Source organism: Aedes albopictus, chromosome 2 (assembly GCF_035046485.1).
Source record: "Aedes albopictus strain Foshan chromosome 2, AalbF5, whole genome shotgun sequence".
NCBI classification, from domain to species: Eukaryota; Metazoa; Arthropoda; class Insecta; order Diptera; family Culicidae; genus Aedes; species Aedes albopictus.
In genome coordinates this window covers 119,945,496-120,017,584 of record NC_085137.1, presented here as the reverse complement: position 1 = coordinate 120,017,584, position 72,089 = coordinate 119,945,496, and the positions used below count along the sequence as shown (strand labels likewise).

The 72,089-nt window shown below is 42.3% G+C and overlaps 3 protein-coding genes across 3 annotated transcripts; 2 read left to right on the top strand and 1 right to left on the bottom strand.

The window, feature by feature from the left end:
- The first annotated feature begins 39,009 nt into the window (after nucleotides 1-39,009).
- LOC134286187 (uncharacterized) lies at nucleotides 39,010-44,979 on the top strand. Its single transcript, XM_062847763.1, has one exon. The coding sequence runs from the start codon at nucleotides 39,010-39,012 to the stop codon at nucleotides 44,977-44,979; it is 5,970 nt and encodes a 1,989-aa protein (XP_062703747.1).
- A 20,649-nt stretch (nucleotides 44,980-65,628) lies between these two features.
- Nucleotides 65,629-68,040, bottom strand: LOC134286186 (uncharacterized). Its single transcript, XM_062847762.1, has one exon. It carries the CDS (start codon nucleotides 68,038-68,040, stop codon nucleotides 65,629-65,631), a length of 2,412 nt encoding a protein of 803 aa, XP_062703746.1.
- Nucleotides 68,041-68,150: 110 nt separating this feature from the next.
- Nucleotides 68,151-70,921, top strand: LOC134286185 (uncharacterized). Its single transcript, XM_062847761.1, has 2 exons — nucleotides 68,151-70,712; nucleotides 70,798-70,921. The coding sequence occupies exon 1, from the start codon at nucleotides 68,151-68,153 to the stop codon at nucleotides 70,665-70,667; it is 2,517 nt and encodes an 838-aa protein (XP_062703745.1). The 3' UTR covers nucleotides 70,668-70,712; nucleotides 70,798-70,921.
- Nucleotides 70,922-72,089: the final 1,168 nt, after the last annotated feature.

Sequence of the window (72,089 nt, the reverse complement as noted above, 5' to 3'; positions counted from 1 at the left end):
ACAGTCATGGACCGAGTAGACTGGAGACGACAGCTAAGGACACTCAGGCCTTAGTCTTACCGGTATGGTAAGGTACATTTATTAAAAACTAGCTGTCCCGGCAAATCGAAGAATTGCTCAATTGTCATTACCGCAACATTAGGTACTACCACAACAAAGGGAACTGCATTTTTGCAAAGATATTTCTCTAACTCATTTTGAGAAAAAGTCTCTTTTTATTCATACGATATAAACTTTATCCTAATAGCCTTTATTCCTCCAAGAGATAACCAAGATAATCTGTTTCAACCAAACTACCATCCCAAGCTGTTTTTTTTTTCTCTAACGAGTAAAACCTTTTCATGGAACCACACGGTGGCCGTATCATTGCGATAATTACCCGCGCATTAATGTATCAATTAGTCACCAGCACCGCCCCCGGGCGAACCCATTTAATGTATCTATTATACGGCTAACAGAGAGTTTTACGACCCATCTAACACAATCCATCGGACGTCTCCGGCGGACCCAGTAGTAGTGGCCTGCAAACGCCCGAGCTGAGGCCGAGTGAGACCCATCGCATCGTCAGCCGTACTCCGTCGTCGGGCTTCCAATGATGAGATGAAGCTCGACGAAAAAAGCCCTCCCAGCCGCGTGGCTTTTTCTTGCCAAGAAGGCGCGCAGTGATCGAAGGGAAAAAGCGCGGTGAAAAGTGATAATTACCACCTTAAAAATGAACATAATCATTGTAATCAGGTACGCTGAGAAAAAACGATCGTCGGCGTGTGAGTGTGTTATGGAGGAGCCTCCTCCAACCAACAGCGAGATAACCTTGAAACCGCATGAATGAATGGGGAGTAGAGATCCTAAACGGACGGGTGTTTGCACCGTTTTTGTTTGGCAGCAAGTGCTGGGGGAGAACGGGGTGAAATTCGTCCCCTGTCAAGTAGCTTCCAAGAAGTTGGAGTAAATTGAAACAGCATCCTTTTCTAAATACTAAATTTTGCCTCACATCGCACAAATCCCCTTCATACTTACCAAGATCTTGTATGAATTGAACCGACCCAACGCATGGGTAAGACCCATGACGCGACCGACAGCCTGACAACGACCGGCGAGCGAAGTCGATGATGATGTGTCTAAGATTCTCTGTTTCTGCCCCTGAGACTCATCAAGCTTGTTGTTGCTCATTGTGGTCATCATCGTTCGTTACCTTGATGCTGTCCATATCTGCGAGAGCTTTCCATTGCATTGAATGCACTATCTTGGTGGCGATGGTGGTGAGACCTTAGACCCAGTCAGTGCCGATCGAAACAGAAGAACGATTCACTATTGGTGCGGTTTGTGCGGAGATCATCACTGCAGCTATTATCATTATGATCTCCGTAATTATGACGAATAGTCATGGGTGTGCTGAGGGAAGGATCGGCTTTGGTAGTACATAGGTCCTCTTGGAGAAAAAAAGATCATCACAATTCAATTATTTTCTGAGGAAGTTTAAAAAAACATTTCGGAACAAAAAAAACATGGGAGAATTTCTGAAGAAAACCATGTAACAACTCCTAAAGGATTCTCTGGGGAAATTTTTGAAGAAGTTCCTAGCGAAGTTTTTTTAAAAATCTAATCGAGTTTTCTAATCGGGTTTTCTAAAACGATCTCTTATGATTTTTTGCGAAGAATCACTGCAGAAATCTTTCATACACTGTAGTAACGAATTTTAAAACATCTGTGAATATTTATAAAGGAAAAGTAAGGTAATTATAAATTCAAAAGAATTATTTAAAAAAAAACCTGAGAGGATAACTGACAGAATCCAAGAAGAAAGTATAGTAGAATGGGAAATGAGTTAACGAGATCCCGAGCAGAAGGGAATACCTTACAAATACCATGCAAAGAACAGCCTGTGCTCTAATACCTAAAATTGTTATTATTAAATTATTATACAAAATGTTATGAGAACACCACAATAACAATTGGAGGTATTTGAGCAGAGTTTGGTATTGATGTGGTATTTGTTGATTTGGCAGTGAAATAATTGAATAACAAGTTTTGCTATTCCATCATAAAGCTGTCGAACAAAAGTACAAATTAATAGTAAGAATTATTATTACTTTGTTATTCAATGCCTTTTGAATAACAAACTCAGCTATTAAAAATTTAGGTATGCATTAATTATTGAAATAACAAGGCTTGATATTTTGTAGGTGTTATTCATACAAAACTATGGTATTCGTTTTTGTTATTTTGCCTCTTATGTCTACCTTATGGAGGGCATATTGAGGTGTAATAGTATTTAACATTAATACCTTGATATGTTATTCAGTTGTTATTCTTTTCTGCTCGGGATTCCCTCATGTGTGAATTTCTGAAAGAATTACTGGAAGAATGTAAGACTTTCATAAAAAATCTTTTAATAAATATATGAATACATTCTGAAAGGATTTATGACGAAAGCTTTAAAGATATTTACGAAGTAATGATTTATTACAGATATCGCTGAAGGAATTTCTGAAGAATTCTTCCAAGATTTCCCGGGCATTTCTGCTAAGACTCTTTTTTTATTTTTTATTCCGTGTCGGGTATTTCCATCACTGCGACCATTGTTTTGATCTATTGTGATATATTCCCCATTTTGTTTTTAGCTTTGTCCATATGACATAGCACTATTGGAAGTGATTGTCAATGTTGGACTTATAGCATTACTCCAGCACGGTATTGCGTACTGAATGTAGTGCACTACCGTACTGGGATTTGTTCTCCATATTTCAAAGGGTTCTAACAGCCCTTTGTCGAAGAACCTAATTCTAGTATTGAAAGTTGCCGGACAGTGGCATAATAAGTGTTCCGAGTCTTCTTTTTCTGCTTCACAGAAGCGACAACAATCATCTTGAAGTTTTCCAATCAGCTTCAAGTGATATCGGCTCGGACAATGGCCTGTAACTAGACCGACATATATACTGAGATCTTTCTTGGAAAGTTCTAGTATTTTGCGAGTCATTTTAACGTTCGGAGTAATAAAACGTTTTGCCTGCCTCGCTATAGAAGTGTTTTTCCAATTGGCATCCACTTTTAAAGTTTCCCAAGCTTTCAGCTCCATTCTAAGAGATGCAGCAGAAAGCCCACAATAGGGTTCTGGCCCTATGAATTGACGGGCCGATCCAAGTCTTGCTAGCATATCGGCTTTTTCGTTACCATCAATTCCACAATGGCCAGGAACCCAATATAAATTGACTTGATTCGACAAGACAGGTTTTGAAGTGATTGAATACAATCCCACACATGTTTAGATGTGCATGTCGCCGACCTCAAAGCATTCAGCGCTGCTTGACTGTCAGACATGATGCAGATATTTGAATGCCTGTAATTTCTGCGTAAGCATATTACAGTACATTCTAAAATTGCTTGAATTTCAGCTTGAAATACAGTGGGCCACTTGCCCATAGAAATCGATAGGTTTATCCCAGGACCAGTCACTCCTGCTCCTACTTGATCATTCAGTCTTGAACCAGACTCTTCTAAAATTACCTGGAACTTTTTTCCAGGAATTCCTCAGTGAACTTAATTTGGAATCCAAAGATGTTCTATGAAGATTTCAATAGAAATTCTTCCAATGATTCTCCAAAAAACAACAAAAAGTGAAATTATAGTATTGCATAATCTGCTAGGATTCGCGAAGCTCTCGACATCTCAAATGTCATTTAGACACACTACTACAGATATTACAGGTCATCCAAACTACCTTGGAGTTCAGAACTTCAGGTCTACATTCCTAGCAGTATCCATATCTGTTATACTGAGTAACGGTGCATAATCAACCGCAGTTGCTGGTGGAGCAATCTGAATTCTACTTTTTTGCCGAGTCACATATACCAATCAACTCAGCTCGACGAATTGAGGTGATGTCTGTGTGTGTATGTGTGTGTGCGCGTGTGTGCGTGAATGTGTGTGTACAAAAAACTCATATCACTTTTTGGCGGTAAACCTCAACCGATTTTAATGACCGATGGTTCATTCGGCGCTGCATATAGTCCCATTGTTTCCTATTAAAAATGGTTCGGATCGGTCCAGCCGTTCCGGGGTTATGGCCATTTAGGTGTTCCGGACCGGTACCCCTGGGAGAGGCCAGACATGAAAATGCAACAAACCAATGCATGCGACACATCAATCCACGGCATTTTCGATCATCTGATGAACGGTAAGCAGGAAAATAGCCTCAGACCTAACAGAACCGGTTGTATTCCGGAACCGATTCCGGATGCCCCGCCGGAAGTGGCCAATATAAAAGAGAATCAAACCCATGCATGCGACACATCGAACAGCGGCATTTCCGATAATCTGATGAACGGTTAACAGGAAAACAGTATCAGGCCATATCTGATCCGGCAGTGTTCTGATACCGGTTCCGGAGGGTCCCGACGGAAGTGGCCAAATATAAAAGTGAACCAAACCCATGCATACGACACATCAAATCACGGCTTTTCCAATAACCTGATGGTCGGTTATTGAGGAAGTAGGCTCAGACCACATTGGAGACTGTCGGTTGTATTCCGAAACCAGTTCCGGGTGTCTCGCCGGAAATGGCCTTATATAAAAGTGAGCCAAACCCATGCATACGACACATCAGAGCACGGCATTTTTTGATAACCTAATGAAAGGTTAGCAAGAAACTAGTTTATGATCATATCTGAACCAGTAGTGTTCGGAATCGGAATCGGTTCCGGATGTCCCACCGGAAGTGTCCAAATATGATAGTGAACCAATTCCATGCATGCGACACATCAAACAGTGGCTTTTCCGATAACCTGATGAATAGTCTCAGATCATATCTGAATCGGTCTTGTACCGGAACCGTTTCCGGGTGACCCACCGGAAATGGCCTTGAAATGGCATGCGATACAACAAATAATGGCTTTTCCGATAACCTGATGACTGGTTATCAAGGGAGTAGGGTGAGACCACATTAGGGACTGCTGGTAATTCCGGAACAAGTTCCAGGTGTCCCGAAAGCGTTCAAATACAAAATTATTAACATATCGTTACCACGCGCACAGTATTGATCACCTGCCGAACCACAGCAGCTGTGCGTATGAATTAAAAGGTTAACGCTGCCGATGATGCGCGGTGCAAGCAAATAAAGGTTTGCACCCACGAACCTTACACCACGTATTAGAGACTTTCGGTAGTGTTCCGGAACCGGTTTCGGGTGTCCCCACGGAAGTGGCTAAATCTGAAAATGAACCAAACCCATGCATGCGACACCTCAAATCACGGCTTTTTAGGTAACATGATGACAAGATGACAAGGCAGTTGACAAGAAAAAAGTCTCAGACCAATCACTGCACTACGGAACCATTTCCGTTTGTCCCGCCGGAAATATATGTCAAATGATTTATTCGGTAACCTGATGAACGGTTAGCAAGAAAATAGTCTCAGACCAAATTAGGGACAACAGGTCCTGTCCGGGAACCGATTCTGGGTGTCTCGTCATAAGTGGTAAAATATAAAAGTGAACCGAACCTATGCATGCGGCACACCAAACCGCGGCTTTTTCAATAACCTAATTATCAGTTTGTCAGCAAAAACTCTCAGAGGGACATTTGGGAGAACTGGTAGTGTTGAAGAACTGGAAACGAGTGCCCCGCCGGAAATGGTTAATATAGAAGTAAACCAAAATCATGCATGTGGCCATCCATTAAGTACGGGAGAGGGGGTTGTTAAAGTGTGACAAGCAATGTATTAAGTATAGGAAAAACCTGTGCGAGCGGGAGGGAGGAGCTTCGAAAATTTCCAATTTCAACGTGACATACTTAATGGATGCTCCCCGTAGATCACATCAATTCGCTTTTTAGGCAGCCTGATAATCAGTTGTAAAGAAAATAGCCACTTGGGACAACCAGTAGTGTCATGCAATCGGTTCCAGGTGTCCGCCGGAAATGGTCAAACGTAAAATTGAACCAGACCCATGCATGGGGCTCATAATATAGGAATATAATAGTGGAATTATGAAAGTGAAGGAAACCAACGTTAGCGATAAATCAAATCGTGGCATTCTTGATAGCCTTGTAAACGTTGGGTAAGATACAAAGTGAAGAAATAATCAAAGTCTTCATATATGCAAGAGAATAAAATCATGACCAAAGCATTGTCTGAAATCACACCATTTCAAATTCCTGTGGTGTTAATATAAATTAGGATGGATCAACGTATTAAGGGAAAATTAAAATTTGATCGCATCAAAACTGAATCAAGTTTTTCCAAACTCCTGTTGCGTCTAAAATTACTGTGCACAATTTGGTTCATATGGAGGTCAAATTTTGCATGAATCGTATTACGCATATAAATGTTCTCAGGATCGGCTAATGTCAACGTAAAGATCATGAGTACATATTCGACGAGAAAGGCACTATCACCACTAGGTGGATTAATCTGGGTTTTTCATTATAAACCTTTGAGACATTCATGGTCGTCCAAACTATTCTATAACGAAGTCCTTCAAATCTACAAGAGTAACTTTTGGTGTTTTCGCCATAAATAATAGTATTGCATAATCTGCTGGGATCCAAGAAGCTTTTGATATCTCAAATATTATTTATGGACACTACAGGGATATTTCAGGACAGCCAAACTACCTTGGAGTTCAGAACTTTAGGTCTACACTCATAACATCAGCTATATCTGACATACTGAGTAACGTCGCATATTTAGCCGTGGTTTCTGGATCAATCTGAAGTCTACTTTTTATTATAAACATTTGGGACATTCAGGCTCGTTCAAACTGTTCTATAATGAAGTCCTTCAAATCTACAAGAAAGCTTTATGTATTTTCACCAAAAATAATAGTATAGCATAATTTGCTGAGATCCGTGAAGCTCTTGGAATCTCAAATGTTATTTAGAGACACCATGGGAATGTTCCAGGTCAGCCAAACTATCTTTGAGTTCAGACCTTCAGGTCTACATTCGTAACATCAGCTATATCTGGCACACTGAGTAACGTTTCATAATCAATCGCGGTAACTAAAGCAATCTGAAGTCTACTATATATTATTATGGACCTTTGGGACATTGGGGGTCGTCCAAATTATCCTGAAGTTTAGCTCTTGATAGTAAAAGTAGTTATTCTCATAATAAACTTTAGACTGTAATCTGGTATTCCCCTGGCATATTATGAATCATTTCAAGATAGTTTTGAGATATTCCAGATCAACCTAACTACTTCAGAGATCATAGCTTCAGGTCTACACTTATGATAATAGCTTTTGCCACCACGTAAAGTAGTGTTACATAATCCACTGTACTTACCAAAGTAGTTGGAGGAACAATGAGCGTTGTTCTATATTGTTGGGATATTATGGACTATACTTTCTTACTGTTGATAAAAACATCCACTGTAACTTTCAGAAGTAAGTCTTCTGAACATGATAGATTACGAATCGTAGCTTTTAATGAAATGAGTTACCGTTACACCCGTGGACTTTAGGATCTATACTCAAGAATAGTTTGGATGACCTAGTATATCCCGACTGATCTGATATTGTCCATTATTTTTTCAGAAGATTTACTGGACATGATAGATTACAAATTGTCACTTTGCATAATGAAAGAAGTTACCCTAACACCCGTAGACTTTGAGATCTAAACTCAAGAACAGTTTGGATGACCTAGGACAGCGGTTTTCAGATCGTGCACCGCGGAGGACTTGGTGCATTGCAAAGTCACGACAAGTGCACTGCAAAACATATCAAAAGCCATGCCATCACTTTAACGAAAATTTTTCGAAAGTACCTTGTGGTCCACCGCAAAACGAAGCTCCAAACGATCCCTATATTTATCAAAAATCTCGTGAGAAATGTAAAAATGATTTTTTAATAAATCCGGCCATCAATTATTTTACAAGGAATCTGTTGTGCATCTTCAATAACTTCGCTCAAAATCTCATAAGAAATTCAACCTGTATTGCTACGAATTCTCGTGTAACCTGGGAAAGGGTCTCGCAAGCAGCTTTAAAGAATTTCTCTCAATTTTCCATTGCTTTTCGTATTTGATATTTTTGAACTTTGAATGTTTTTGTATTACCTTTAGATTTCCTTATGAATCGGCCAGAAAACAAGAATGAAATTTACCGAAAATCTTGTCAATTATGGCAAATTTGCCAGGAATCTTCCGAGAATCTACACTCTACGAAAAAATCAAAATTTGCTAACTGAACACGACGAACCTGAACCGTCGTTTTTTGAATCGCCGTTCGAATCATTGTTCGATTGAAGAGTGAGACAGCGGCTGGGAAGCCAGATGTTTTCACTGTTTCCGAAAATCTGTATCTCATACAAAAATGAAATGGTTCCTCTTGCACGAAAATCTGTATTTCATATAAAACAAAATATGTACGGATGCTCAAAAATCTGTATAATACAGATAAATCTGTATATATGGCATTCCTGGACAGCAGGCAAACGGACACATAGCTTTGACATATTTAACGTAGGAGTAACACGTGTGTGAGATTCTCTCTCTCGGTTGATGTGATTTGTTTTGATCCAATCTGACTCTCGGGTACTTTTTCAAAACGACGTATAATACTCGCAAATCCTATGTTGATACGTCGTTTTGAAATAGTATGCTGTTCAAGCTGCCGATGCTGCCAGCTGATGGCGGAGCATAGTCGGAGGGGTGCTCCAATGCATTTTCGGGAGAGTTTGTAGAGATAAAAAGTTTTCGTTGTAAAATTTTTGGGAAATTCTGCTACTTTTACTGAACTTTTACAGCATTAAACTTTTTAATGCGTGATTCATATTCTATTCAATTCTATTCTAGAGCTTGCACAGCCAGTATTGAAAAGCATCCTGGAAATATCAAAATTTCTTCTGATATTTTCTTGTCAGCATTAATATTTACGGCATATCAGAGATGTGACACAAATATTAAAATGGCCAGGCCCACTGTGCAGACTAATGAGTTGGAAGATAATTCAAAAATTTAAGGCAATCAAATTATCCACTTATGAATAACGTGATTGACAAATCTTTTTGAATCGAATGAAGGAAGAAACGGGGACAACCGTACCAACCGTTTCGTTTCAGGGGAATGGTGTTTGAGCATAAAATCGTTGGGAGTGGTGCTGCTAAGAAGGTTAATGCACACTCCGTTTTAGTTGGGTTGCTTCTCCTGGGATGGGGCACAGGCATTTCTCCATGTGTCCTGGCTTCAAAGTCTAAGTTTAAGCGCCATTACTCGCTCTCTGAAACGATAAAAAGTATAATGACCCCTTCCCCGAGTGTACAGAAAAAATAAGTTCATATATTAAGCACAAAATACGTTGGAGGTACATGTAAAGAATAAGTATATTAATCAACAAATACAAATTATTACCTTTAGTAAAGGTCTTGTATAAGAAAATAATGAAACAAAATCTAAATACGGAAAGGGAACAACATAGAACAAACTCACCGGATAATCCATTCAGTTCAATATCTGTGTTCGGCACAAATTGCAGCACCGTAATAGTAATCATCCAATTCGTTGACGGTTGACTCTTGATACCGTGAAAGTATTGAACCGATAACCATCGTAGTAAACCACATGGTTTACAATTCAAATCCGATCTCGTTTGACGTCCATCGCATAACATCGTAGTCCGTTGCTATAGTAACACTTATCATGCTGGCTTAAACGAAGACTGTCACTTTCCAGTATAGTACCAACACACTGTAGATCCAGTAATGTGAAGCCAATAAAAAGCTTGTTCACTGTTTTTCTTTATATCTTTCCCAATTAAAACCACAAACACAGGTCACGCAGAATACAATAACAACGTTCTCCTGTAGCAAACTCCTTCATATCATTAGCGAATCACGAAAGATGAAACGAAACCAAATATCAGTCAACAACAATCAAAAACACTTCCATTCTCTCCATATCCTAAATGTTGTTATTTCGACAGATTTTCACTCGAATCACTGAGGAACAATTGTTCTTCGATTTACTTTCTGGATGGCGTAGCTTATGCAGTTTTCACTGTTCGAATTCCATTCAATTCTATTTCATCATGTATTGATCTGACTGGAAATACTTTTCCAGGATTCACTAAAACCTACAAACAACGTTCCATGGCGTAGCTGTACCACTTCTATAGAGAAATCACTAAACATTTTTGAGAATATACACTTCACCGGGTGGCGTAGTTCCGTAAGCCATTTGACATTTTCATCGGCCGAATTGAATTTTACGAGACAACGAAGAAACAACGCGACACAAAAAAATTGCAGCTGCCGTCCGCACACATAGCTTGCTCTTAAACTTTTTAATGCGTGATTCATATATTATTTTACTGATAATCATTGTAAAGGTCGTTTAACGCAATAAGCGCATTAACTAAGAAGTCTATAATTTAACAAGAGCGCATGGAAACACGCCTTGAACTGAACAACGATTCCCAAACAGCTCAAGCAAATTCCCTCGGAATTCATCTTCGAAGTAAATTTATAATAACATTTAAAATTAAACATATAATTGCTAACTAACTTGCCTTTGCGTTAACCTTCCGGCAGTCGCGCGGTTGGCCACCCCCACCAGCACCACGCTAATGCTGAGTACAAAAAGCGTGTGTTTTCAACGTGTTGTACAAAATACAACAGCTCGATCGCTCAAGGGTTAAATATAACGTCGCTGTATACTAAATCTGATGGTCTATTTAGCGCACCACTACTGACGTGAATTTTAATGCATAAAAAAGGCAGCGAAAGTTAATGAAGTTATTTCAGACATTTAGTGCTAAATCTACAATATTTTTTGATGATTGGGGGTGATAAATTCTGTCTATATGTAACAATCCTTGAAAGTACTTCCATGACTTTTTCCGCTAGTATCGGGGAAAGAGGACTGCACATAGCGATATAACTCTCAATGGTTATTTTTCATATTTATCCGAGTACTTTTTCAAAGAAGCGTATTCTTATACTGTAAGATGTAACAATTCTGAAAAGGTGGTGTCTCAATGAGTAACTTGAAGTAATCTCGATTACACCACTGACTCAGTTGTGAGGAAGGATCCAAGGTGTTGAACTTCTTCTCTAACTTGAAGGTTCCCATTTATCGTAACTCAACTGGCCAGTATAACCCTGATATTCAAATGCACGGGAAATTATTGAGTCAAAAGTTGTATTGATCATGCTTACAAGCATCCCAGGATAGCCGTTCTCGTCCGTGATTTTCCATAGGTCTGTGTGGTCGATACTGTCGTATGCCACCTTGAAGTCGATGCACAGGTGATGCGTTGAGAACTGGTATTCAAGGCATTTCTAAAGTATTTACCGTGTGGTAAAAATCTGTTATGTTGTCGACCGGCCGTTGGTGAAGCCAGCTTGATAACTTCCCAAGAACTCATTCGTTTTAAGTGACAGACGACGGAAGATGATCTGTGATCCGATCTACAATAGTGCATGAAATATGCACTACAAACAATTCATGTAGAAAAGCTTCTTTACTTAAATCTTGTCCCTGTTGCCAAAAAATACTCTCTAAAGGACCCCTTAACAAACCCCACATCCCCTCCTTCGGGGCAAGATCACACACGCCAACGGCTTAATTGTTCCTCCAGCGGAACTTACATTGATGATCATCGGTGATAGTGCCACCGCTGCCGCCGGCCGAGCCAAATGTCAGAACGAACCTTCACCGTTCGTCCGTGATCATCATCGTACCACGCGGGCACACGTTCTCTCTCTCGGTGTTGTTGTTGCTGTTGTGGCCGGGACGGGAAGTTAGAGGATGTGCATTACAGAAGCCGGTCGGTGGTGGTCGTTGCCGATGTGATGCTGCGATGGTTTGTAGAGAGGATGTTCCCCGGCAAAAATACGAAACGATTATCGAGTGTAATTTGATTTAAGCAAACGATTTGCTGCTTCTGCCTCGCAACTGGATGCTGATGATGATGATGGTCGGTGGTTCCTCTCGCGTGTTGCGGCAAAGAACCAGCCAGCGCCACCGACCGGACCGACCGTGGTAAAATATGATTAATTTCGTGTACGGACCACGGCCCCGGCCCTCAATTGCGGCTTGATTAATACCGTAAATGAGCGGTTATTTAGACGAGTGTGTACTAATTGATAAATTGAGTCATTTCACGGCCCGGGATGATAGGGTCTGCGGGTGAATGGGGGATTCTGTTTCGCCATTCTAAGTTCGGTCTTTGTTCGCACCGTGAGGAATGTAGATTGTGAGGTTTGGATGAAATGGTTTCTTCGTTCTGAATATTTCTATCATTTCAATCGGAATGCACTTTGGGAAACGAGCATAGTGAACATACGTATAGGGGAGCTTATGCAATTTTCGGCAGCTTTGTTCTCTTCTTGTGGATGCTATCGATTGATGATTTTGTACTTGAGGGTTTTTCGATCTTGCAGTATTCGGTGCGTGAAAACGACATATATTTTCTATGTCCGACGCTTCAACGGTCTTGAGAAAGATGGCACAGCTATAGAACATTGAGGTTTTTCTTTGAGAATTCCTGGAGGAATCTTTGGAGGAATTCTTGCAACAATTACTCGATGAAATGCTGGGAGAATCTGCTGGGAGAAATTTCTAAAATAATCCCCTGAGAAATACCTGAGATATTCTAGAGAAATTTATTGAGGAATTCTTGGAGAAATTCGTGGAGAAATCTTTGGAAAAATCCCTGAAGAAGTTTCTGGAGGAGTTTTTAGCGGAGTTCCTAGGAGAATCCCTGCAGCAATTTCTGGAGGAAAGTATGGAAGAATTCTTGGAGAAATTCCTGAAAAAGTTCTAGAAGGTCTACAGTAAAGAAGAAAAATTTCTGAACGAATCCCTGAAAGATTTCCTGAAGAAATTCCAGGATAAATTGCTGACATAATTTATGACGGAATTCCTTGATTACTTCCTGGTGAAACTCCTGGAGGAATTCCTCGAAGAGATCCTTGAGAAATTCCTGGATGAAATGCCTGCATGGGTTTCTGAAGGAATCCCAAGTAGAATTCTTGAAGCAATCACAATTTGGAGGAATTTCCGGAGGAGTCCTTAAAGCAATTCCTGGGGGAATATCTGGTGGACTTCCTGGAGGAATCGCTGAAAAAATCCTGGAGAAATCTCTGAAAGTATCCAAGGAGGAGTTCCTGAAATGCCTGGTAACCTTCCTGGAAGAATGCGTAGTAGAATCACTGGTGGAATTCTTGGAGGTTTCTTTGAAACAATTCCTGGGAAAATTTTTGGAAATATTCCTGTGGGAGTCTCTGAAAGAAAAATCCTTGGAGGAATCCCTTGGAGATTTCCTGGCTTAATTTCTGTAGGAATTCCTGGGGGAATTCGTGGAAGAATCCCGGAAGCAATTACTGGAGGAATCTCTGGAGGAATGCATTGAGAAAACCCTGGAGGATTTTTTGGAGGAATCCCTGAAAAAAAAACCTTGTAGGAATTCTTAAAGGGATCCTAAAAGGATATCCTGGAGAAATGCTAGTAGGAATTCCTGAAGGATTCTCCACAGGAACTCTTGGAGAAATCTCTTGAGGAATTTCTGGCGGATATTATGGCGGAATCTCTAGATTAATTCCTGGAGGAATTTTTAGAGAAATCCCTGCAAGAATTCCTAGAGAAATTCCTGGAAAAATTCCTAGAGGAGTTCATGAAAAAATAGTGGATAAATCTAGTGAAGAATGCCAGGAATTATTCCTGAAGAAATCACAGATGGAATTCTTGTAGAAAATCTGAAGGAATCCTTAGAAGTGTTCCTAAACAAATTCCAGAAGGAATGCTGAAAGTAATTTACTAAAGAAATCCCTAAATAGTTCCTGGAGAAAGTACTGATTAATTCCTGGAAGAGTTCCTTAAATAATACAAGAAGGAATTCCTGAAGGAATCCTAAGCAGAGTTCCTGGGAGAATCTTTGGAGGATTTTTTTAAAATAAGTTGTTCCAGAAAGAATCACAGAAGTCATTTCCGAGTAAAACCCTGAAAAATTTCTTGGAGGAATCTCTGGAGGATATCTTAGAGCAATGTTTGTAGGGATTAACGGAGAAATCTCAGAAATACTCCTGGAAGAATCTCTCGAAGAATTTCTGGAGGAATTTTTGGAGGTATTTCTAGGGGCATTTCTGAATGAATCCCTGGATGAGTTTTAGGGGAATCAATCCATGCAGCGATTTCCAGAGGAACGCCTGAAACAATTCCTGGAGAAATTGCAGATGGAATCTGCAGAGATATGTGGAGGCCTCAGCAGTTTTTCAGACGGTTTAGAGGCATTTAAGGTGGTCTCAGTTGTGTTGCAGCGGATCTCAAAGGCGCCGTCCACAAATTACGTAACGCTCTAGGGGGAGTCTGGCCGAGCGTTACGGCCCATACAAAAATTTTAGAGTTTTCATACAAAAAAGCGTTACGGAGGGGGGAGGGGGGGGGGGTCAAAAAATGTCGATTTTAGCGTTACGTAATAAATGGATGCTGCCAAAGAGGTTTCAGGCAGGGATGTGAACACTCAATTCAGAATCATGATATTGAAAAAAAAACACAGTCTATACAAGACTTTTAGCTGAGCGGTTCAGCTAAGAGGCTTTGTGCCGAGATAATCACGGAAATATTCTCACGAGCGAGCGTGAGGTGGTCGAGAGGTGGCGGCACCATTTCAATGAGCACCTCAATGGCGACGTTGCAAGCACCGAAGGTGGCGCGGTAACAGATCTAGGAGTACGTACGCAGGACGAAAGATTTCCAGCCCCTAACCTCCAAGAGATTGGCCAGTTGAAAAACAACAAAGCCGCTGGAGCAGATCAACTACCAAACGAGCTTCTAAAATACGGTAGGGAAGCACATAGTCATTACAAAGATTTGGGAGGAGGAAATATTACCAGAGGTGTGCATGGAAGGTACCGTGTGTCTCATCTAAAAAAAGGGCAACAAGTTGGATTGCGGGAACTATTACGCGATCACACTACTGAGAGCTGCCTACAAGATACTCTCTCAAATTTTATGCCGCCATCTATCATCGATTGCAAGAGAGTTCGTGGGGCAATACCAGGCTGGAATAATAGGTAAACGCGCTATAACGGACCGGATGTTCGCCATCCGCCAGGTGTTACAGAAATGCCGCGAATACAACGTGCCCACATATCACTTGTTCATCGATTTCAAATCGGCGTATGATACAATCGATTGAGAACAGCTACGGCAGATTATGCACGAATACGGATTCCCGGGTAAACTGATACGACTAATCAAGGCGACGATGGATCGAGTGATGTGCGTAGCTCGAGTATCAGGGACACTCTCGGGTCCCTTCGAATCTCGCAGGGGGTTACGGCAAGGTGATGATCTTTCGTGCTTGATGCTTAATATCGCCATAGAAGGTATTATAAAGAGAGCGGAGATAAACACGAGTGGAACGATTTTCACGAAGTCCGTTTAGCTGCTTGGTTTCGCTGATGATATTAATATTATAGTTCGAAATTCAGAGCCGTATTGTGCCAGGAAATCGAGCTTAGGACTCTGCAGAACTCTATGATCGAATAAAGTTCGCCGTCACACGAAGTTACCTATCTACAAAACGCAGATAAGACCGGTCGTCCTCTATGGGCACAAAGCATGAACTCTACGTGCAGATGACCAACACGCTCTTGGATTTTCGAATGGAAGTGGAAGGTGCATCTACGGCAGAATGCAGATGGAAGACGGGACTTGGAGAAGGCGAATGAACCACGAGCTGCATCAGCTCCTGAGAGATCCAACCATCGTCTACACCGCGAAAATCGGGAGGCTACGGTGGGCGGGTCACGTCATCAGAATGTCGGATAGCAACCCGACCAAAATGGTACTCGAGAGTCATCCGACCGGTACAAGAAGACGTGGTGTGCAGCGAGCTAGGTGGGTCGATCAAGTGGAGGACGATTTGCGGACCTTACGCAGATTGCGGAACTGGAGACACACAACCATGCACACAGACAGGGCACACTCAGGCCTTATTATGACCGATAAGTAAGGTAAGGGTCCGGGGTTCCATCGTGGTCATTTTGAATATCCAGATATCCGTTTACCGCTTCGACCATGAGACCCCTCAAATGAAGATTCATAATATTTGCAAACTTCTAAAAAAGATAATATAACAAATGAACAAAACAAACAACCTATCAATGTTTACGGCATCTTTCAGTTCAAATGAATGTGTTTGGGTCACTGACCAGCTAGGGTAAATCTATCCAATGTGTTGATATCGATTTCCAATAATTTGGTGTACCTGCCTGCTGCGCTCCTTCAAACATCCAAGGTTCCTCGGGTATCGTCCCATTCATAAACGCGAATCACCCAACATCATCGTGCGTCTATCAATCATTTTACCACTTTTCACTTTCAACCAGTCACGCGTACATCTTACGTCTACGGACGACCCAATCAACTCACGCCAACTGATCAGCAGCCAGCCAGCAGCACCAACCGACGACCGTGGCCCGATTTAGTCTATTTGACAACATAGTGCGCCAGCTGTCCCTATCCTTTCGCTCTCGGATCGGCTGCGCTCCAAACAAGCCATCAGGAAAGGCGGAATTGAGAGCGCGCGATCATGTGATCTCGGCATTGTCCGGGCCTAACGAGATTCGTCCCCTTTCGCCCCCGGACTAGACCCGACCCTGACCGCATCATTCATCCATCGCACCACGTGCAGATGCGCCTAGATATTATCGCTCGCCCCCTCCTCGCTCGGACAACAAGCCAAGCAACGTGTTATTATTTACTCACACAAATTTTTCGCCTCGTCATTCGGTTAATTAATAACGCGCCGGGTGCGTGTCGGTAAGAGGAAGCACCCGTCCAAAAGAGCAAACACAGCGCGGAGACGCATCACTTTATCTTCATTAAACCGGGCCACAACACATCATCGGGAACCTCGCGGGCGCATCCAAGGGGAGATCACTAGGCGTAGGCACACGCATCATCACCCGGATCGGGGTAGGGAGGTGAGTGAGGAAGACAACTAATTCCTGCGTTACGAATGGATTTTACTTTTTCCTCTGGAATGCGCTTATTCCACTGTGGGATATCTGGTGAGCACAATCGAAAAAATGCACTTGTTGTAGATTTGATTTGTTTTTTCAATAGCAAATCAATAGGGTTCTCACTCTCTTTTGAGCACATGTACTCAGCTAGACCAATAAGCTAAGGGGATGTCCATAAACCACGTGGTCATTTTTTTGGGACTTCTCAATCCCCCCCCCCTCCCCCGCGTGGTCATTGTTCCATACAATTTTTATTATTCGTCCATACAAAACGGTCATTGGCCGAAACCACCCCCCCCCCCTCATGACCACGTGGTTTATGGACAGCCCCTAAGGATGATGGACTCATGATCATGTGAAATGTTAGAACTTCAGAGCGATCACCATTTCGAATACTGCCTACGAAGTGCTTTCCCACAAATCATCTTTCGACGTCTGTCTCCTAAAACGGATGAATTCAAGGGATGTTATCAAGCCGGCTTCACCGGCGGCCGATGACGCACCAGATTTTCACCGTATCAACAGAATTGCCAATCAACAGACGTATTCATAGCTCTCTCACGACAAACTTAGATGAAACTACAAGTGTAAAGCGATGGTTCTAAACTGCGAAAATTGCAAGTGAGTGTAATTGTTTGTAAGTTAGTGTTCTCATTCTTCTCTGGAACCCCTTTGAGATCCCCTGAAACGCCTCCAAAACCCCCTCGAGTCCCCCTGAAACGCGCAATGCCCTTAAAACCTCCTGGTATCCCCTTAAACCCACTGCCCACCGGGAACTCTAAACACAACCCATCATTGTACATGACATTCCATAACACCGGAGCCAGGATGGAATCTTGCGGGACTCCTCAGGTTATGTGAAAGCACTTCCGATCCACCTCTGTTTCGTAAACTAGTACTCGATTCTGGAAGTAACTTCCGAGAATCTTGTACAGGTACCCGGATATCCCCAGACGCAGAAACCGCCCAACTGGAACTATTGAACGTGTTCTTTATACACACCTAGAAAATTTCACGTAAATTTAAGTGTCCTGAACCTGACATATACGAGCATCTTCAAAAACACAAAATTAGAGGTTAAAACATGTAAATTTACGTCTTTCAAGACACCCCAAAAATTTTTTCTTAGCGTCTAGCAATCGCTAGAACCGATTTGACAGATAAAACATAGAAAAGTAAAATATCGTCATGCACGGGATTCGAACACCGGATCTGCTGATCGTGAGCCACATCTCTTACCTCACGGCTGTTTCACCGAGTTAGAAGGTGGCTGATGAACGTGATACTGATTCTACGTTTCTGGTGAAACGGATTTGTTGACATCTAACGCAACCAACCAGCACTTACATGAAGTGCGTAAAATTAAGTCCAATTTGTGATTCAGTCTTGCAAACATTTACGTTTTTTGGTGATTCCGTTTCGTGCAAATTTCAGAATTTCTAAGTGTGTAGTTATAGTCACTACTGCACCGTAGCGAATCAACTTCTTCTTACGCTGGAACGCTATCTCTGCGGTTTTTGAAACCGACAGGAAAGCGTCTACGGTCGACCTCCCCTTCCGGAAGCCGTATTGGTCACTCACCATTTACACCCTCGGAGACCATTTACCCTCGGTGAGCCTCATCAACATTCTATTGAGGATGATCTTTTCGAGTACTTTCCCCGCCGTGTCGATGAAGCATATTGGTTTATACATATGCCGATGGGTCTCCGGGTGGTTTCTCCTCCTTTGGCAATAGAACCAGGCTCTGCCGCTTCCAAACCTCTGGAAACACTTCCTCATCCAGGCATTTCTGCATAGCAGACCCGAACATCTCGGGAGCCTCTGCAATAGCTACTTTTAAGGCCAGGTTCAAGACTCCATCCGGACCTGGGGCCTTAACAACGCTAAGGGACTTTGCTGTCCCAGAATCCCACATCGGTGACCCTCTCCTCATCGGCCGCCCCAGTTCTCGGATGTCCTACGAAAGGAGGCAAAGGACTAGGATCATCGCTCACGGCGGAGCGCCTCCCTGTATCTATACCCCTTCGTCGAAGTATAATGTCTTCCACAATCGAGCGGCTTTTTCGACGCTCGACTGTTGTATAAGGGGCGTCCTTCCCTTGGTTCACCTTACTCTGTGGTTGCTGAGGATCTAGCAACGGTCACAGATACCCCACATACTCCGTTAACGATCGAGCATCTTTTTCACTCCCCCGAACACTCATTCTTCGGCACGGGTCACGCGACACCTTGAATTGGGGTTAGTAGCAGTGAATCAAAATTCAACCATCGCGCAACAATAATGACAATATAGCAACCTGTACTTGTTGCGACAATCTACCCAATGCGACATAAGTTTGTCCCAACTTGAAAATAATTGGATAAATATCGTACACCATGAGTTTAGAGATTTTTAAGCCTTGCATTGCGATTTTCGAACGGTAACTTCGAGTCGGTAAACACTGCAGCCTTGCTGAAGATCTATCATCAAACAGTTTCGACTTCGGTCACAACATACGCGAACACGAGACGGAACACAACACTTATCGTTCTTGCTAATTAAAAGGAACTTTAAAAATTACCTTTTTGGTCGACCGGTTTCGGGCTCGAAGTTGCTCATCTACGGGACGATGTCCGACTGATTATTTACACACAAACACACTTTCATACTGCGCACAGTATACGTCAGGGGGAGGTGGTTGCTATTGTTGTTTTATCCGTTCCGTCAAGTGGAAGAGCGGCGAAGTTATTGGAGGATCATCTTCATTCATTAGAGGACGATCGGACGTAGCAATGAACATTGATTCCCATGCGTTTAATTGGGAGACTTTTCGGACGTTTTTTATTAGTTTCGCTTCTGGCCAATTGATGTTGTGGTTTTGGGCCGTGGAGTGCGCTGCTACACTAGAATCGTTAGCTCGTTCATTGTCCACTGCATTCTTATGCTCACGCAAACGAACTCTGAACTTTCGGCGGGTTTGGCCTATACACTACCCGCCAATAATATGGAATCGTTGCAATACTCAGTATTGCAGCACCCAAAAAGTTTGGCCAATCACCCAAAATAAGGAGGAAAAATAGAGTAACCCTAGAACCAATTAGGTTGTGGGTACGAGTTGCATTTTGAAAGAGAATTAGTGGGGTCATAAATGATTTATGCCTCAAAGACCTGGAATAATCACATTTTAGGGTGATGCCAAACTTTTTTGGGTGCTGCAATATTTATTATTATTATTGACTTTTTATTATGGGGAAATTCAGCCCGAGGCTGGTTCATCCCCGTATATAAAGTAGGGGGTGGAGTGGTGGGAAGGGGGAGAGGGGGGTTTAGTTACATTGTATCTTAACAGAGTTTACGTTGCGGTGTTGGTCGCTAGGCTGTCAAATGGTGTGCAAGTTCCGTATCGAGTCCAAGGTCGTAGCAAGGGTCGTGATGATAAGATATGCGGTAGTTTTGAATTCCTTTACAAGTCCAGGGTCATTGCAAGGGTCATATTAACGTAAAAAGGCCGGCTTCTTTCAAAAAATTTATCAGCTGGCGTTCTTTCACAGTATCATTTTGGAGGGTGCTGTCGATGCTGGTAATCTCGTGGATCGTTCTTAAGTGCTCCAGGATGGGACAGTTGATGAGAAAATGTTCGACAGTGTTCCGTGTTCCGCATGTTTCGCACTGGCGGTGGAACCCGCCCCCTGTGCTACCCATGTCATGTGATAAACGCGTATGTCCCGTACGCAGTCGCGAGAGGACAACCTGCTCTCGGCGAGAAGGTTGATCTTGCCACGTGCTCGTGGTGTTTTTTATTTTTCGGAGGAATGGTTCTCTGTTACGGCGCCATGCTCCAGACCAGGCGGTCCACAGTCGCTCCTTAAGCCAGGACTTAATATCATCGCGGGGGACTGTTCTAGTCAGTGTCGGGCTGTTACGGCCGATGCCGGCGAGTATGTCAGCCCGCTCGTTGCCGAGTGCAATATTTAGTATGAGTGTTGCAATATGCGATTCCATATTTATGGCGGATAGTGTATATACCACAGGACAGTCTTGGCATGGAATTTCGTATACACCGGATTTTTCCCCAGATGCTACTCTGTCCTTAAGGTTGCACAAGTGGTCTTTCAAAGTGTTTCCACTTTTGTATACCACGTGAAAATCGTGGATTTTCAGGACAGCTTGAACTGGGTTCGACTTTGGGTAAGTAATAATTAATTATTCACGAGTTGAAAAGTACGCAACAAATTCAGCTTCCGTTTTGTCTGCAACAAAAAATATCGAGATCATGTCATTATCTGTTACCAGTAGGGATAAAGAGTAATCGTCACGCCTTCTTTGTTGCTTATTTTGTGCCTCTTTTGTCTGACAATTCTCTTCACTGGTTAGTAGTCCTATTCTTGCAAGCGAGGGGTGGGGGGCGGGGTTGTTAGGCCTCGGGACTGTAATCCCTGCTGCCCCGCCACTAACCCTCTGGAACATCTCTGAAACGCCCCTCAGAAATCTCTTGGAAACCCCTAAGACCAACTAAAACACCCTCGTGACCTTCTGAAACGCTTTTGAGACCACCAGGTATTCTGGAAACCTCTAAACGCCTCTGAGACCTAATTGAACTCCCCTGGAACCCCCTGAGACCACTTTAAGTAATCTATGTGTTGCTATTTGGGTGTCCACTGTCCACTGATATTCAAATAGACCCAATGTATTTTGAAGTCGCAACATCTGTATATCTTATGATATTTTTATTGTAGCGAATGTTCGCCAAATATAATCTTCGCTACTCTTAGAGCTTCGGAGTGCAATTCTGATAACTAAGCAATATTTACTTGGTGATCTAAGTCATCCAAATTATTCTGGAATTAAGACCTTCAAGTTCCACAAGCTCTTCTCAATCTCTTTACTTTATCGGTGTAGCTTCTCCAAAAAATCCTTCAGGAATTCTTCCAAGACTTTCGCCAAAAATTCCTCAAATAGTCTTTCCAGGTATTCCTCCAAGTATTCCTGGAAGAATTCTTCCAGAAATGTTTCAAGAAATTCATCGAAAATTCTTCTAGGAGTTCCTCCAGGTATTCTACCAGAATTTCTCAGAATTTCTTTCTAAAAATTCTGCCAAGAATTCCTCAAAGAATCCCTCTAGATATTCTTCCAACAATTTCTCCAGGAATTCCTCCAAACCTTTCTCCAGGTATGCCTCAAAGAATTTCTTCAGTAATCTGCAGGAAATCGTCCAGAAATTCTTCCAAAAATTACTCCAGAGATTCATCCGAGATAACTTTCAGGCATTTCTCTAGAAATTCCACCAGGAGTTCCAAAGAAATTACTCAAGGAATTCCAACAGAAATTACTTCAGGAAATCCTCCAGGAATTCTTCCATGGATTTTTTAGGAAATTTCAAGAGTTCCTCGAGAAATTCCTTCAGGTATACCTCCAGGATCCTTCAGGAAACCTTTGGTAATTCCACAAAAAAATACTTCTGAGATAACTCTAAGAATTCGTACGAGAATTCCTTCAGAGATATCCTCAGAAATTCCTCCAGAAGTTCTTAAGGAATTACGGCAAAATTCCTCCAAAAAATACTCTAGGAATTCCTTCAGGAATTACTCCAGGAACTCTGTTAGAAATTCCTTGATAAATTTTTCCAGGAATTCCACCAGGAAGTTCTTCAGGAATTCTTCTTATAATATCTTCAAGAATTCCCGCCAATAATTCCTCCAGGAATTCCACCAATAATTCCTCAAGAAATTTCTCCAAAAATTCATCCAGGAATTCTTCCAAGATATCTTCCTAGAATTCTTCCAAGAATTCTTCCAGGAATTCCTCCAAAAACATACAGGACCTTTCGCAAGAATTTAACAAGGGTCCCGCTATGACTTCTGCCAAGAATCCCCTCAGGAATTTCTCCACATATACCTCAGAGGATTTTTTCAAGAAATTCCTTCAAGAATTCATCCAAAACATCTACCACCAATAGGAGGCAATCAGTGAAGTACTAGATTGACAGTAGTGAGCTGAATATTTGTATGGTGAGATGTTCAATTCTCCATTTCTGCAATTTCTGATTTCTTGACTAATTTGATGCTGTTTGAGCAAAAGTTTGGGTAACTGTGTTGTTGAAGTTGCATGAAATAAATAATACAACAACAAAGTTACCCAAACTTTTGCTCAAACAGCATCAAATTAGCCAATAAATCATATAACCCACGCTGTTTGCACCAATTCATTGCAGAAATGGAGAATTGAACATCTCACCATACAAAAATCCAGCTCACTACTTTCAATCTAGTACTTCACTGATTGCCTCCTATTTCTTCATGAATACCTCCAAGATTCTTCAGGAAACCTTCACAAATTCCTCAAGAAAATACCCCTGTGACAAGCCCAGGCTTTCCTCCGAGAAACTGCTTCGAGACTTCTCCAGAAATTTTCAAAAAAATCCTCCAGGAATTTTTCCAAGAATTTCTTCAGTTATTCCTAAAAAAACTTCTGCTAAGAACTTCTCCAAGAATCCGTCCAGGAGTTCCTCCAGAAATTCCTTCAAGAATTCCGACGGTAATTCTGTTAGGAGTTTCTCCAAAACCTCCTCCAATGCTTCTGTCATAAATTCCTCCAAAAATCCCTCCAGGAATTTGGGCAGGGATACATTTACTCTAGGAATATCTCTAGGTATTTAGAAAAAAATACCTTCAAGAATTCTTCCAGGAAATCCTTGTGAAATTCCTCCAGAAATTTCCTACAGGAAATTCCCCAGTGATTCCATCAGGAAATCATCCAAGAACTCCTCCAGGAATTCCTCCAACAATTCAGAATTCCTTTCCATGAATTAATTCAGGAATACCTTCAAGACTTCTTTCAAGAATTCCACCAAGATTTTCTCTAGGATTTTCTTCAATTCAGAAAGAATTTTCTCCATTCCTTGAAAAATTCTTTCTGGAATTCCTTCAAGAATTTCTACAAGAATTCGACCGGGAATTTGCCCAAGAATTTCTTGAAGAAATTTCTGTATAAAATCCTGCAGGAATTCCTGGAGTACTTTCTGGAAAAATTCATGTAAGGTGAAGAAATTTTAAAAGAGCATCCTGGGGGAATTCTTAGAGGAGTTCCTGAAGGATTTATTTGAAGAAGTCCAGAAGAAACTCCTGGAGCAATTTTCGAAGTTATGTTTTTTAGTAATTTGTATTTCCTGGACTAATTCCAGGAGACATTCCTGGAATATTCCTACGCGGCTGACTACGCGGTTGACTCGCAAGCGGAGGGGTTTGTTAGGCCTCGGGGCTGTAATCCCTGCTGCCCCGCCACTAACCCTCTGGCACACCCCTTAAACGCTCCTCAGAAATCTCTTGAAAACCCCTAAGACCAACTAAAACACCCTCGTGACCTCCTGAAACGTTTTGAAACCACCAGGTACCCTGCAGCTCTCTAAACGCCTCTGAGACCTTTTTGAACTCCCCTGGAACCCCCTGATACCACTTGAAGTAACCTGGGGAAATTCTAAGAAGAATTCCTGAAGGATATACTTGAAGAAGTTCTGAAAGAACTCCTGGAGCAATTTTCGAACTTCTTCTTCTTCTTCTTCTTCTTCTTCTTCATTATGGCTCTACTTGGGACTTGGCCTGCCTCTGCTTCAACTTAGTGTTCTTTGAGCACTTCCACAGTTATTAATTGAAGGGCTTTCTTTGCCTGCCATTGCATAAATTTGTATATTGTGAGGCAAGTACAATGATACACTATACCCAGGGAGTCGAGAAAATTTTCCCGACCGGAACGGGAATCGAATCCGCCGTCTCCGGATTGGCGATCCATAGCCTTAACCGCTAGGCTAACGGGAGACCCAATTTTCGAACTTATTTTTTAGTAATTTGTATTTCCTGGACTAATTCCAGGAGAAATTCCTGGGAAATTCCTTGTAGGAATTCCTGGAGTACTTCCTGGAATAAAACTTGGAGGAAATCCTGGAGGAATTCCTGGAGAAAACTTTGGAGTGTTTTCTGGATGAATTTTCAGAATATTTCTTGTAGGAATTCCTGGAGTATTTCCCGGATTAATTCCTGTAGTAATTCCAAGAGGAATTCGTAGACAATTCCTTCAGTAATTCCTACATGAATTACAAGTACGCTGGATGAATTTCTGGAATATATCCTGGAGATATTCCTGGTCGGATTCTTGGAGAAATTCTTAGCAGAAGTTTTGGAGGAATACCTGGAGAAATTTACTGGAGGAATTTTTGGAGAAATTCTCGGAGCAGTTCCTGGAGAATTACCCGAAAGAATTCTAGGAGGAATCCAATGGGTTGAAAAAATCCTTGGATATATTCCAGGCGAAATACCTGAAGGGACCCTTGTGATATTTTTGAGGAAGGTCGTGTGGGATTTTTTAGAGGAATTCCTGGAGGGATTCTTGAAATAATTCTAGGGAAATGTCTAGAAATTCCTGGATGAATTCTTGGAGATATTCCTTGGGGAATTCTTGGAGGATTTCCTGGTAAAGTTCCAAGAAGAATTTATTAAGGAATACCAGAAAGAGTTCCTGGAGAAATTCCTGGAGGAATTCCTGATGTAACTCCCGAAGGAGTTTCTTGAGGAATTTTGGCGTTATTTTGGCGTTATTCCTCAACAGTTTTCAGAGGTGTTTCTGAGGAAATCCCTGAAGGAAATCTCGGAGAAATTCTTAGAGCTATCTCAGGAGTTTTTTTTAGGAATTACATACTAAAGGTTTCCTAAATTAGCGTAGGGCTGTTCATGGAAGAATTTGTGAAGGAATTTTCGAAAAACTTTCCAAAAAAAATCCCTGGAAGAATTCTACGAAGAACTCCTGAAGAAGTTCCTGGAGAATTTCCTGAAGTTATTTCTATTGGAATTCCTAGAAAAAATTATTCACGAATTCCTGGAGAAATTTCTGGAGAAATGCCTGAAAATAATCTCAGATGAACCCTTGGAGTAATTTTTGGAAGAATTTTTGGACGATTTCCCGGAAGATTCGGGAGAAATTCTTTGAGGTTTTTCTAGGGAAATTCCTTGAGAGCTTTTTGGAAAAAAATCATAGAATTCTAGGAGGAATTCCTGGAAAAACTCTTGGAGGAATTTCTAAGCAGAAGTCAATGAGGGATTCCTGGAGAAATTGTTGGAGGAATACCTAAAGGGATTCTTTGAGGAATTCTTGGCAGAATTTTTGAAATGACATCTGGAGAAATTCTTGAAGAAATTTCTGGTGGACTTCTTGAGGGAATTCTTGGAGAAATTCCTGGAGGGATTCTTGTAGACATTTCCGGAGGGATTCTAGTAGGAATGTGCTAGTTGGCCAGAAAAAAAGAAGAAAAACGTTTGACTTTACGTTTACAACTTCGAGAAGAATAGCCCGATCTTTTCACAATTCGGACTACTGATACACAATTAGTTGATCAACTCACAGTAAAAAATTAAGAATTGTTGATGTACTTTGCAAAAAGTTACATCTAGTTGATTTTTTTTGAAAGGTGAAAATTTTGCCTGTCCCGATCAATTTGTCTATCCCCTGTACATTAATCGTACCCGGATAACGGAGAAAATCAAACAAAACATTTAAAAAAGCAAATTTAATAACACTTGTTAGGAGCAACCTAAACATTCAACATTGCTACCCAAATACTACTCTCTCAAATATCATTGAAAAAAATATATTAATAAATGCTCGCAGACTGATTCATATATATGTATGTATCAGATGGGAAAAAGAACCGAATCGATCGACCGACTGACTGACTAACTGAGTGCGAATTGACTGTTCTGTCGTTCTGCGTGTGTGTAGTGTACCTCTATATGCGTATGCCTAAGCTGCGGTTACCGAAGAGGCTCGCAGGCTGGCGCTGGCTCTGCGTTGATAATGAATGGTTTTAGCGGTCATTAATTTGTTAATAGTCGGTGATTAGTTTCGGTCAAATGACAGACGTTCTGCTTTAGTTTTTTTCCTTCTTCATTTCTCGATCTCTACCACTGGTGCTGGTGCTGTTTGGATCGTCGCCGACCATCGTTCGTCCATTCGCATTCGCTACGAGACTTGTGAGCGATTAGAAGGGAATTTGAATGTGATTTGACTTGATTGGAAGCTTTTATTGGCAATTGACCATGGCTGGTATCCCATCTGCCATGGAACGGAATTCGTAAGGGGGCTGTCTAAGTCGGTTTCGGTTAGAATGTGAGGCACACATATGTGATTCATACTCGTTGAACAACCTGCCGGGTGATCATATTAAGTGTTCATGATTTGATAAATACCCCTCAAGCAGTCTTCACAAACTTTGATTCAGGTCGGTCATTCACTCGAGACCTTTGTTCAACAAGTTGCACCCAGGATAAACACCCCGCACCTCTTGCCGCCTTTTTGCTGTTGTTGTTGTACAGACTACGGGGTCTGATTGATGCACTCACGGGTTCGATTCAACAGCCGGCAGCCCGAGCAACCGCACGGCACCATCATCGCATCGTTTCGCTGGAATTCCATCAAAGCGTAATTTGAGCTTATAAATCATTACGATATCACTTTTATAATCTTGGTGCCTCAAATTTGTGGCCTTCCGTGTGCTGTATCGGTGCAGCCAGCGCAGCGCACGCCAACAGAGTGCTGGGAGTCGGTTTCTGATTCGTCTGCCAACGGGGGAGTGGTTTCCAATCTTATTATGTTACGCTGCACCTTCTGATGGAGAAAAATCATCCACATTTAACTTAAGGTTTGGCACACGTACAGTCTCTCACCCTATAAACAAACTCAAATCAATAAGTATGAGATTGAGTTAGTTATAGCGGAAAGTGCCCTAAAAGGTTCACCTGCGATTTCTATATAGCCCGTTTTTTGAGAAGTCTGTTTATGAATTCTCTTTTTGAAATATGACACGTCCCCCTATTGAGAACCACTGCGCTAAATCGAGCCCTGCTTGCCATATGCACATGCACCATTACTCGGCTTGATGGGCCCGTCCAAACTGGACAACCGTCTCCGATGAACACGGTAGTGACTTTTGATATCTAATATATTTAAAGTGCACCAGTAGTAGCTCAACCGTACCATTTGCCGGACCCATAAGGTCACACTCGACTGACCAAGGCGTCGTCGGTCGCCGTTCTTGCTGTTTGTCGGTCGTGGGCGTTGTCGTTGCTGCTGCTGTTGTTGCCACTGCTGTCGCTGAGCTGTAATAAATGTGGCGCTTCTCGGAATATGATTCCCCGTGAAACATCATAAACCCATTAGAAACAGCACTCGAAACCAATAAAACGTGTGTCGTCCCATCAGACATCAGCCAGCAGCAGTGCAGCGCAGTGCCAGGAATTGAGCAAGTGAGCCCAGCAATCGATCGATCCATCGCCGGATCAGCCGCGCCGCGAAACAACATTGTTGCCTAAGTATCGTTAGCTCATTTGGTTGTTCCTGCAGCGTGTTTGCGGTAATTCGATTACACAATATGATTTACACTTTGGAGCGCGACATGAAGCAACGAACCGCCGCGCCGCACCAGCCAACGATCCTGCTTGGTAAGGCAGACTGCCAGCAACAGCGGTGGTACAGTCATAACATTCCAATGTTTATGTCTCAATTATTTGCGTCGAGCTAGTCGGGCGGGCGTGCGAAAGAGATGTGACTTGGCGCAAGGTTTTGTCTTGTCTGTAGAAACAGAAATGCAGGACAGGATGGCGGATGGCGACGATTCAGAATCGATACTGATTCGTGGATGGTTTTCAGTCGGATCACCCAATGGGTGGTAACGGAAAGATGAATATATTGAGATGGGTGAGAACTGGATACCAATCACTACACTGACCGGTGTCTATTATAGTCTGACTGGTCAGCTTTGTATGAAAACGTTAATATTTGGTTGCACAACCCGGAACAAAGCTTGGTTGGCCCTGAGACGGTCCTAGGACCCGGGGCAAAAAATCCTTAAGGACAAACGTCTTGAAATCCCGTTTCAACAGTGCATCAGAACTTCAGACGCACAAATCTTAAAAAGCTAGCTTCAAATAACAGTGCATTTTATTATTTTGTTCTTGCTCACTCGTAATTAGCTTAAAATAAGAAGATCAGGTGCGCTAGTTTTGTTTACGAAGAGATTTGTGCCTTTGAAATCGTGAGTAGGTGCCAAAGTCGGCCAATCTTGAGATTCTAACAAGTCTGTCCTTAAGTGCCCACCTCGGAAGCGGCCGTGGCTTTGACCAGCTACTTGGGGCTTACGTTACCCCTTTTCTAGGACAACGAGTGCTTCTGCGGTAATCAAACGTTCCAAGTCATATTGTTGGTAGAAGAAGGCCTTAGATTTTACTCCTTGGGGCTTAAAAGGGCTTAAAATGGGGCCTGGGAAGATTGCAGAATGTTTCCAGAGAGCCCGAAATATGTGAGTTCTAAAGGGCTTCAGGGCTGCTTAAGGTGGTTTTCAGGAGTCAGACCCCTATCTTAGATAGAGATAGAGATATCACGCCTGACAACATTATTGAAAGGATGTGTATGGGGGCGGACAAGTGGAACTCCGCACGCTATGTCCAAAAGGAAGTATTATGAAAAATGAAGGTACCTTAAATGTTATTCCCTAGGATCATAGGTTTCGACCTCTAGTTTCAGAATCTGTGCGGGTTAAAATATTTCATATTGGGTTTTTTGATATTTTTGATTTTTTTTCCTATTTTCCCATACAATTGTCAAAAAAAAGTCATTTTAAGGTCAAATTCATCCCATACAAAAATGTATGAAAAAAAACCCAAGATAGATGATTTGAAATCGCACATATTCTGAATGTAGAGGCCAAAAATACGGTTCTAGCGAAAAAAATTTGAGGTACATTCACTTTTCATAATACTTCCCTTCGGACATAGTGTGCTCCATTACTTCCACGGTTTCTCGAATCGTACTTGAACTACAGAGTACAGGCGAGCCGAACAACAGCTAGTTGAGTTGGCCCTCCTTCCCCATCCAGGAGCTTGAGTTCAACGGGTAGTCTAAGTACTAGCCAGGACCCGAGCCTCCAGGGGAGAGTGAACAACTTAAGGCGGTAGCTGGTGGAACGCTTACTATTAGAGTGTACTCATGTACGGTCCCCCCCCCTCTTCTCGAAGTCATCCCTAACGGGCGTACCACGAAGGTAAGGAAGAGAGAGAATGAGTTTTTAGTGGGTCGATCCCCACATCACCCGAGGAACCACCTCTTGGGTATCTGTTGCAGATTTTCTCATTCTATAAAAAAAGACCCCTAACTTTCTAACATCGCCTGAAACTTCCCCAAGAAGTCTCCGAGACTTCTGAAACGGTTGTAGCGTTTTTAACCACCTGAAACCCCTGTATGCCCTAAAATACCACTGAATCCTCTAGAAATCCTCTGAAACGCCCCAGAAATACCTAGAGACCCTTTAAAACGACCCTGAAACCCCTGATACGCTTCTTAAGCCGTTTCAAAACTCTATGAAATCTCATGAAACCCTAATAAAACGTCCAGCAGACCCCCTGAAACGTCACTGAAACTCCTTTAGGCTTCCAAAATAATCCAGAATACTTCCGGAAGTCCCACGAAATGAATATGAGAGCCCTGATATTACTTGAAATTTCTCCGAAACACCTCTGATGCACCGAAACCCTTTGAAACACCACTGAGATCCTCTGAAACGCCCTTGAAGTCCACTGATTCACTTTGAAATGCCTTTGAAAACCATCATAAACCCCCTGAGACCACATGAAACTACATGAGGCCACCTGAAATACCTTTGAAAAGCCCCTAAAAAAACCTGACTAAAATAACAACGATGATGTTAGTATGATCGTAAAAGCCTCCACTGTCCGTAAAAAATACCTACAAAGTCATTTCTGGTGGACAATTTGATAAAAATAACTGATTTTTGAAGCACTGCGACACTCGCACGGATGACGAGATTGATAAATCTAATATCAAGGCAAATAATGATATTTCCATAGAGGAAATGAGTTCTGCCCGTGCAGAGTAATCTAATTCAGCGAATGATTCTAAAAATTTCCGTCCTCTTTTCATTAAACCTGTGTAAGTTGTGATAATACGAAGGGGTCCAAAATATATAGGGGTCCAAATTATATTGGTTACCCTACTGAACCAGCATTCCGGATCTTCGTAATTAAAGCTTATCACAAGTAAGCAAGAGCAAAATAACAATAGCACTATCTTCGAATGAGCGTAATCAGTTTCGTACCTTTTAATTCCGCCCTATGTTGCTTATCCTTTGACAGATTCGCGTATTTTGACTACCAGTGGATAACTGGCACTGAGGAAGATTACAAGTGGTAGTCGAATACGCGTATCTGTCAAAGCATAATCAACGCAGGACGGAATTAAAAGGTACGAAACTGATTACACTCATTCGAAGAGGGTATTCTGCTTAGAGGGTTCGAAAAGTCGGTACCGTGATTTCGGGTGAAATTGATCAGTGGGGTGAAATTGATCGACGTGAGGGCAATTTTATTTGTCAAAAATAAAGCTTTGAACATAAAACAATTTGTAGAAAATGATCATGATCTGGCTCAAGGGTTATTGAATGATGAGTTTACATGTTTTACAAAAAAAAAAAAAAATAGTCACATATTTCTGCATCAAATTCAATATTTTCCGAAACTGCGTGTTTGGCGATTTTCAAAAACACTTTTAAACTTTTGTTACCGTAGCTGTATCCCACATGGAATAAATAATCGAATTAATGTTTATAGCTGCCAAGTGTTCGCTAAACTCGATTTCGTCATCAAAAGTTCTATAAATATTGATATTTATGCATAAAATTGTACTTTTTCTAAAGTAATTACTTGATTAGTATGGAAATTGTATACTTTCTGGCGTTTTCGTTAGATTTATTAATCATTTAATTGAAATAATTATGAATTTAAGTCTAGTAAAGTTTTACAAAGCTTTTCGCATTCTGGAGTGGATAATTCAGATGGGAAATTTATTTCCAGCACTTACAAAGACATTTCACTGACTGATCAATTTCACCCCGAAACTAAAATTTCTGATTTTTTTTAAATGATATTTACTGCTATAAAATGATTTGCAGTGAAAGTTTAAACCTCGTTGACTGATGAAACCCGTGGTCGTACTTGTTTTAAAGCATTGAGTTTGACCATATCGATAACTATTCAAAAATTAGAAGCCAAAAACTGTGAAAAGTGATCAATTTCACCCGAAATCACGGTACAAGATAAAAACACTATCGTTAACAGTTTATTTCTTGAGATTTGTGCATCTGAGATTCTGGTGAAAAGTTGAACTGCGATCTAACGGATCCAACATGCGCTGGCTGAACGGGCTCGTTTAGAAGTTAACCATCAACGTTAACTTCTTTTCCCGATCAGCCTAGATAGCTGCATAGCTGTGTAGAGTCGGTAACAGTTGACTCAATTGGCTAAGAATATCATTACGGACCACCTGTTCCGGGGGTCAAAGTCCACTAAACAGGGAACCCCAATCCAAGGGTCAGGTGACCCGTGCTGATGGATGAATGGTTGAGGGGGTTTAAAATATGCTCGATCTTTAACGGAGACCGTAACGTTGGTAGATCGCCTTTATGTGTTGCGTTACGGTTCAAGATCTACCAAACCGAACCCTAGTGACATCCGGTTTGTCAAGTTGGGGTAATGTGTTTTGGTAATAAGGATTCATGGTACAAAGCCCTTGTTACTGGCGACAGTTTCTAAAATTGCATTTATTCTGCCTTGCTGATAGTTAAAGAATCGGACTTTGCCCACCCGAGACTACACTTGATGCTAGGAAAACAAACATGCTTTAGGTATCTAATTGCTTTCTTACCTATCAAAGACTGTTAAGTTATGATAATTTAAAGACTCATGTGAATGCTTATTTCAAAACACATTCTCAAATTTAACAAAATTTCGCAGCTAGCCTGAATCCCCCTTTTTTTTGTTGTCCTAGGACTAAACAAGAAGGAAGACATAGATGGGGCTAGAGTTCCGATGCATCGATAAATATTAGTACCACCAAGAATACCACCGCTTTGTTTTTCTCAGAATTCAAATCGATTATGTTTGATTAGGGGCGCTCTTTCACTGGGATTTAAATCTCTGTGATAACGGGACCTTTTCATCGCAATCGATTTCTTGCACCTCTAGGATAACAAAACAAGAACTGTACAGAAATCGATGCTTCATTGCCTCTCAATGACAATGGAGTAGTACGACACGCACTAAATAGGGTAATTTGCCAATTATTGCACACCACCCAATTATTGCACACCGTGTATAATTGAGCTAATTTAAGAACAATACTGAAATACTGAACGTAAAACCAATTGTTTATGTAATTATTGAACATTTATGCAGTAGTTTCAATACCTAATTCTTTAAACAAATCATGCTTTGAGGCTCTTTGAAACGAATTAAATAATTTGATGCACAGAGACTAAAAAACACTATCTTGCTTAGCTGAAATGTTTAAAATTTCACATATCAAAATAAGCTCTTATTCGATAATGAAACTGTTTCATCCGTATTATTGATTTGGAATACAACAAATGCACTTACTTTTAGTTATTCTTCAATTATAATATGCTTATTTTGCAAATAATACTTATTTTAATCCCCCGTTCAATAATTGGATCAAATAAATTTCGTCGTTTCCTAATTTATTGCACACTATAACCTCACTCTTTTACTGTGCGTAGTAGTTTGACAGTTTCGCCGGCGGAGTGTTTGTTTATCGTTCGTCGGGGAAAACTTTGCTAGGGAAGCTGCTTTGTAAGTTGCCTTCCAGTTTACCACGGATTTTTACTGGATTTCGACCTGCATAATGGATACACTGGCAACGTAAATGTTTTTCGTACCTATTTTAATACCATATCACATCAAATCAATTAAAGGACCATGCATCGCCGGTTCCTGAAACTGAACATTCCATCCCACCGCCGTTGAGTATCCCTAAAACATATACGGAGGTCGGAGAGCGCCATTCAGCAAAACATTGCTTTGGTAAAAACGAAGGCAATGGAACTAGGGAACTTGCTAGGGAAGGCTTCCAATTTAACTGTTCAATAATTGGTAAAAAGGCGCCACAATAGATATATCAGCAACAACTGTGCAATAATTGGATAATTGGTGTGCAACTATAGGATTTGGAGGTTATGATAGTGTGCAATAATTGGATTTTGAAGCGCTGTCAATAAATCAATTTTTATTCAAACAACAATTATATTTATGCATAAACTTGATATACATAGCGTCATTTAGTTATTGAATGACTTTTCAAGCATGAAATCGTTATAAAATTCACTTTACTATTACTTTAGAGCTTTTAGTAGAACTTGTTACTTCAGACTCTAGTTTAATTTAAAAACGCTTCACTAATACTTCATTTTTGCAAAAGAAAATAAAAAATGAGCACTTGACACTGAAGAAGTCTGTAAGTCACAGACGAAATAGGCCTATCTGTCCAAAGATAAGCACAGTAGTAGAATTAAAAGGGATTTGCCCGTCCTTTCTAGTTTTTCTTTAAAAGAGTTATTCATTTTTTATTTTCTTTTGCAAAAGTGAAGTATTAGTGAAGCGTTTTTAAATTTAACTAGAGTCTGAAGTTATAAAATTATCAGAACTGTATCTGATACACACAAAATACTTTGGCCTTGCCCTAAACTGTGCAATAATTGGCAAATTACCCTACTAAGGATACAGGTAATGCCACAAAAGATCTAAATACTGGTCGTAGTGGCTCACCCGAAAAGAAAAAAACATGTCTTAGGGAGCGCCCATACATGACGTAACTTTTTAAGGGCGAGAGAGGAGTCTGGTATTGTTTGACGAGTCATGTATTATGTATGGTAAAATATGCTGCGATGGGGGAGGGGGAGTAAAAAATCTGCCAAAACTGCTACGTCATTTATGGACGAACTATAAAATGCCAAGAAATCTTTAGAATACTCCCTGAAACTCGTGAAATGCTTATGAGTTCGCGTGAGGCCTCCTTTTGAAACTTCCCTGAAATGTCTTAAAATACCCTTGAAACTTCCAGAAATCTCCTGTAACGTCCTCCAAACAATTCTGTTAAACTCCCAAAAGTTCTCATTAAACCCCCTTCTTGAATTGTCTCTGAAACCCTCTGAAAATACTTTAGAACTCCTGAAACCATCTAAAAACCTTTAAAACTCCACTGCTGGAACCTTTTGAGTCCCTTAAAACCGCTTGAAACGCAAAAGATGTACCCACCCACGTAAACCCCTTCAGAGGGGACCCTCTGAAATTCCCTTAAAATCTCTTTCAGAACTCTTTTAAAATCCTTCTTGAGATCCTCTATTGCTGCCCCCTCATTCGTCACATCGTTCCTTAGGTCATTATTTTCCATAAACACCACTTGGGCGGTGTTATACTATACTAGCGCACCCAGAAATCGCCCACACCCCAGTTTTCGCCCACGTACTGGATTTTTTTTATTTTTAATACATTAAATCTGTTTTTGAATGATTAATTCTAATGACAATAAATAGTTTTACATTATTCTTAATCAAAAACCTAAAATTGTAGCATTACATTCTGAAATTGATTCGTAAATCGTATGCTTAGACAACCCATGCTTGACAAAGCCCTCAGCATATGTTAAATCACTAGAAATGCCATACATGAAAATAGGCATAAATGTATATATTGAAAGTGTTTATCGATATATTTTCGTTAATAACGTTGAATATCAATTTAATTATATTTTAAAAGCTCTTTTAAACGGAAATGTTGTGATTAACTTCGCGAAATTCCATTTAAATCAGATGGCGAAAACTGGTACTCGAATTAAGACGCTGATCCATAATTCGCCCTGGGCGAATCTTCATATACTGTACTTCTCATGCCCACTGAGCCAGTTTTCGACCCTCTTGGGCAAATTTTACCGAAAAGCTGTTATTTTTATAAAAGCGGTGAGAAGGCCTAAACTTGCTTTATTTCTAGCTCGAAATCGTTTATATATCTGGTAGGTATTTTGAAAAGAAGGTGGATTGGATAAAAAACTAAGAGAGGAAGGGATATATTGTTGAGCAATCCCGCATAGAAAAATACCAATTGACATAAAGTCCAAACATTAAGTTTATTCTTACTGATAAGGTTAGTATTTCTAATGATGTTTATTGTTGAACAATGTAAAATCATATGCTGACGACCATAAATTACAATTTAGGCAAACCATATCAGGTAGTGGCAATATGTTATAGTACCCAAGTATTGTTGAGCTATATGTAGATGCAAACTCGTTTGTAATGTAAACTGTTTCGAGAAGGTAGCAAAATTCTTGGCGTTCATCCAAAATTTGTTTTTTTTTGCGATAGAGCCCCGCTACCATGTGTTTCTTTGTTCCTTCTGAAGTAAAAATACCCAATTCTCAATAAGAAAGCATAAATTGAAGCTTGTATTCAAATCTGATCGCTTGATGCGCTGGTTATCATGTATTTAACTTTTAGGTGAGCCGTTGAGTACCGTGCAGTCCAGAAAAATTGTAAAAACTATACGTATGATAATTCAGAAAACAAGAAGCCCACACCCCCTATGGCGGCATTAAACCATAAGACAAAAAACGGTTGACTGATTTTTCCTTGATAAAGGCCAAATAAAGCCGGCCGAAACGTCGGGTAATCCAAAACTAGCCGTTTAGATTGACCCTAGACCGAGAAAGCCAACATCTGTATACATGTATTTAACAACATAACAATTTCTGAAACAAAAGTTTGATTCTCGCTCAAAACGTAACGCGTAAAATGTGTCCAATATGATGATCAGAAATATTTCCTCCTTTGGATCATTCTTCTTAAGCCTTCAGTACAGGCTTTGCCAAGTCTGCAAACTTTTCCGCACGCATAACCCAGCACGCCAAAAACGGTCGCAACATTGACAAAACATTGGAAATGTCAAGCGTTTACTTCGAGGTTGGTTCATGCGTGCGGAAAAGTTAGCACACTTGGTAAATCGTGTACTGAAGGCTTTAGTTTTGCAATTTAAGGGATTAGTAGGCGCTGAAATTGTAAATATTTTTGTCAGATTTTTTCCTTCTTTTCTGTTCTTTAGAGTTATTAATAGTAAAAACGGTGACATGATCACTCAAGTTCATCATTCCCTTTTCGTCCAAAAGGCATTCGGCCAAACGGCAATCGGCCAAATTACCCAAATGGCGTTCGGCTAAATGACATTCGGCCAAATAATATTAAACCAGGTGTTGTGTGCACTGTGTTGTGTAAGAGGCAATAAATAGAGAATGCTACAACTCAAAATTCAGACTACTTCTGATCTAGTACTCGATTGTGTCTTATTTTTGAAAAAAAAACCCTGATTAATCCACCTAGTGGTGATAGTGCCTTTCTCGTCGAATATGCACTAATAATCTTTCCGTCGACGCAATCAATCTTGCCTTAGAGTCAGTGATCAGCCCCAAAATTTGGGGCCCAAATCTCTGTGCTTTGGTAACGGACGAGAAGGAGGAAATGCTCATCCATACAGCCATCTGGGACTGTATCACCTACGAATTTCTGAATCATGAGAATACTTTATTTAGAAATTCAAGGTCATCATCGAATTGGGGCACTTATTCCTACGTTATGTTCAACGTATGGGCAGAGCCGAAAGTATCAGACCTTTTAGTTGACTGCTTGATAATCTTCACTGGAGGCTGATTCATACCAAGATGACAATTACTAGCCAGGATTTAACTTTTTCACAGATCATTTTGACAAAGTTTAATCTGCACACTTTATGCTATATTTTGTTATCATTGATTACAAGATCCATGTAAAATTTGTTATGTAGTAATTTGAATTGCCAATGTTATATCGCATTCAAATATAAACCACATTACAGAGCTCGCTCTCCAGTCGCATCAAAATTTTGCGCAGTAATTTTAGACGCAAATAAAGTTTTCAAAGAATGTTCGGGCTGATGCGCTTAAATTTTAATTTTTCCATATAACGTTGACCCATCCTATTGTAAATTTACGTCTCAGGAATCTAAAATTGTGTGATTTAATGAGATCGCTTTAGTTTTTTTAGGTTTTTGGTTCTCTTACACATATCCTTGCATTGCTTGCATTGATTTAGTTCACTTTCGTAATTCCGCTGAAGCACCCAACGCTGCTTCTGCAACACCACCGGTAGCCTCTTATGTAGTCTCAGTCTATTTTGTATTGCTTACGAGACTCCCGGAAATGATTCCGGAACACTACCTTATGTTCACTAGTTTATGAAAACTGTCAATTAGGTTACCCGAATTTAAAAACACTACCGGTGGTAACTTCTGTGGACTGTGCCTATTTTCTTATTATCCACGCATCAGGTTACTGACAAAAAAGCGTTTTGATACCGCAAGCATGGTGTTGCAACCCTTCGGAATGCAACGCACCTCCTTCTACATCAACCTTGATTTCGAACAGTAAGTAGCTCCGGCCCTGACCCCTGAACTGTCATCAACGGATTGACTGACGGGAGACTGACGGATGATTGACAGACAGACCGCAAGCTGACTGACAGACAGACCGCGTGAGTAGGCAGAACAGAACAAAAGGCAAGTCTGTAAAAGTTAAAGTGTGATCGATTAGGTGAGGTTGAGAAAAGAAAATTGAATTCGTTGTATTAAGATTTTATATTGTTTATTCTATCAAAAATTAGCCACAAACTATTAAGCGCTGTGTTGTGTATACTTAAACTAGTGATTTCTTAAAACTATCTACAAAGAAGAGGTAAAGTTGTATTGTAAAATCGACTGAATAGTTTAACCAAAACCACATGCATTTACAGTAATAACTACTAGTACGCATACAAAACGGACCGTTGTGGCTAGGACAGACAGACAGACAGTAACAGTAGAAGGAAACTAAACGTAAGTAGTCAGCATCCAGTATTTACTGATTAACAGTTCTGTTACATATCCAAACAACATACAACACAAATTTCCGTAGCAGACACCTGCACATGTAAAATCAGCTAAACTAACCTAGAAACATGAATTTCTCCCAAAGGGATTTTATAACTCCATCACGAAATACACGAGTTACGAAACCGGAACCAATTCTTCTAATCTGTCTGGTTGCTAGCGCAACAATTTATAAAATCCGTTTACGATCGGGGGCTTAAGTCGGTATGTCAAAAAAAGGTGACGGTCAGAAGCGGGGAACTTCTCCAGTGAACGAAAACCCACCGCCGGTAGTGAGTTGTGAGATATGTCGGAAGCCGGACAACAGCCGTATGGTAGCGTGTGATTCGTGCGGGCAGTGGTATCATTTTGAGTGCGTTAGTGTGGATTCGACTGTACAGGATGTGGAGTGGTGCTGCAGGAAGTGTCTGGAGACAGCAAAACAACTTCCATCTGGTACATCTACACCTAATACCAATACTGGAACACTGCCAAAGTCGGGAACCAGCAAGCCAACGGATTCGGGTCTGGAAGAATATCTACGGAAGCAGCTAGTGGCGATGCAGAAAAAGTTCGAACGGATGATGAAGGAGAAAGAAGACCAGCGTCTGAAGGAGCTCCAGGATCAACGGAAGAAATACGAGCAGGATCTGAAAGATACGGAGCGTCGTGTACTTGAGCAGGTGGAAAGGCAGCATCGGAGAATCAGCTCGGACGAAGGGGGAGCTACGGCGAATTCGACTGGCAATCAGCCCGTACAAATCGATTTCAGTGGTGGATGGACGGCGAATTCGACTGAAAGTGAAAACCCTCGACTGCTTGGAAGCGGATTACCGATGGCCAGTGGTGGATTGACGACAGATGCTATTGGCAATCAACCGTTGCAATTAACGTTTGGAGCTGGGCCGACGGCGAGTTCGACTGGTAATCCACTGCCAAAAATCAACGTACAAGACGTGAGCCACGGTGACGATGTCCTAGCTCAGGAATTGAAGTTGCTTGAGGATAAACAAGCATTAGAGAGAAGGCATTTGGAGGAGCGGAAACGACTTCTACAACGGTATGCAGCGGTCGACGGAGGTGCAGCTAGTGCAGGAGCTGGACTGAATCCTCAGGCGACGGTGTTCCGACCGAGTGTTAGCGGTCTCTTGGGTGTTTCTTCGCTAAGCCAAAGCCAAATCTCTGCGCGTCAAGCCGTCAACAAGGAACTTCCACCATTTTCCGGAAATCCCGAAGAATGGCCACTATTCTTGGCCAGCTACGAGAACTCCACCAGGATCTGCGGATACAGCGACGAAGAGAACATGTTGCGTATTCAACGAAGCCTGAGGGGTAAGGCTTTAGAAGCGGTCCGCTGTCGTTTGCTACATCCAGCGAACTTGCAGGGAGTTCTGGCGACGTTGAAGACTCTTTTCGGAAGACCAGAGATCATCGTTCATTCGCTAGTGAACAGGATACGGGAGATGCCATCACCGAAAGCAGAGAAGTTGCAGACACTGATTGACTTCGGTATAGCAGTCCAAAATGTTTGCGCAACTATCACTGCTTCAGGTCTGGATGAATACATGTGCAATGTGGCGCTGTTGCAGGAGTTGACGGAGAGACTGCCACCGTCAGTAAAGTTGAACTGGGCGTATCACCGGCAAGGACTGAACAGAGTTACGTTGGCGGAATTCGGAGACTGGCTAGGAAAGTTAGTTGAAGCGGCAAGCATCGTTACGATACCGTCCATCAGCGCTCCAAAGCTCGAAAGACGTGGAAGGAAGGAAGACAACTACATCAACGTTCATTCAGAAAGCAGTGAAGCTCCAGCGAAGATTCGTCCGATAGCTACTACAACTTCGAAAGGATGCGTTGTTTGCCTGAACGAGTGCAGCGGTCCAGAAAAGTGCAAACGGTTCAACGAAATGGACGTCGCAGCTCGTTGGACAGTTGTCAAGGACCAGAGGCTGTGCAGGAAGTGTCTTCGGAAGCATTTCGGTGCCTGTGAGGTCAAAATACCATGCGGAAAGAACGGTTGCTCGTTCATGCATCACAAACTGCTGCATGACGATAAACGGTACAGCAAGCCTGCGGCTCCGGCACCAGAGAAGCCAAACGAGGCTCCAACGACACAAAGCTGTAACACGCATTCGAAGGCAGCGACAAAGGTGCTATTTCGGTACGTACTGGTGACTATCTACGGTAGAGGAAAGCAAATCAAAACCTTTGCCTTTCTCGACGACGGATCGTCGGCGACTTTAATCGAGCAAGGTCTGCTGAAGGAGATCGGCCTCAAAGGAACACCATATCCATTGTGTCTCGACTGGACAGGCGGTCAGCGACGTGAGGAAAACGAGTCGGTTGTGTTGGCCCTGAAGGTTTCCGGAATTAGTGAAGGCAACGAAGTATTTGAGCTACCTGAGGTGCATACAGTTCGAGATCTTTCGCTTCCGAAACAGTCGTTATCAGTTCCACAAATGGCAACCAAATACAGCTACCTAGAGGGATTGCCGCTGACATCCTACGATAGCGTTTCTCCGCGAATTCTGATAGGAATGAACAACTGTCGTCTAGGCCATGCGTTAAGAAGCGTAGAAGGAGGCGAAAACGAGCCGGTGGCGTCGAAAACCCGTCTGGGGTGGATAGTGTATGGTCCCTGTTCAATGGAGTCTGGCGCGACAAACTCTGGCGGTTATCACAGCTTCCACATCTGCCCGTGCGTCAAGGAGGAGGATAAGGATCTAAATTCAGCTCTGAAGGAGTTCTTTTCGATAGAGTCGATAGGTATCGCTGGCCCATCCAAATCGCTGCCGTCGAAGGACGAGGAGCGAGCTATGAATATTCTGTCAACCGAAACACGATTGGTAGGAAACCGCTTCGAGACTGGCCTACAATGGCGGTATGATCAATTTCAGTTACCCGACAACAAGGGGATGGCTTTAAAGCGTCTAGCATGTCTGCAGAAGCGACTGAAGCGAGAACCGGACCTAGCGGTAGCAATGCGAGCGAAGATGTCTGAATATGAAGAAAGGGGCTACATCCGTCGATTATCGGCAGCAGAGAAAGCAGAAAAGCATTCCAACGATTGGTATCTGCCGATTTTCCCGGTTACCAACCCTAACAAACCGGGAAAACTACGGATTGTATTTGACGCAGCGGCAAAAGTCAACGGCGTCTCACTGAACTCATTTCTTCTTACGGGACCTGATCAACTGGTATCGCTACTCGCTGTTCTGTACAAGTTCCGCGAATTCCGTATCGCTGTAGTGGGAGACATCCGAGAAATGTTCTTCCAAGTCCAGATGAAGAAGCAGGATCAGCGAAGTCAGATGATCCTGTGGAATAATGGGAATCCAGACAACGAACCCGAAGTGTACGCTGTTACAGTCATGACGTTCGGGGCGGCGTGCTCTCCAAGCTGTGCACACTACGTGAAGAACCGGAATGCTGACAGATTCGAGGAACAGTATCCAAGAGCGGTCGAGTGCATCAAGTACGAGCATTACGTCGATGATATGTTGGCGAGTGTTGAGACCGAGGAAGAAGCTGTGCAGCTGGCCAGTGATGTACGTTCGATCCATGCTCAAGGAGGCTTCGAGATACGCAATTGGCTATCGAATTCCAGCGTCGTCGTCGAGAGTCTGCACGAAAACTCTGCCACGGAGAAGAATCTGAGTTTCTGCGCGGAGATGACAACGGAGAAGGTACTTGGAATGTGGTGGGACACCACGACCGACACATTCACGTTCAAGCTGTCACCAAAGCACGATGCGGAGCTGCTGTCAGGAGCCAGGATGCCGACAAAACGTGAAGTTCTAAGGACGCTTATGGCCATCTATGACCCAATGGGACTTATTGCCAATTTTCTCATCTACTTAAAGATTCTACTGCAGGAAATCTGGCGTTCCGGATGCGGTTGGGACGACGAGATCGATGGGAAGCTGGCGGAAAAGTGGATGACATGGATTGAAGCGCTGCCGAATGTCCGTTTGGTCAGTATTCCCCGCTGTTACCGAATTGAAACATCAGCTGAACCGACAAACACCGTAGAGCTGCACATTTTCTGTGATGCGAGCGAGAATGGGATGGCGGCCGTGGCGTACTTCAGGTTCGAGGAAGAAGGAAAAGTGGAATGCGCTCTGATTGGGTCAAAAACTCGCGTGGCTCCTCTAAAGTTCCTCTCAATCCCTCGCCTTGAGCTTCAGGCTGCTGTTTTAGGAGCTCGCCTTGCAGATTGCATTGCCAAGTCCCACCGGATGAAGATCAATCGCCGCGTCTTTTGGACCGATTCCCGCGACGTAGTCTGTTGGCTGCGATCTGATCATCGACGCTATAGCCAATTTGTAGCGTTCAGGGTCAGTGAGTTGCTTGACACTACACAAGCCAGCGAATGGAGGTGGCTGCCAACCAAAAAGAACGTAGCGGATGAAGGAACGAAGTGGCAAAGGCTGCCAGACTTTCAACCAAGCGGCCGCTGGTTTCGTGGTCCCGATTTTCTGTGGCAGTCTGTACACCAATGGCCAGGAGATAGCGGAGATTTGGGAGCAACCGTGGAGGAGATTCGACCCAGTATTCTACATCATACAGTCGGAGTCGGCGATACACTGGTGGACTTCGAACGGTTTTCGAAATGGAAACGTCTGCTGAGATCGGTCGGATACGTTCATCGTTTTGTCAGTAACCTCCGGAAGCGGACCATGAAGCTGACCTTGGAACTTGGGCCGCTAACACAGGAAGAACTGAAGCTGGCAGAGAACACCATCTATCGACTAGTTCAGCAGCAAGCATTTCCGGACGAAATTCAGTTGATCCGCGACAAATTTCCGCAGACGAATCCATGGGAGCGAATCTTGCCGAGAAGTAGTCCGTTGTACAAGGTCAGCCCGATCATCGACGAACACGGCGTTCTACGAATGCAAGGACGGATCAACGCCTGCGAATGGGTAGATGAATCTGCCAAGAATCCAATTCTACTCCCGAGGCAAAACTACGTGACCAACTTGGTGATTGCTGACTTCCACGCGACATGTCGACATCAAAACCACCAAACAGCACTGAACCAGATACGACTGAAATACAGCATTCCTCGTCTTCGAACAGAATTCGATCGTGTCCGCAGAAACTGTCACCGTTGCAAAGTTCGCCGAGCCAGACCGCAGCCCCCAGCAATGGGAGATCTACCGCCTGCCCGATTAGCAGCGTTTCAACGACCATTCTCCTACACGGGAATCGATTACTTCGGGCCGATGTCAGTGCTAGTCGGCAGACGGTCCGAAAAACGATGGGGAGTTCTGCTCACCTGCATGACAACCAGGGGTGTACACATCGAGGTTGCACATTCGCTGACGACAGACTCGTGCATTCTGGCATTGCGCAACTTCATAGCACGAAGAGGCGCACCGTTGGAGATTATCAGCGACCGAGGAACGAATTTCATCGGAGCTTCACGAGAGCTGCACGAGGCACTGGAGCACGTCAACGAGGAGAAGCTCATGGCCGAGTTTGTCAGTCCAGATACCAAGTGGACGTTCAACCCGCCATCTGCGCCGCACTTTGGAGGCTGCTGGGAGCGTTTGATTCAGTCAGTCAAGAAGACCATGAACGATTTCGACCCTCCCCGACTCCCATCAGATGAAATTCTGCGAACGATGCTGATGGAAGTCGAGATGATCCTGAACTCAAGACCACTCACTGAAATACCGCAAGACAATGACACCGAACCACCCCTAACACCAAATCACTTTCTGTTAGGGTCCACTAATGGGAGTAAGCCCCCGATCACGTTTGACGACAGACCTACTGTACTGAAGAGATCGTGGAGGATGGCACAGCTGTACGCAGACAACTTCTGGAAGAAGTGGGTGGCTGAATATCTTCCCACGCTGACACGTCGGACGAAATGGTTTCAACCCGTCAGACCCATCATGGAAGGCGATCTGGTGCTGATTGTGGACGGTACTCTCCCCAGAAACTGTTGGCCGAGAGGACGTGTGATCCAGGCAGTCAGAGCAAAGGACGGACAGGTCCGGCGCGTCACCGTGCAGACAGTAAGTGGACTTCTGGAGAGGCCTGCAACTAAGGTTGCGGTATTGGACGTCGGTGCTAGCGGAGGTAAGCCACTTGAGCCACAGTGGCGTACCGAGGGGGAGTGTTGCAACCCTTCGGAATGCAACGCACCTCCTTCTACATCAACCTTGATTTCGAACAGTAAGTAGCTCCGGCCCTGACCCCTGAACTGTCATCAACGGATTGACTGACGGGAGACTGACGGATGATTGACAGACAGACCGCAAGCTGACTGACAGACAGACCGCGTGAGTAGGCAGAACAGAACAAAAGGCAAGTCTGTAAAAGTTAAAGTGTGATCGATTAGGTGAGGTTGAGAAAAGAAAATTGAATTCGTTGTATTAAGATTTTATATTGTTTATTCTATCAAAAATTAGCCACAAACTATTAAGCGCTGTGTTGTGTATACTTAAACTAGTGATTTCTTAAAACTATCTACAAAGAAGAGGTAAAGTTGTATTGTAAAATCGACTGAATAGTTTAACCAAAACCACATGCATTTACAGTAATAACTACTAGTACGCATACAAAACGGACCGTTGTGGCTAGGACAGACAGACAGACAGTAACAGTAGAAGGAAACTAAACGTAAGTAGTCAGCATCCAGTATTTACTGATTAACAGTTCTGTTACATATCCAAACAACATACAACACAAATTTCCGTAGCAGACACCTGCACATGTAAAATCAGCTAAACTAACCTAGAAACATGAATTTCTCCCAAAGGGATTTTATAACTCCATCACGAAATACACGAGTTACGAAACCGGAACCAATTCTTCTAATCTGTCTGGTTGCTAGCGCAACACATGGGTTTGATCCACTTTTATATATGTCCATTTCCAGTGGGACACTCTTAACCGGTTCCGGAAAATTTACATGTGACCAATTCCGGCGGGACACCTGAAACCGGTTGTGGAACGTAATCTCAGCTGATTTTCTTAATAACCGTTCATCAGCATATCGAAAAAAAACGCGATTTGATGAAGCGCATGCATGGAGTTCAGTTCCCTTCTACATTTGACCACATCCGGAGGGACACCGGGTACCGATTCCGGGACACTACTAGTTCTCCCAAGCATGGCCAGGGATATTTTTTCTTTGTAACCATTCATCAGGATACCTTAAATGCCATTTGATGTGTAGCGAATATTTTTTTGGTTTGTTTTTGCATTCGGACACTTTCAGCGAGACACCTCGAACCGATTCCGGAACACTATCCGTGGTTTCTAATGTGGGCTTAGCTTATTTTCTTGCTGATCGTACAAGTTATCGAAAAGGCTACGATTTGATGTGTCGCATGTATGAATTAGGCCACTTCCGGCGGGACATCAGGAACAGGTTCCGGGATGCTACCAGTTCAGATATGATCCGATACCGGTTCCGTAATACTACCGGTCAGATATAGTGCACGACTATTTTCCTATTTACCGTTCATCAGGTTATAGAAAAAGCTGCGATTTGATGTGTCGCATGCATGGGTTTGGTTCACTTTTATATTTGGCCACTTCCAGCGGGACACCCGGAACCGGTTCTGGTATGCTCCCGGTTTAGATATGGTCTTAGACTATTTTCCTGTCTACCGTTCATCAGGTTATACAAAAAGCTGCGTTTTGATGTGTCGCATGCATGGGTTTGGTACACTTTTATATTTGGCCACTTCCGGCGGGATACCCGGAACCGGTTCCGGAACACTACCAGATCAGATATCAGAGACTATTTTCTTGTTCACCAATCATCAGGTTACAGAAAAAGCGGTGATTTGATGTGTCGCATACATGGGTTTGTTTCACTTTTATATTTGGCCACTTCCAGCGGGACACCCGGAACCGGTTCCGGTATGCTACCGGTTTAGATATGGTCTTAGACTATTTTCCTGTCTACCGTTCATCAGGTTATACAAAAAGCTGCGTTTTGATGTGTCGGATGCATGGGTTTGGTACAACTTTTATATTTGGCCACTTCCGGCGGGACACCCGGAACCGGTTTCGGAACACTACCGGTTCAGATATAGTCTGCGACTATTTTCCTGCTTACCGTTCATCAGATGATCGAAAATGCCGTGGTTTGATGGGTCGCATGCATGGGTTTGTTGCAATTTCATATCTGGCCCCTTCCTGGGCTACCGGTCCGGAACACCTAAATGGCCATAACTCCGGAACGGCTGGACCGATTCAAACCATTTTCAATAGGAAACAATGGGACAATATCCCGCGTCGATTGAAACCTAAAGCGTTGAAATCGGATGATATTTACTATCCAAAAGTGAGGTGACATTTTTGTACACATACACACATACACACGCACACACACACACACATACATACATACACACACACATACACACACACAGACATCATCTCAACTCGTCGAACTGAATCGATTGATATATAAGACTTGGCCCTCCGGAGGTTCTATCAAGATTTCATTTTTGGAGTGAACATATAGCCTTTCGGTACACCTTGGTGTACGAGAAAGGCAAAAAGCTACACCGGTTCATTTTGATAATTGTTTAATGGAAAACAAATTTCGGATCAAATAAGGCCAAAAATGATATAAACAAAAGATGGAAAATTAACGGAAATATAAGTAATTCTATCATGTGGGAACCCATGGTACCCATGGCCGGCTGTTTGTGGTGTATTTTTTTAACTGGCAACACAATAGATACATCATTTTGACGTCATACATTAATGTTTTAGTTCATCTGCAGATAAATTACATTATCATAAACATCAAAACATGTAAACAATGTTAAAACAATAAGTTTTTAAAGTGGGCGAAAACTGGTTCCAATGATGGGCGAAAATAGGATCAAGGGGGTCGAAATTGGGGACCTTGAGGTCGTTTTTAATTAAACCATTTATTAAAGATTTCACGACATTATTTTTAAATTGTTGTCCCGTAATAGCAAGAACACGTGCGTTTTTACATATTTACCGAAAAAAATGTAGTTGACTTGTCATAGAAGTATGACTTTTAAGCTGCGGAAGACAAATTCCCGCATAAACTGGGCGATTTCTGGGTGCGCTACCCTATAGTTTCCGTCATTACCGTATCTCTTTTTGTACTAAAATGGTACTGAGCAGTCCAAAGGGACGAATCACCTTCGGGGTAAAGTCCCTCGTAAACAACAATAACAGAACTGAGCAGTCCTCCCTTAGCCTTCAACTACTCTCACTGAGTCGCGTTGGTATAGCGACTATCGGCTATGACCGGCAATCACTCGATCAGGGTTCGAGACCCGCCTGGGTTGAAAACATTGGTTGTAAATTAAAAGAAACTTTTTTCAATTGCCGATGACGTTGGTAAAGTAGATTTTTACTATTTTGGTCGAAAAAATAGCTCTGAATGATTACTAATTGATAACAAAACCAGTTATCAATCAGCTGTATTCTTTCATGTTGATAACTAAATGTAATGTTGAACAAAATATTGTACAATTGATGCTGGGTCATTAGGCCGAAGGTCATTAGGTCGAATGGTCATTAGGCCGCATGGTCATCAGGACGAATTGAAAGTTAGGCGTTGGTTTTACTTTTTCCAACAATTTTTGCCAAAAACTAGTTTAACAATGAAACTAGATAGAATAGCCTATGTTTTAAAGAAGGAAAAATTTATGAATTGAATATCAGCAGTTTCAACGCCAAAAACTATTTTAGCAATGATACTAAAAAGAACAGCCTATAAGGCATTTTATGAGACGTTTCAAATCAGCTGTTTTTGCCTTTCTCGTACACTAAGTGTACCGGAAAGGCTATATGTTCACTCCAAAAATGACTTTTTGATAGAAGCCCCGGAGGGTCGAGTCATATATACCAATCAACTCAGCTCGACGAATTGAGGTGATGTCTGTGTGTGTGTATGTGTGTGTGTGTGTATGTGTGTGCGTGTGTGTGTGCGTATGTGTGAGTGTGTACAAAAAAACTCACATCACTTTTTGGCAGTAAACCTCAACCGATTTCAATGACCGACGGTTCATTCGACGCGGAATCTGGTCCCATTGTTTCCTATTGAAAATGGTTCGGATCGGTCCAGCCGTTCCGGAGATATGGCCATTTAGGTGTTCCGGAACGGTACCCCAGGAAGGGACCAGATATGAAAATGCATCAAACCTATGCATGCGACATATCAAACCACGGCATTTTCAATAACCTGATGAGCGGTAAGCAGGAAAATAGTCTCAGACCATATCTGAACCGGTAGTGTTCCGGAACCGGTTGCGGGTGTCCCGCCAGAAGTGGCCAAATATACAAGTGAACCAAACCCATGCATGCGACACATCAAACCACGGCATTTTCGATAACCTGATGAGCGGTAAGCAGGAAAATAGTCTCAGACCATATCTGAACCGGTAGTGTACCGGAACCGGTTCTAGGCACACCGTTGGAAGTGGCCAAATATACAATTGAACCAAACCCATGCATGCGACACATCAAACCCCGGCATTTTCGATGATCTGATGGACAATGAGCAGGAAAATCATCTCAGACCATATTTGAACCGGTAGTGTTCCGGAACCGGTTCTAGGCGTCACACTGGGAGTGGCCAAATATACAATTGAACCAAACCCATGCATGCGACACATCAAACCACGGCATTTTCGATGACCTGATGGACAATGAGCAGGAAAATCATCTCAGACCATATCTGAACCAGTAGTGTTCCGGAACCGGTTCCGGGGCTCCCGCAGAAGTGGTCAAATCTGAAAGAGCCCAACATACCCATACATACGTCACATCAAATAGCGGCTTTTTCGATTACCTAATGAACGGACAGCAAGTGTTTCGGAATCGGTTTTGAGTGGCCGAAAGAGGCCAAATGTAAAAGTAAATCAAATCCAGGTATGTGACACATCAAATCGTGGCTTTTGCGATAACCTGATGAACACTTAGCCAGAAAATAGCCTTAGATCACACTAGAGACAACTGGTAGTGTTCCGGAATTGGTTCCGAGAGTCCCGTCGAAATGGTCAAACCCTGCATGTGACACCTTCAATTTGCAGCGTTATTGGTTAACCGATGAACAGTTAACAAGACAATAGTGTCAGACCATATTTGGTTCAGCCGGTAGTTACTCGGAATCAGATCCGGGTAGTAAAATGTACAATTTAACCAAACCCATGGATGCGGTACATCAAACCACGACAACCTGATGGAAAAAAGGGTCAGACCGCATTAGATTACCGGTAGTGTTGCGGGTTCGGCTGTGGCTTCGAAAGTGGTTAAAAGTATTAAAAAAAAAGCATGACGTCACGATTTGGACAACATCAATGGAGCGCATGACGTCATATTCAACCGTCACACTCTTGAAAATTACTACTTACACGCTTGAAACATTGTAGTCAGCGGTGTCCGCGGATCTATGTTTACTCTACTATCTATAGTTAAAAGTAAAGGTGAATCAAACCCATACATGCGATATATCAAATCGCGGTGGTTGGGTAAAGGTGAAGAATTAGCAATAAAATAATCTCAGACCAGATTTGGGACAACCGTTAGCGTCATGGAATCAGATCCGGGTATCCCACCGGAAATTGCCATATATAAAAATGAACCAAACCCATACATACGACCAGGGATGCCATATATACAGATTAATCTGTATTATACAGATTTTTGAGCATCCGTACAGATTTAATTTATTATGAAATGCAGATTTTTGAGCTAGAGGTGTTATTTTTTTTGTATGGGATACAGATTTTTCACCCAAATTTTGTATGGGATACAGATTTTTGAAAATTGCGATACAAATTTTTCAAAAAATCATCTGGCATCCCTGCATATGACACATCAGATCGCAGATTTTTTGATGATCCAATAAACGGTTAACAAGAAAATAGCTTTAGATCACATAAGACTAGCTGTTGTGTAGCAGAACCAACGTTCATGTGAAAAATCAAATCGTGGCTTTGTTTAATGGCCTGATAAACATTCGGCATGAACAACAGTGACGAATAGGTTTCATCAAATCGCACCATTTCAGATTCCTAAGGTGTAAATTTATAGCAGGATGGGTCAACGTTGAATGGAAAAATAAGAATTTGATCGTGTCAACCTTGAACAGAAGATGGTGGCTGTTTAAAGGAATTTTGAGCTCTAAAACTATGTAAAATAAGTGTATTTGGTATGGGAAATATGTTCGAAGTCCACCAGAGTATCCAAGATAATGCCCCGTATTCAAGTTAGCGCCTTTTTTTTAGGATTTTGAATTCTTGCATTATGGGCATATGTTGTATGGAAACTTGTCCAGAATTCAAAATCTGTGATCAGAAAACCCAAGCTGTGCGCTGTTTCACAAGGTCTGCAATATGACTATAATTGGAATGGGGAAGAATGCCGGTCTTCATCCAAAACTGGTCACCAGAAAATCATAGACGACATGCCAAAATTCAATACGGCGATTATTTCATGTAATTTTAGGTACGGAGTCCAAAAATGAATACCACAACATCCAAGGCGCTGTCCATAAACTACGTAGACTTTTTTCGGCCATCTCAGACCCCCCCTTCCCCCTTGTAGACTTTTGTTCATACAAAATTTTCGAAATTTGTATGGAGCGTAGACTTTAAAAGCACGAGAAAGGCACCATCACCACTAGGTGGATTCATTAGGGTTTTGCCTTTCTCGTACACCAAGGTGTACCGAAAGGCTATATGTTCACTCCAAAAACGAAAATTTGATAGAGCCTCCGGAGGGGTCAAGTCTTATATACCAATCGACTCAGCTCGACGAATTGAGGTGATGTCTGTGTGTGTGTATGTGTGTGTGTGTGTATGTGTGTGTGTGTGTATGTGTGTGTACAAAAAAACTCACATCACTTTTTGGCAGTAAACCTCAACCGATTTTAATGACCGACGGTTCATTCGACGCGGAATCTGGTCCCATTGTTTCCTATTGAAAATGGTTCAGATCGGTCCAGCCGTTCCGGAGTTATGGCCATTTAGGTGTTCCGGACCGGTACCCCAGGAAGAGGCCAGATATGAAAACGCTACAAACCCATCCATGCGGCACATCAAACTACGGCATTTTCGAAAACTTGATGAATGGTATGCAGAAAAATAGTCTCAGACCATATCTGAACCGGTAGTGTCCCGGAATCGGTTCCGGGTGTCCCGCCGGAAGTGACCAAACATAAAAGTGAACTAAACCCATGCATGCGACACATCAAACCGCGGCTTTTTCGCTAACGTGATGAACAGTAAGCATGAAAACATTCTCAGACCATATCGGAACCGGTAGTGTTCCGGAACCGGTTGCAAGTGCCCCGCCGGAAGTGGCCAAGTATAAAAGTTAACCAAACCCATGCATGCGACATATCAAATAGTGGCTTTTTTGATATCCTGATGAACAGTAAGCAGGATAATATTCTCAGACCATATCTGAACCGGTTCCGGGTGTCCCGTAGGAAGTGGCCAAGAACTAAAACCATGCATGCGACATATCAAACCGCAGCTTTTTCGATAACCTGATGAACAGTAAGCAGGAAAGCATTCTCAGACCATATCAGAACCGGGTCCAGACGTTCCACCGGAGGTGGCAAAGTATAAAAGTTAATTAAACCCATGCAAGTGACATATCAAATAGTGCCTTTTTTGATGTCCTGATGAACAGTAAACAGGAAAATATTTTCAGGACATATCTGAATCGGTTGTGATCCGGAAATGGTCAAATATAAAAGGGAACCAAACCCATACAATCGACACATCAAATCGCGGATTTCTAGGCATCTCGATTTGACAAAGTTTCCAGCCATATTGGGGACAACCGGTAGTGTTCCGCAATCTATTACGGTTGCCCCATCGGAAGTGGTCAAATGTAAAGGAGAACCAAACCCATAAATTCGACACATTATATGACTTTTTAGGTAAGCTGATGAACGGTTAACAAGAAAAAAAAATCATAGACCATACTTTGGAAAACCAATAGTGTGCCGAAAATGGTTCCAGGTGCCCCGACGGAAGTGGTCAAATGTAGAAAAGAACCAAACGCATACACGCAGCACATTAAATAACGGCTTCTTCGATAATGCGAAGAACGGTCAGCAAGAAAATAGCCTCAGGCCAGTAGTGTTCCGGAACCAGATTCGAGTGCCTCGCCGGAACTGGCAAAATGCACAAATGAACCAAACCCATACATGCATTACATCCATTTGCGACTTTTTAGGAAAACTGATTAATAATTTGCATGAAACTAGTCTAAGACCACATAAGGGACAATCGGTAAGTTACAATATGTGAACCGAAAGTTGTAAATGTGAAATTGGACCAAACCCATGCGTGTCGTACCATAAAACCACGCTAATTCGACTATGATTGTTGTCAAATTACCTGGGTAAACTTTTAATTCGATAAACTAACATTATTTTAGTTTTGTTTAGATTGTATGATTTGTTTTTGAACACAAATCTCACAGATATTGTGGTGGTACGAATTGATAGCTTGTTAATTTGTCCGATTGTTGGCTTCCGAGGTTCACTGCGGTTGATCACCAATCGGATCCGGTGTCGGAAAGAACCAAATTAGAACTTTCGGAAGTAGCAGCTGCACGAGGAGCCGCTGCGGGTGTGAGTAACATCACAATATCGTATCATTCGTATTTACAGTGTATTACACTGTGACATTTGATCATATTTTAATTCAACAAATTTCGAATGAGCGGGATACAAATTAAAAAGTGTCGTATTAAAGAGTGATGGTTACGCGGGGTTTGACAGTACACCAAATTGCAGCTTTTTTGATAACTTCTTCTTCTTTATGGCTCGACGTTCGTATTGGAGCTTGGCCTGCCTCTCTTCTACTTAGTGTTCTTTAGAGCACTTCCACAGTTATTAATTGAAAGGTTTTCTTTGCCTGCCATTGCATGAATTTGTATATTGTGAGGCAAGTACAATGATACACTATGCCCAGGAAATCGAGAAAATGTTCCCGACCGGAATGGGAATGAAACCCGTCGTTTCCGGATTGGCGAATCATAGCCTTAACCACTAGGCCAACTGGAGACCCTTTTTGCCTTTCTCGTACACCAAGGTGTACCGAAAGGCTATATGTTCACTCCAAAAACGATAATTTTATAGAGCCCTCGGAGGGGTCAAGTCTTATATACCAATCGACTCAGCTCGACGAGTTGAGATGATGTCTGTGTGTGTATGTGTGTGTGTGTGTGTATGTATGTGTGTGCGTATGTGCGTGTGTGTGTGTATGTGTACAAAAAGGTCACCTCATTTTTAGATAGTAAATATCAACCGATTTCAACGACCGATGGTTCATTCGACGCGGCATATAGTCCCATTGTTTCCTATTGAAAATGGTTCAGATCGGTCCAGCCGTTCCGGAGTTATGGCCATTTAGGTGTTCCGGACCGGCACCGCAGGAAGGGGCCAGACATAAAAATGCAACAAACCCATGCATGCGACACATCAAACCACGGCATTTCCGATAACCTGATGAATGGTAAGCAGGAATATAGTCTCAGACCATATCAGAACCAGTAGTATTCCTGAACCGGTTCCGGATGTCCCGCCGGAAGTGGCCAAATATAAAATTGAACATAACTCATTCATACGACACATCAAACAGCGGCATTTTCGGTAACCTGATGAACGGTTAGCAGGAAAATAGTATCAGACCATATCTGAACCGGTAGTGTTCCGGAACCGGTTCCGGATGCCCCGCCGGAAGTGGCCAAATATTAAAGAGAACCAACCCCGTGCATGCGACACATCAAACAGCGGCATTTCCAATAACCTGATGAACGGTTAGCAGGAAAACAGTATCAGAACACATCTTAACTGGTAGTGTTCTGGAACCGGTTCTGGGTGTCCCGCCGGAAGTGGCCAAATATAAAATTGATCATAACTCATTCATGCGACACATCAAACAGCGGCATTTCCGATAACCTGATGAACGGTTAGCAGGGAAATAGTATCAGTCCATATCTGAACCGGTAGTGTTCCGGAACAGATTGCGAATATTCCGCTGGAAGTGATCAAATATAAAAGAGAATCAAACCCATGCATGCGACACATCAAACAGCGGCATTTCCAATAACCTGATGAACGGTTAGCAGGAAAACAGTATCAGAACACATCTTAACTGGTAGTGTTCTGGAACCGGTTCCGGAGGGTCCCGACGGAAGTGGCCAAATATAAAAGTGAACCAAACCCATGCATGCGACACAGCAAAGCGCGGCTTTTTTATTAACCTTATGAACGTTGGCAAACAAATTGGTTCAGACTATGCAGGGTGTTAGGTTCGTGAATGCAAACTTTTTAAGGAGTGATAGAGGATCATAAATGATGAAAAAAAATGTGTATCCATATGGTCAAATCTCAACTGTTACGTAGTAATAGAATTTTACATGTTTTTGACTTTGCTTGCCTCAAACTGGCTACAACTTGAAAATGGTTAAACTTATCGCAGCTTTTTAACCCTCATTCGAAAGTTCATTGATTGATTGATTGATTGATTTGTCTTTATTTAAGAGACTTTCAGCCCTTGGCTGGTTCGTCTCTGCGGTTCATTAAATTTTCTACTTAAAAAGATCTTTCAATCTATTGGTTTAGTTAAATAACTTATTGATTTATAAATAGTATTGATTTTTATTTGTTTTTGTAAATTATCTTTAAAAAATGCGTAATATATTTGAAATTTCTTCTAGGAAAATTCGAGGCCACTATTCCGTTCTACAACCAGAGTTGCTCTCTGTCATCAATGGTAGGCAAACTGCCGATTTTGATAGGCTCGTTTTGATGTAGCCGTTAAGTTCGACTCGCACAAAATACAGTTGATTCCCCCATCAAAAATATCAGTTCAGTTGCTATGATAGTGCTCTAGAGTGTGGGTCAGTATCAAGTCGTTGCCGGTCACTATCGTTTTGATATAAATCGGCCTACAGTGATAGTGACGATGGTGCAAAATCAGTAGTCAACTGACATGACTGATATTTGGCAGCTCTGTCTACAACTCGTTCTTTGACTTCAAACGTTTGGCTCCTCTCGTGTTCTTGTTATTCCGAATTCAACATCGTATTTCAGATCATGAATTTGCAAGTGTAAAGGTAAGCACTTTTTTGCACACTGTGCCGCTGGAGCTAGCGCACGCTGATATTAGCACATTTGCCCAAAAATACACGCGGCAAATCCCTGAGGAAAGGAACAGCTTAGAGACTATCGATAGTTTTCTGGAACCGGTTTCGGGTGTCCCGACGGAAGTGGCTAAATCTGAAAGTGAACCAAACCCATGCATGCGACACCACAAATCAAGGCTTTTAGGTTACATGTTGAACAGTCGACAAGACAAAAGTCTCCGACCAATCAGTGCACTACGGAACCGATTCCGTCTGTCCCGCCGATTTTGGGTGTCTCGTCATAAGTGGTAAAATATAAAAGTGAATCGAACCACACCAAATCGCGGCTTTTTCTATAATCTAATTAACTGTTTGTCAGCAAAAAGTCTCAGATGCGTATTTGGGAGAACCGGTAGTGTTTAAGAACAGGTAACGAGTGCCCCAGAAATGGTAAAATATAGAAGTAAACCAAATTCATGCATGAGGTCATTAAGTACGTCACGATCCTAGGGGAGAGGGGGTTGTTAAAGTGCGACAAGCAATGTATAAAGTATAGGAGAAACTCGTACGAAAGGGGCAGAGGGGAGCTTCGAACATTGCGGATTTCAGCGTGACATGCTTAATGGATGCTCCCCATGGAACACATCAATTCGCGGCTTTTAAACCAGCCTGATAACCAGTTGACAAGAGAATAACCACAGACAATATTTGGGACAACCAATAGTGTCATGGAATCGGTTCCAGGTATCCGCCGGAAATGATCAAACGTGGAATTGAACCAAACCCATGCATGCGGTACATCAAATAGTGGAATTATGAAAGTGAACAAATCCACTATCACGCTGAGGACCTGGGATCGAATCCCACTCCCGACAAACTCGCAAAATGTGAGTTCTTCCTTCGGAAGGGAAGTAAAGCGTGGGTCCCGAGATGAACTAGCCTAGGGCTAAAAATCTCGTTAATACAGATAAAAAAAACAATGTTAGCGATAAATCAAATCTTGACTTTTTTAAAAGCCTGGCAAACGGTGGGTAAGATTAAAAGTGCAGAAATGGTCAAAGTCTTCATATATGCAAGAGAATAAAATTGTGACCAAAGCAATCTCATCAAATCACACCAAAAAAGTTTTTCCAATCTCCTTTTGCGTCTAAAATTACTGTGCATAATTTGGTCCATAAGGAGGTAAAATTTTACATGAATTGTATTAAGCGCATAAGTGTTCTCAGGATCGACTTATGTCGACGTAAAGATCATGAGTACATATTCGACGAGAAAGGCACTATCACCACTAGGTGGATTAATCTGGGTTTTTTTAAATGCTTACCAGTTTTGAAGTCCAATCGGTGGGCCCATTTATTTACATTTTCGCTAGCATAACATGTGGTACAGGCCCATCCAATAAATGGGATTAATTTATTTGCAAAAATGCGTCCTTCCGCCCACTATAATTAATATCCGTAGACTGTGGTGATGTTTTTTTCATCTGCTAGTGACATCATGTAGCTCGGGGGATTGATACATGCCACATTAGAAATCGAAACATTTCTGTCAGCAAAAGTCTGATTGGCGCTCACCACATGTTATGCTACTTATATTAAAATGTATACATTAGCATTGAATTCTTAAGCTAAACGTGTATCACAGATAGTTATCACAGTAAGTTTACATCTAAACCTATTTGAACTAAATTAACCTTAAATCTAATATCACTGATGTACAAAGAGTATAAGCTACGGGACAAAGGTCAGACTGATGTCTAAAACGTGTGAAACCGAATTATGTAAATAATTAAGTGAATTGAAAATTGTAAATCTAATAAAAAATAACTTTTCAGCTAAAAGCTGATTCGCACCAGTTGCGAGCTGCTCCGAAGATTTCGGTATCCCTTTGCTCCCGTAACAATGGGTAAAATATCAGTAGATTCAGCATCAATAAAGTATCTTCGTTCCAGTCACACGATACACACATGCAAAATGGCAGGGGAAGCTCTCACTTAATAACTGTGGAAGTGTTCATAGAACACTAAGCTGAGAAGCAGGCTTTGTCTCAGTGGGGACGTAACGGCAAGAAGAAGACCCAATGACCATTCGGCCTGATGACCACTCGGCCTAATGACCTTTGGCCGAATGGCCTGACACCAACACAATTAGTTATTAACTTGAACTCAATGATAACACTGCTCGACAAAATTTTACAAAATTTGGTGGTATGGGATGAGAAAAAAATTAAAGGGGTTTGGGACCCTACATGTGTCATAGTGGAAGAATTTTTGAAAAATATTGGACCGAGACTTCACGGTTTAAAACCGAAGTTTGTATGGAGAACTTGGGTGGTTCAATTGATCTGTGCATTAGAACGTGCCGTGCATATTATTACGCGTTTTCGGTATTTTGGTTAGTTTCGTTATTGCCTAACGCCTAAATATATGCACAGCGTGTTCTAATGCACATATCAATTGAACACCCCAAGTTCTCCATAAAAACTTCGGTTTTAAACTGTGAAGGCCCGGTCCAATATTTTTTCAAAAATTCTTTTACTATGATACTTCCAGGGTCCCAAACCCTTGTTATTTTTTTTTCTCATCCCATAACAAAACTTAGTGTTGAACGGTGTAATTTAACTTATTATCATTTTGGTCTTCGCGATGTAAATACTCAATTATCAAACGAATGATAATCAGCTAACAAAACTTGTTATCATTTTGTTATCCGCCTTTGCTTTCAACAAATAATATGAGTGTTGCTTATGAATGAACATCGGTACAATTAATCAAATAGAAGAATTACATACAAAAAAAATCGATAAAACAATCTAGGCAACGAAATTATCAGCAGAAATTTTCAAAATGTTTTGTACAAATTAAGAAGGACTGTGAAGTGAGAGAAAATCTGTAATTATCGCTGTATGAGTAGCTTACAAATTTTCCAATGCTCTTGTTTATTTTTGCATACCTTGCAAAATGCGTTTGTATTAAAATTCAATAAACAAGAATCTTTGCAATGTGTTCGGCAGCCAATCAAACGCCTCATAATGAATTGAAAAGTTTCCATAAGTAATTCCAAAGATGGTTAGAAGGAGAAAGATAACCGACTTTAAACTTTTCAATACATTCTCCCGGAGATACACTGTGTATGCTACACTACCGCCATCTATTGAGTGAAAAGCACAAAAAATATTCTTCTTGGTTGGATTCAAGTTAGCGTGTACCATTTTGACGCTAAGTTAAAACATGCTCAAACACCGCATCACGAAAATGTGTCGATTAAAAATGGTTCTAACTTTTTTTTTGTGAATATTTTGCTCATAAAAGTTAGATGAATGCATCGAAATTATATGGCACGATTAAATAGGTACAGTGGTTTTTCGGTTTTATCACGGTCAAAAAAAATTTTACCGTGAAATAAACGAAACCGTGAATTTGACGAAACGAGAAATAAATGTAAATTTTTTATTCAAAATCGTACAGCTGCAAAATATATGAGTCGTAGTTCACATTTTTACCAGTTTTAGTGGACTGGACAATGCTTAATTGATTTGATATTGATTTCGGAATGTTTTAGAACAAGTGTGATAAAAACGAAATGAAAATCGTGATAAAATCGAATAGAAAACCGTGAATTTGAACGAGTAGTGATTAAAACGACTAGTGATAAAACCGAAACGCCACTGTACCTAGTATGAATAATATGTAATTTCCCATGATTTTCGAATGCACATTGAAATCACCACATACATTCAACTTCCTTCCATGATATATTGAAGGGAATTCAGTTACACTGGAACCTCTTTTTATGCACATGGCTGGGACTGCATAAATTAAAAATGTGCATAAATTAAATAAGGCATAAAAAGAGGGAAATTTATGCATAAATTAAGTTTGGGCTTTAATTGGCTTCTTTAACGGTGTTAAGAGAATTCGATATTCTGAATCCGCTTGTCAAACTGAGCCGAAATCCAAATTTTCATGAATTTTGGAGTCCAGGAACCTATTTAAAAATCAGTTTGAAGTTTGTATGGGTGCGATTTGTCAAATCACCCCTCGTCGCAGTTTGTACTGGGCGGAGCTGTCAAACAGTTACCCAGCTGTCAAAAGGTCTCAATCTCTTTGAAATTGATTTAAGGTACCAAAACAAAGTTCTAAAAATCTGAAAAAAAATCATAGTGACTCAGAAAAAGATGCTCTTTCGTATAAAATCAAAAAATCAATACAATTTTCAAAATTTAAAAACCCGATTAGAGAATCTAGTTCGCGAGAACAGGTCTTGCTCTTGGACAGTTGAGGTGGAGCTAAAAGGGTTTCCAGAAAGTTCTCAGAGAGCCTAAAAAGGGGGTTCCAAGGGGCTACAGGGGCGTTTTAAGGGATTGTTTCGGGGGATTAGAGAAGCCTTTTAAGGGTGTACTGTCAAGATTTTTTGGTGTTTTCATGGGATTACGGGGAATTCTGGGATATTTCAATAGTATAAAGTGGCTTTCAGGGGCGTTCCAAGGGGCTTTAAGGGATCTCAGGAGCCTTTAAAGGGCGTTGCAAGAGGTTTGAGGGGCGTTTCAAGGTATTTCAGAGTCTGCTCTGAAACTTCCTGAAATGCATCGAAAATCCCCCTTAAGGTGAAGATATGACGAAGCCAGACCAAGAATTTTCAAGAGCACAAAACTGAAGAACCGAAGATCGGTTTGCGCTGAAAATTTGATCGATTGGTTACCCGCTGGTGGTGACCAGTCGATCAACTTTTCACCGCAAACCGACATTCGGTTCTTCAGATTTGTGCTCTTGAAAATTCCAGGTGTGGCTTCGTCATATATTCACCTTAAACCTCCCGGGGACCCCATGTAACGCACCTGAGAGGCTTCGAAACCCATAAAAACTCCTCCGTAACGCTTTCGTAACGCCTCTTACTCACACCGAAAATGGTCTGAAACATCCTGAAATGCCTCCAAAATCCCCCTTAAACTCCATCGGACCCCATGTAACGCACCTGAGAAGCTCCGAACCCCCCAAAAACTCCTCGGTAACGCTTTCGTAGCGCCTCTTCATTCCACAGAAAATGCTCTAAACGTCCTGAAATGCCATGTAACGCACCTGAGAGTATCCGAACCCCACGAAAACTCCTCGTAACGCATAAGTAACGCCACTGCATTCCGCCGAAAATGCTCTGAAACGTCTTGAAATGCCTCCAAAATCCCCCTTAAACCCCCTCGGACCCCATGTAACGCACCTGAGAAGCTCCGAACCCCCCGAAAACTCTTTCGTAACGCTTTCGTAACGCTTTCGTAACGCCTCTGAATCACGCCGAAAATGATCTGAAACATCTTGAAATGTCTTAATAAATCCTCCTAAACCAAAACCCCTAAAAACGCCTCCGTAACGGCTCTGAAACCAGCCTAAAATGCTCTGAGACTCCTGAAATGACTCCGAAATCCCCTTAAGACCCACTCGGAGCCGATGTAACGCACATGAGACCTTCGGAAACACCGAAAAACGAACCTGTAACCTTCCTTTGCTCTCATCTGTAAACACCCCCCGGTCGCCATTGCAATAGTTCCTGTCATTATTCAATATTCTCATGCACAATATTGGTTCTGAGTAGCTTTCCCTCTTTTTATGCAGGGCATAAAAAATGGTGCATAAAAAAACATGCATAAAAAGAGGTTTTAGTATACTAAAATGACGAAAACTATTCCTAGTAGAACTTGGTTAATCTTCGTTAGGTGGACTACATAGTTAGGTTTTTTTTTTTTAACTTTTCAGGAAACGCGCCCTTTTGAGCCTAAAAATGCATCGCGCTCGCGCTGTATACGACGAGCTAGGTTTTTGGTGGTGTTGTACTTTTTACAACGGCGCGCGTCCTGAAGGGTTAACTACAGGGTTCGTCACTTAGGTATGCATGGAAGTCTTCTCACAGCGTGTGCTGCGCGATTCACGCGTAGCTCGATTTTAGACATAGACCTTAAGCACTTAAGCAGTCAACTATCGTATGTATTGTGTTGATCAGTAGTCCCCTGACACTTCAACCCTGCCATCCTACCATCGTTCCATCCAAAGATTCGGCATTGCGATGTTGTTAATTATTTCCATTTCATTTTTCTACGCTTCGGATTCGGTTCGGCGTCCATCATTTTTCCCTCATTAGAGCTCCAGATATAAACTCATCATAAAACAATGCATACCGTTCCATGTCGAAACCTGGACGGACACGCACCCTCTCTCCTGTCAACTTGCCACGACCCTGCCTGCCACCGCTCGAAACAATTCCGATTCCTTCCACCACCATCCCAAAGGAAACTGAACGCGCAACCAGCCGCAGTCAGTCGGTAAACAACCACGGACGGAAAATACCATCGCTCATACTTTGGCCGGTGCATCTCAGCAGAGAATGTTCCCTTTTCCAGCGAATTGGCGGTAACCATTCGCGGATCGGGATCGGGACAGTTGAGGATCACCGCTGGCTGGTCACCCTGTTTGGTACCGATTCCAAATGTAGCTTTGCATGTGTGCAGCAGTTTTATTCACTACACGCACCAAAGTTAGGGTTACCGTAACTCAAAATGTGTAGATTTTTTTTAGCAAATGCATTTCTATTCCATACAGTTCAATTTGAATAGGTCGTATGTATACTGTGATTCCTATGCTGATACGAACTATTCAAATCTTACGCCAGAATTGGTCAATTGTTGAATAGTTAGTACTGGATTTTTTGTTTTCATTTGGATTTTCCTTGTATAATTCTACTGTAGTTGAAAAACACTGAACATCCTCTCCTCTCCTCTTCTTGGCATAACGTCCTCACTGGGACAAAGCCTGCTTCTCTGCTTAGTGTTCTATGAGCACTTCCACAGTTATTAACTGAGAGCTTCCTCTGCCAATGACCATTTTGCATGTGTATATCGTGTGGCAGGCACGAAGATACTCTATGCCCAAGGAAGTCAAGGAAATTTCCTTTACGAAAAGATCCTGGACCGACCGGGAATCGAACCCGTCACCCTCAGCATGGTCATGCTGAATACCCGTGCGTTTACCGCCTCGGATATATGGGCCCTGAACATCTAGACCCCAAATTTTATTCGAAATCATAAACATATTTCATCCTACTGTTGAACGATTCTCGCTAATTGCTGGACAGTTGGATTCCGGGTATTTCAGAGATTCTTCAAGGCCAGTTCTAGAGATGTTTCGAATGGGTTGCAGAGGGATTTCAAGGCGACACAATGTTTCGAAGCGTCTCAGTGTTTTGAGGGAAGATCTCAAGTGGCATGAGTTGCAGGTAGATATTGTTTGCGGGTGTTCCAGAGATATCATGGACTTTCAAAAGAGCCTAAAATGGTTTCAGGAGTTTATACAAGGGTTTATAAATTATTAGCTTTTAAGATTTGACGAACTTGAATCGTACTACTGCAAAAGATCACTAGTATCGCTTGTAGATCCGATGACCTACACTCACTGGAATCCTTGCAAATGCAAAAATGGCTGATATAATTCTCCAACTGTAAAAATGCTTGAAGAACTCTACGCCCAACTGCAGACTAGGTACCAGTTGGATCGTTACGCCATTTTCAAAAAGAAGTATATGAATTTGAGTTGAAAAAAGCCAATTTTTGGATACATCATCCCGTTGTACTTTGCAAAAAGTACGCCTGGCAACCCTAGTCACTCATCAGCACTTCCAGCTCTGCCTCGCGTGTCGTTCCTCGCTTCTGGCTTGTTGTTGGTCAAAAGTTGAATGATGACATTTTATGACGAAGAATTCTTTTGATACATTTATTTTTCGAAAAGACATGTTAGCCTTTTCGATGAATTGCTGTCTTTTTTCGGAATCGTCGTGTTTCGCGAGCTCAAATACACACACTCAAACGGTTCCCCCTTTTCGTCGCTTCGGCGGTTTCGGTTGGCAGGATCGGCTACTTTTAGCTTGTACTTTGGCTAAATACCTACATGAGAATTCCAGTTTTTCAGCCACCGACTGACTGACTGACTGACTGGCTGGCTGACTGGCTGGGTTTTGGCTGTGAATCGTTCCTCTGTGTATTTCGCCATCATCGTCACCGTCGTCGTCATCGGAAGAAGCCAAAATCCTACTTCCTCCCCCTTATCTTCCGCAGCCCAAATGTCCCTCTTCTGACGAATTAACAATTTAAAGCGAACTTCTTGTAGCGAGATGTCGAAACGAATTAAAACAGAAGTGTCCACGTAGTGCAGTGAAGCTGTACTGTGATGGACGGCTCTACTACAGGGCACACAGAGAGTCCGAGTCAGAGGGCTACCGTTATTGGTTTGACCTTAGCCGGATTTGGTTGTTCCAGGTGAGCAACAACGCTGTTTTCGGTCCTGTGGGAAAGAGCCCGTACTAGCCGTCGAGCAGTTCCCTAGAAATATGTTAATTTTTGCTAATGAGAATGTTGACTCAAGCGACGGAACAAGTGTCACCGAGATGTATGAAGGGGTATCCAGAAGTTCAAGCAATAAATTTTGAAAATTATTTTATTCAGGGGAATTCAATCAAAGCCACATTTGGAACACCTTAAACTGATAATATCAATAAAGTACAGAAAAACAGTATTCAATGACATGATAATGATAGCCACGGTTAAGTCGCTTGTCCCATATGATTTGTTGTATGAGCTAAAACAGCTTAGAGCAATGGTAATCTAGAAAATAAATACAAATTATAATAATTAGGTTTATCCGGGTAATATATTTTTTTCAAAAAAGCAAAATAGGTTTATATGGGAATTACTACGGAGAATTTTCTAAAAAAGTTCTTCGCGCTGTAGAGCATTTACACAGGAATGAAGTCATAGGGTCAAATTCAAATTGACTTCTTCAGATCTCAATGACGAATGTTGCAGAATACCGCAATTCGTTTCCACTCACGAGACAGAAGTTATTAATAAATATTCATCCATGCATGCCTCAACAGAAAACCACAGCTCAATCGACACTCAATCATAATATGCGTGTTACCTTCTTGCACACCTTGCAGGACATCGTGTATCAATATGCGCATTTGAGCGAGAAATTGTTCGATATCTTTTTTACCGATTGTCGAAATAAGTTCCTGTCTTCGGCAGCATTCATCGGTAGAATTCAATTTGATTTTGCACCTATGATTTCATTCATGTGTGCAATGTTGAAAAATTCTCCATTTTAATTTTCATATAATCCAAATAATCCTGTTTTGTGTTTGGGCCACCATTAAATCACCACCGAAATTACTGGAAATGGGTCCTGTCTAGTTTTGCCATAAGGATTGTAATGAACATATGCGAGCTTTGAATTTTCAATAAGTTTGAAATCTGAACTGTCCTACTTTTTTCTTCTAGATGGTCTCAGATGATTTCTACAGGAAACAAATAACCCACGTACTCTTCCGAGTGATCTTTTAAGAAATCCTTCAGAAATTCCTTGACAGACAGACAGACAGAGAGACAGACAGACAGACAGACAGACAGAGAGACAGACAGACAGACAGACAGACAGACAGACAGACAGACAGACAGACAGACATATATATCTCTTTATTGTTGATATTTCTCGGTGAACGAATAAAACAAACTTGTTTTTTGCGTGACGTTTCGGCCTAATCACATTTCGGCCATCTTCAGACGCCTAAAATTTTATTACAAAAAACACGAATTTAAAACATTAACATAACACAATTTTTCATTTAACATTTTTTCACCCCACAACTCACAATTTGATCGCCGCAGCTGATGCTACCTCCTATCCAGCTGGGAGATCACGTACCACTGTCTAGTAGGGTACTTTGCGGTTGTGGTGCGCGTCCTCTCTCGTTTCCTCTTCGTCGTCTATCGTTGTTCGTCACTTGTCGCAGCTTAAACACTAACGCATTGTAGTTCGTGTTGAACAATCCACACTCACGCTGGAGGTTCACTGTATTAGCTTCCCCTGCCAGCTTGATGTGGAATGTCTCCGCGACTACTCTGCTCTCCTGGTCGGCGATTCGTTCAATTATTTTCGTCTCGTCAAAATTAAACACATGGCCGTCACATAGCGTGTGGTGCGTTAATCCAGTCCTGTTGTCTTTCCGTTTTACGTCATTTTTGTGCTCGTTGATCCGCGTGTCCAGTTTTCTCCCCGTCTGTCCGATGTACACCTTTCCATCCCCTGTTCCACAAGGTACCGAATACACCACATTTTTATGTTGTCCTGGTGGGATCGGGTCCTTGAGTTTAGCGAAAATCTCATTTTTCAATTTCGATTTTGCTTTCACCGCCAATGTTATGCCCTGTTCCTTGAGGATTTTTTGCAACTTTTCACTCAGGCATGGGACATATGGCGTGGGAATGTACTTCGTTTCGTCCACCTCCTTGTCGTTCTGCAGTTCGTTGTAGTGCTTGTGTACCCTCTGTTTCAAGACATTCTGAATGAACCAGTTAGGGTAATTGTTACACTTCAACATTTCCTTCACCGTACTGATGGCCGAAGGGCGGTGCTGTGCATCAGTCAACTTGATAGCCCTATCCACTAGGGCAATCGCAGTGTTGCGTTTGTGGGAGTACGGACTTTCCGAAATGAAATCCAGATACCGTCCCTTCGTCTGTTTTGGTAGCCACGTTTTCTCAAGGATTCCTTCTTTTCTCGTTACCATGATATCTAGAAACTTGATTTGCTCTTGTTCCTCTTTCTCCACAGTGAACTGCAGCCTATCATGGAAGTCATTGAAAATCTCCAAGATTCGATCAACGTGTTCCCTCCGTGCAACGCAAAAACAGTCATCCACATACCGCCTGTATATCACCATATCGAGTTGTTCTGCACTCACCCGCTGTATGCTCTCCTGTTCCAAACGCTCCATAACGATGTTCGCTATAACCGGAGACAGCGGTGATCCCATCGGTACTCCGAAGGTTTGTGTGTAGGTAACTCCTCGATAGTTGAAAAACGTAGAGTCTAAGACTAATCTTGTTGCATCCAAGAAACTTCGCTTGTCAATCTTCGTATACCTTGCTACCTCGCTCCACCTTGCCTCGATACACTCCATCGCGTACTGCACCGGGACATTGGTATACAGCGATTTCACATCCAATGAAAACAGCATGTGCTCCTCGGGGATCTGCATTCCTGTTATCTGTTTTGCAAACTCAAAACTGTTTTTTACGTGGTGTTCTGTTTTTCCAACAACATTTTCCAGGACTCCTGCCAGATATTGGGCCATCTGGTAGGTGGCGGATCCGATCGTCGAAACTACTGGCCTCAACGGTCTGCCCTCCTTGTGCAACTTCGGAAGGCCATAGATTCTGGGAGGGTTACAGCTCGAAATTTTCATTTTCCGGTGTTCGCTCTTCTCTATGCATTTCTGATCCAACCATCCGTCAACCGTCGCATTTATCTTCCTCATAATCCTATTGGAAGGATCAGCTCGTAGTTTCCGGTATGTGTCTTCATCGTTGAGCAGTTCCATCATTTTAGCGTGATATTCTTCTGCTTCAATTATGACGGTCTTGTTGCCCTTATCTGCTTTTGTTATGAGCAGATTCGGGTTTTCCTCCAAGAAACGCCTGCTTGCTGCTATATCCTTCTCAATCCACTCCAACTTCCCGTGTCTGGGTTGTCGGACATAGTTGATATGATTCGTAATTGCCGACGCAACCTCCCCGCGAATCTCGTCAGCATTCTCCTTGAATCGAATCCCCTTTTCAATACCGGCTACTATTTCAACATACGGCATTTTTCTCTTATTCTGTACGTTGAAATTCGGACCCAGCGAAAGGGTTCGTTGTAAGAAGTCCGGGATTCGGGTGTCGGTCGTGTTTTCAACCCATTCTTCTTCGATGTTCATTTCGGCTATCCGCTGATTTTTCATCCTCTCTATCTTTCTCTCTCCTCTCCTTTTCGACTCTTCGTGTACGGAACGGCTCTTCTTCTCCACCATTTTCTTCACTGCAACTACATCTTCCCTCTCGAACGCTGTTTCGATCTTTCCGAAGAGGTGCGCTTTGTTCTTCTGCAACTCCGCGATTGATCTTTTCACATCGGCAACCATGACACTGAGGATTCGGATCTTCTGTTTGAACATCAGTTTATCCAATTCCTCCCTGGACCGGCCGCTACCGAGCTGGATGTGGATTTTGTAGTTGAGGCACTTCGGGATCACTTTACACCGTCTACAGTTGAGTAGGAATTTCATCCTGTTGTTGTTCTTGGCCAGGTTCGTTGCCGTTCTTTGGAATCTCCTCAGCAGCAATTCACCGTTAGGGCCATATTTATTCCGAATTGCTTGTACAGCAGGAAGGGAAAATGGGTGCTGTACAAGCAATTCGGAATAAATATGGCCCTAACGGTGAATTGCTGCTGAGGAGATTCCAAAGAACGGCAACGAACCTGGCCAAGAACAACAACAGGATGAAATTCCTACTCAACTGTAGACGGTGTAAAGTGATCCCGAAGTGCCTCAACTACAAAATCCACATCCAGCTCGGTAGCGGCCGGTCCAGGGAGGAATTGGATAAACTGATGTTCAAACAGAAGATCCGAATCCTCAGTGTCATGGTTGCCGATGTGAAAAGATCAATCGCGGAGTTGCAGAAGAACAAAGCGCACCTCTTCGGAAAGATCGAAACAGCGTTCGAGAGGGAAGATGTAGTTGCAGTGAAGAAAATGGTGGAGAAGAAGAGCCGTTCCGTACACGAAGAGTCGAAAAGGAGAGGAGAGAGAAAGATAGAGAGGATGAAAAATCAGCGGATAGCCGAAATGAACATCGAAGAAGAATGGGTTGAAAACACGACCGACACCCGAATCCCGGACTTCTTACAACGAACCCTTTCGCTGGGTCCGAATTTCAACGTACAGAATAAGAGAAAAATGCCGTATGTTGAAATAGTAGCCGGTATTGAAAAGGGGATTCGATTCAAGGAGAATGCTGACGAGATTCGCGGGGAGGTTGCGTCGGCAATTACGAATCATATCAACTATGTCCGACAACCCAGACACGGGAAGTTGGAGTGGATTGAGAAGGATATAGCAGCAAGCAGGCGTTTCTTGGAGGAAAACCCGAATCTGCTCATAACAAAAGCAGATAAGGGCAACAAGACCGTCATAATTGAAGCAGAAGAATATCACGCTAAAATGATGGAACTGCTCAACGATGAAGACACATACCGGAAACTACGAGCTGATCCTTCCAATAGGATTATGAGGAAGATAAATGCGACGGTTGACGGATGGTTGGATCAGAAATGCATAGAGAAGAGCGAACACCGGAAAATGAAAATTTCGAGCTGTAACCCTCCCAGAATCTATGGCCTTCCGAAGTTGCACAAGGAGGGCAGACCGTTGAGGCCAGTAGTTTCGACGATCGGATCCGCCACCTACCAGATGGCCCAATATCTGGCAGGAGTCCTGGAAAATGTTGTTGGAAAAACAGAACACCACGTAAAAAACAGTTTTGAGTTTGCAAAACAGATAACAGGAATGCAGATCCCCGAGGAGCACATGCTGTTTTCATTGGATGTGAAATCGCTGTATACCAATGTCCCGGTGCAGTACGCGATGGAGTGTATCGAGGCAAGGTGGAGCGAGGTAGCAAGGTATACGAAGATTGACAAGCGAAGTTTCTTGGATGCAACAAGATTAGTCTTAGACTCTACGTTTTTCAACTATCGAGGAGTTACCTACACACAAACCTTCGGAGTACCGATGGGATCACCGCTGTCTCCGGTTATAGCGAACATCGTTATGGAGCGTTTGGAACAGGAGAGCATACAGCGGGTGAGTGCAGAACAACTCGATATGGTGATATACAGGCGGTATGTGGATGACTGTTTTTGCGTTGCACGGAGGGAACACGTTGATCGAATCTTGGAGATTTTCAATGACTTCCATGATAGGCTGCAGTTCACTGTGGAGAAAGAGGAACAAGAGCAAATCAAGTTTCTAGATATCATGGTAACGAGAAAAGAAGGAATCCTTGAGAAAACGTGGCTACCAAAACAGACGAAGGGACGGTATCTGGATTTCATTTCGGAAAGTCCGTACTCCCACAAACGCAACACTGCGATTGCCCTAGTGGATAGGGCTATCAAGTTGACTGATGCACAGCACCGCCCTTCGGCCATCAGTACGGTGAAGGAAATGTTGAAGTGTAACAATTACCCTAACTGGTTCATTCAGAATGTCTTGAAACAGAGGGTACACAAGCACTACAACGAACTGCAGAACGACAAGGAGGTGGACGAAACGAAGTACATTCCCACGCCATATGTCCCATGCCTGAGTGAAAAGTTGCAAAAAATCCTCAAGGAACAGGGCATAACATTGGCGGTGAAAGCAAAATCGAAATTGAAAAATGAGATTTTCGCTAAACTCAAGGACCCGATCCCACCAGGACAACATAAAAATGTGGTGTATTCGGTACCTTGTGGAACAGGGGATGGAAAGGTGTACATCGGACAGACGGGGAGAAAACTGGACACGCGGATCAACGAGCACAAAAATGACGTAAAACGGAAAGACAACAGGACTGGATTAACGCACCACACGCTATGTGACGGCCATGTGTTTAATTTTGACGAGACGAAAATAATTGAACGAATCGCCGACCAGGAGAGCAGAGTAGTCGCGGAGACATTCCACATCAAGCTGGCAGGGGAAGCTAATACAGTGAACCTCCAGCGTGAGTGTGGATTGTTCAACACGAACTACAATGCGTTAGTGTTTAAGCTGCGACAAGTGACGAACAACGATAGACGACGAAGAGGAAACGAGAGAGGACGCGCACCACAACCGCAAAGTACCCTACTAGACAGTGGTACGTGATCTCCCAGCTGGATAGGAGGTAGCATCAGCTGCGGCGATCAAATTGTGAGTTGTGGGGTGAAAAAATGTTAAATGAAAAATTGTGTTATGTTAATGTTTTAAATTCGTGTTTTTTGTAATAAAATTTTAGGCGTCTGAAGATGGCCGAAATGTGATTAGGCCGAAACGTCACGCAAAAAACAAGTTTGTTTTATTCGTTCACCGAGAAATATCAACAATAAAGAGATATACTCGTTAACGGTGATTAAACCCATCAAGTAGACAGACAGACAGACAGACAGACAGACAGACAGACAGACAGACAGACAGACAGACAGACAGACAGACAGACAGACAGACAGACAGACAGACAGACAGACAGACAGACAGACAGACAGACAGACAGACAGACAGACAGACAGACAGACAGACAGACAGACAGACAGACAGACAGACAGACAGACAGACAGACAGACAGACAGACAGACAGACAGACAGACAGACAGACAGACAGACAGACAGACAGACAGACAGACAGACAGACAGACAGACAGACAGACAGACAGACAGACAGACAGACAGACAGACAGACAGACAGACAGACAGACAGACAGACAGACAGACAGACAGACAGACAGACAGACAGACAGACAGACAGACAGACAGACAGACAGACAGACAGACAGACAGACAGACAGACAGACAGACAGACAGACAGACAGACAGACAGACAGACAGACAGACAGACAGACAGACAGACAGACAGACAGACAGACAGACAGACAGACAGACAGACAGACAGACAGACAGACAGACAGACAGACAGACAGACAGACAGACAGACAGACAGACAGACAGACAGACAGACAGACAGACAGACAGACAGACAGACAGACAGACAGACAGACAGACAGACAGACAGACAGACAGACAGACAGACAGACAGACAGACAGACAGACAGACAGACAGACAGACAGACAGACAGACAGACAGACAGACAGACAGACAGACAGACAGACAGACAGACAGACAGACAGACAGACAGACAGACAGACAGACAGACAGACAGACAGACAGACAGACAGACAGACAGACAGACAGACAGACAGACAGACAGACAGACAGACTAGTGAAAAAGATAAAGTTCCTCAGGCTCGGAAAAGTTTACAGCGTACACAGTCAACATTAGTAATTAAGATTGATAAAAACAATCATTAATCGAGTTTGAATGTGTAAATTTTTATTTGACTGACGGCGGAAGATGATCTAGGATAGAACTGTGCATACAAAATTGTGATCACTCTGTAATTCGGGTAACGTTCTATTTTTTGGCCTCAACAGTTTTTCAAACTTCCAAGAACAATGTTCCGACGGTTTGGAAATATATTTAATCGTTAATAGTTACTTACTACAGTAACTTACTACCTACAAGTAATAACTTC

Bases quoted from the DNA above. Each gene is read 5' to 3' on its own strand.
- LOC134286187 (XM_062847763.1), top strand. From the start codon at position 39,010: ATGTCAAAAAAAGGTGACGGTCAGAAGCGGGGAACTTCTCCAGTGAAC.
- LOC134286186 (XM_062847762.1), bottom strand. From the start codon at position 68,040: ATGAAATTCCTACTCAACTGTAGACGGTGTAAAGTGATCCCGAAGTGC.
- LOC134286185 (XM_062847761.1), top strand. From the start codon at position 68,151: ATGGGTGCTGTACAAGCAATTCGGAATAAATATGGCCCTAACGGTGAA.